Raw genomic sequence first — 72,089 nt, 5'->3', positions numbered from 1 at the left:
ATGCTACCTCTTTAGGCCATCACAGAGCACTGAGCTGAGCTCCCTGTGTTATACAGCCAGCTTCCTACTAGCTATTTTACAAAAGACACATGTACCCCAGTGTTCACTGAAGCACTATTTACAGTAGCCAGGGCATGGAAGCAACCTAAATGTCCCTTGACAGATGAATGGATAAAGAAGATGTGGTACATATATACAATGGAATACTGCTGCTGCTGCTGCTAAGTCGCTTCAGTCGTGTCCGACTGTGCGACCCCAGAGACGGCAGCCTACCAGGCTCCCCCGTCCCTGGGATTCTCCAGGCAAGAACACTGGAGTTGGTTGCCATTTCCTTCTCCAATGCATGAAAGTGAAAAGTGAAAGTGAAGTCGTTCAGTCGTGTCCGACTCTTCGCGACCCCATGGACTGCAGCCCACCAGGCTTCTCCGCCCATGGGATTTTCCAGGTAAGAGTGCTGGAGTGGGGTGCCATTGCCTTCTCCAACAATGTAATACTACTCAGACACAAAAAGGAATGGGGTTGGGTAATTTGTAGTGAGGTGGGTGAACCTAAAGTTTGTTGTTCAGAGTCAGTTCAGTTCAGTTCAGTCACTCAGTCATGTTCGACTCTTTGCAACCCCATGGACTGCAGCATGTCAGGCTTCTCTGTCCATTACCAACTCCCAGAGTTTGCTCAAACTCATGTCCATTGAGTTAGTTCCATCCAACCATCTCATCCTCTGTCATCTCCTTCTCCTTCTGCCTTCAATCTTTCCCAGCATCAGGGTCTTTTCCTATGAGTCAGTTCTTTGCATCAGGTGGCCAAAGTATTTTAGCTTTAGCTTCAGCTTCAGCATCAGTCCTTCCAATGAATATTCAGGGTTGATTTCCTTTAGGATTGACTGGTTTGATATCCTTGCTGTGCAAGGGACTCTCAAGAGTCTTCTCCAGCATCACAATTTGAAAGCCTAAATTCTTCGGTGCTCAGCTTTCTTTATAGTCCAACTCTCACATCCATACATGACTCCTGGAGAAACCATAGCTTTTGACTAGATGGAACTTTTTCAGCAAAGTAATGTCTTTGCTTTTTAATACTCTGTCTAGGTTTTTCATAGCTTTTCTTCCAAGGAGCAAACATCTTTTAAATTCGTGGCTGCAGTCACCATCTGCAGTGATTTTGGAGCCCAAGAAAATAAAGTATGCCACTGTTTCCATTGTTTCCCTATCTATTTGCCATGAAGTGATGGGATCAGTTGCTATGATCTTTGTTTTTATAATGAGTTTTAAGCTAGCTTTTTCACTCTCTTCTTTCACTTTCATCAAGAGGCTCTTTAGTTCCCCTTTGCTTTGGTATAAGGGTGGTATCATCATAACTTAAGTCTCTCTAAATCTGTATTCCATTATATAAAAATTAGAGTTGTGTTCATCTCTATTCTTCATCTGCAAATAGGTTCATCAGCACCATTTTTCTAGATTCCATATACATGCATTAATATATGATATTTATTTTTCTCTTTTTGATTTACTTTACCTATATCATATTTATTATATTTATTTTTTTCATTTTGACTTACTTATGTCATATATTAATGCATATATATGGAATCCAGAAAAATGGTGCTGATGAACCTATTTGCAGAGTAGGAATAGAAAAGCACACAACTCTAATTTTTATATAATGAAATATGGATTTAGAGAGAGTTATATGCCCAAGATAAAGAGCTAACTATAGAACATACTCTTAAGGTCCTGGAAAGTAGCTTGACTCTTTACTTGTGAGAATAATTGCCAGTGAGAAAGGTGGCACAATAGTTCTCCCAGGGGTGAGCCTGGATCTGGGTAACCAGGTCTGCTTTCTTAGGACATGAGTTTCCTCAATAGCTGTACCAGACAAGTGTCCTTTCAAAGGCCCCAACTGCAGGGAATCTGCAGGCAGCAGGAGGAAGCAAGGCCCACCTAGTGATGGAGATCACTTGACTTCATCAGAGCACAATCTCTTCTTAATATCTGAACAGCCAAGCTGAATTTCATCATGCTACTAATGTTAAGGGCCATTATAGGTTTTCATGAGCAATCAAAGAACCAGATTTAAACCTGGAGACTATTATGATGCACTGTACGACAGGGAGAAAATTATGTAGGACAGGATCTCCACGCTATGGCCTGTGCAGCAAATCTGGCCTGCCAACACTTTCCATTGTTTATCTATTGCACAGCTTATTGCACAGCTGGTGAGTAAAGTGTTTCTTAACATTTTAAATTAATTGTGCAAGTGTCTCTATAGTATTAGTATTATCAATTCTATTTCTTGATTCATAAAGCCTAAAATATCTACAGTCTTGCTTTAAATAAATGAAAAAATAATTGGTCACCCCTGACATATTAATTTCATAGACTCTTCCCAATATTTTCAATTATTTTTTTTTAAAAATCAAGCACCAACTTAATTTAACCATTATTGTTGAAGGAGAAGTGCCTATCTGCAGGACATGTTAGCTATGGAAGGACCCTCAGAAAATCATCAATTAGTAATTCATGGAAAACTGAAGCTACCTATTTGAAACTGATAACTGTGAGAACATTTTGAGGAACAGGAGGCTTTTCTTTCCTGGCCTCTGTTCCCCATATGTGATAGGAACTGGACTGAACAAGTGACAAGTTACGTCAATCAGACTCTTTTTCCTCATGGATTAGAGACTTACATTATAGTTAGCAGCCAACTGGGCTTCCCAGGTGACTCAGAGGTAAGAATATGCTTGCAATGCCGGAGATACAGATGTGGTTTCAGTGCTTGGGTCGGGAAGATCCCCTGGAGGAGGGCATGGCAACCCACTCCAGTATTCTTACCTGGAGAATCCCATGACAGAGGAGCCTGGCGGGCTATAGTCCACAGGGTCGCAAAGAGTCGGACCGGACTGAGTGAGTCCAGCTTCTTTGACCCTAAGAAATACTGCTCCTTAAAAATTCCATTCCTTCACCTCATCATCTTTTTTTTTTTCTTTTTTTTTTGCTGAAGCTAGACTAAGTTCATTTTGTTTGATGCAAGCAAAAGATCCTTAACAAAACAATAAGCCCTTTCAGCATGCCAATTTCAAGTACCTTATCTGTTGGGAAGATTTTATCTAATGAACCAATTTACCAAGGCTAAAAAGTTTACATGCCATGCCTTAATATTACATTAAGTAATATTAAAGCTACCATATATTGGATATTTACATTGAGTTGTATGTTCTTCTCCATGCTTTAATTTTTAAACTTCAGTAACATCCAATTTACAGAGGAGAAAATGAAGGCATTGAGATTGTTGTATGATTTGCCCAAGGTAACACAGCTAATAAGAGGTGGAGTTGGTTTCTTTATAAACCCTCTGCTTTGGACCTTTAGACCATCTCAGCCATGAATTGGTGGGGTTTGTGCCAGTGACAGGGTTCGGTGTGATCATTTTGACTTGGTGGGCATGTATAAGGCATAAATCGGGTAGAGACGGTCCTGAGACCTTCCTAAGGGAGGTAAGAGTGGTGGAAAGCTGGCTGAAAGAAGGAAAGAAATTGCTTTTCGCGTTCTCCTCCCCTACTATGTGCTCAGATAACACCCTAGAAGCTTACATAGGATATCAAGTCCCTGATTTTTTCTACTGTGCCACTCTTGGAAAAACTGGATTTTCCACAATCTCTGCAGTAAATATTGAACTAATCTAGCCCATCAGGTGGCCTGGAGAGATTGCAATACCTTGGGACCGTGCTTCAAGTCAGCAGAGCTTCTGAGAGCTACAGGAGACTGGGACTCCCTTTGGTGAAGGGCTGGCCTCACAATTTCCTGTTTTCTTGGCGGCTGCCTCTGCTGTTGAACTCACATTAGAACAGACTCCCCAGAGATGATCTCTTCTCAGTTCTCTGATTGGGACCTTGTTCTCCAAGAAAATGTAATTCACATCATATGGGGAAACAAATTACTCCCAGATAGTAGTTTATTTTCCTTGGCTCTTCATAGGATCAGGCCCACTAATAAAAATCGTAATAATGATGAGAATGATGCTATAGAAATGCAGCCTTCGGACTTTTTCTTACAAAAGACTGTTTAATATGATAATTGTGCTGCATATTTCAGTTGGCCAGCAGTTGTTTAGTTTTCCTTCATCATCTTCTTTTGTCACTGGTGTACTGAGTTTCCAGATGCTTATTCTACTCTGTGCCTAATTATCTATTGAAACAATTACATTAACCATGCTATCAATTAAAAAACATAAGAAAAATGTTTTCAAAGTCAAAGAAGAGTGATAAGACTATATTGAATGGTATCTTCAAATTTTGGGGGAAATGCATATTGAGATTGTTAGAGGACAAGCTAAACCCTCTCAAAAGGGAAGCGGGACAGTGAACTCACCTCTCTTGGTGCTGGGTGAGTGGCCCCATGAAGATGCATGGATCCCTTATGCTATCCTTTTAAATCCTACCCACCATAATGATATTGAAATGGTGGGGAGGGGAGAGCCATCCCTGAAACCAGGTGAAATTTGTTTAAGAAATGCCTCTGGAGCCTCCCCACACATCTGTGAAATCTGCCTTGAGCACATATCACCAGAATACAATCCAGGGAAATCCTCAGCTATGCTAAGGAGCCCCGTTTAATGCGCCTTTTGCAGACCTGTCCTTCCAGAAACCATCCAGTACTTTGAATTGTTCTTAAACCCCTCCCTATGGAAAAACGAGAGAGAAGGTTCTGCTTTATAACTGCTCAGACCCTTCTGCTCCAATTCTACAGCCAGAACCCATGTATGTTTAACATACTAAGTGGGATCAGCCCTCTGAATCCCAAATGATATCCACAGTGCAATTTTGTGTTTCCAAATTTTCTCTTCTTCCACGTATTTGCATTCTTTGCAAGGCAAGTATGAAATAGGTGAGCTTAATCACTTTGCAGTGCTTAAGGGACTACACGGACGTTTAGAGGCTCTGCTTGAGGACTGGAGTTTGCCTCTCCTCTTTCCTGCGCCTTTTCTCTCCCCGCCCCCACTGCCCCATCGCCCCCACCTTCTCGCGACCTGGGGCCTTTGAGGCAACTCTATGCCTTTCTGATTTGACTTGCTTCTGGTAAACGAATTAAAGTGTGAGTGCAGCCGGGCTCCATATTTCCTCTCTTAAAAGGAAAGTCAAACTCTGAAAAATCAGTCTACAGGAAGAGGTAACTTCAAAAGCAAGGGCTCATGTTCCACAAGCCTCTTGAGCTCTCATCGGCCCCCTCGACTATGCTCTTCCAAAGGGAAACTTTACAAAAGACCTTGGTAGAAATTGCCGGCAGCTCCTGAGTTGTGTTCTTGTTAGAAATAAGGAGTTCTGGTCACTTGTCATGGCTGTACAGATGATTCCCGTGTTCATTTGGAAGCCTTTGGCTTCCACGGAAAAGAGTAGGCTTTGAGAACATGTAGGTGGCTGAACAAATGGTGACTTGCAGGAGGGAAAATCAGAGGTTAGCAGTGTTCATCTCTCTCCTCTAAAAAAGAGAAGAGTGGGCTTTTGCAGTTTTACGGTTCAACTCACATCCATGAAGTTGGGAACTATGGATAATTTAAATAAAATAGTTTTTGTTTGTTCACTGTTTCTGTTTTCATGGATGTGATTAGCATCTTAGAGATTTGTATTGCTTGTGTCCTCTCTTCTCCCATCTCTTTGGTGATATAAATTTCTACTAATGAATCCAAGGATGCTTTGATATCTACAAATTGTTTAAACTAATTAAAAGAAAGTCTGAAGATCTTGCTGTTGGAGTTTTTGGAAGAAGATAAACTTATGGTTGCCAAAGAGGGAAGGGGTGGAGAGGGATTAAATTGGGAATTTTGGATTTAAAGATCCACACTACTCTATATAAAGTAGATACACAACAAAGACCTTCTGTATAGCACAGAGAACCATGCTCAATATCTTGTCATAACATATAGAAAAAATCTGAGAATGAATAGGCATAGATGTATATGTATGATTTCTAATATTTCACATGTACAGCGAAGTGATTGTTATACATATACATGCATATGTATGTGTGAAACATTATAAATCACCTGTGCTTCAAACTAAAAAGACAGTACCAGTCACACTGGAGTGAAATCCACTGCTCATCTGGGCACACAGGGGCTACCATTTTCCTGTCACTGCCAGAGAGCCCTACTTCAGCCCTGCCTTCTCCCTACAATATTCTTGACTCACAGCAACCCCTGAGAGTACCTTTTGACATAGAAAAGGCACTCTTCCTCTGCTTGCCAGTGCAGGAGACACAAGAGATATGGGTTCGATCCCTGTGTCAGGAAGAACCCCTGGAGTAGGAAATGGCAACCCACTGTGGTATTCTTGCCTAGAAAATTCCATGGACAGAAAAGCCTGATGGGCTACAGTCCATACGACCACAGGGTCAGACATGACTGAGCGGCTGAACACACACAGCACACAATAGATATTTACTGACTTGGGTGATAAAAGAGTTAGTTTCATAGAAACTATCCTCACAGATAACATATCTGTACTTTATTGGATCTTTCCACACCTTGGTCTCATGGAGTGATTTATAGTGAAACGTTTATGGCCCATGAGAGGCCACTGGGAGAATCTTTGAGGCTTGAAGAGGTCTTTTAATGGTCTGTAAAATGGTGTAGAAACAAAGCTTCCAATTCTTTTTCTGCCAAAGTGTTGTTCTATTTTGTGGAATTCGCTATTATCTTTATCATCAAAGTTCAAAGTTTGTGACCTGACTGCTTGTGTAATTTGATTTTAATGAACTAAATATGAGATAAAATATTGTTCATACAGCTTTGTATCAAACCCTCAGGACACTTCAATCAGCCATACCCACTGCCATTCTCCAGTGATAAAGGAATGAAACTTGAACACTGCTGCAGTTTCTGCTAAGTTGCTTCAGTTGTGTCCGACTCTGTGCGACCCCATAGACGGCAGCCCACCAGGCTTCCCGTCCCTGGGATTCTCCAGGCAAGAACTCTGGAGTGGGTTGCCATTTCCTTCTCCAATGCATGAAAGTGAAAAGTAAAAGGGAAGTCGCTCAGTCATGTCTGACTCTTAGCAACCCCATGGACTGCAGCCCACCAGGCTCCTCCGTCCATGGGATTTTCCAGGCAAGACTACTGGAGTGGGGTGCCATCGCCTTCTCCGAAACTTGAACACACTAAGCACTAAATCCAAGTCTCAAGTCAGACTCCCTATAATGTAAGGTTGGCAGAATAGTTGATGAGTGTCCTATGACTGAGAGATTCCCAAATTGCTAAACCACTTCCCTATGTGCTGTGGGTATATTGGATAAAAGGAATAATACATGGAAGTTCTTAAATAGAAGGAGAAAAAAAGACAACAACACAAGGCACTCATTGCTGTAGTTGTGTGTGTGTGTGTGTGTGTGTGTGTGAGATGACAGATGCCATTCAGATGCATTTCTTTTCAAATTTTAAAGTCTCAGAAATTGGGATATGTTCTAAGATCACTGCATCAGAATAATTAACAGCAGTTCTCCTTTCCTATGGGTATATAAAAGTATGGCTGAGCCTTTCAAAGGAACAGAATAGAAAACCCTGGACTAGAGTGATGGTAAGAAGAGTGGTGGCCTTACTGAGTTAAGAAAGCAGGTCTGTGCCGTGCTGTACTCCTCTGTTGCTGAATCTGATCTTCCCTTACACCATAGCAGAGATGGTACTGTCCACAGAAATATCTTCTCTTTCAATAACCTGGTGTTGTTGCAGAGAGGTGACAACTCGGCAGGAGATCATACCTCCCAGAGTCACGTACACTTCCTCCTTGCATTCAGAGGTGACCATGTGATTTTTTTCGCTTAGAATACAAGGAGAAGTGATACTAATTTCATCCAGGAAAGAGTTTTTAAGAAGCAGGTGTATCTTCTTCACACCCCTCTTTTTTCCTTTTATCCATTGGATGCAAACAATGGATAATAAAGCTCTCGAGATCAGACAGCCAAGTGACGTGATGATCCTGGGTGTCTGAAACACCAGGTAGAGAATAGCTACCTGCTAGCCAGGAACACCTGTCATGGACTGTTACATGAGGGAGAAATAAACTCCTGTATTTAAGATACTGTATATGTGTGTGTGTGTGTGTGTGTGTATATATATACTGTTATAGCAGCTGGCATTACCCTGATACACTCACATTGCTTCAAGATACTAAATTCAAGATATGAAATTAAAAGTTAGATGAAAATGGCTGTTGAAGAAGAGGCTTAATATTGTACGATGTTGAGCCAGAAGAAAGAGGAACACTGAAGAGGTACTGCTATGTCTGAAAGCATCTGAAAGCCAGTCCTAAAGTAGAAAGGATGGAAATTTCTGTGAGTCCACAGGTTTTACCTATGAACAGTGCATGGAAGTGAGAGAAGCTGATTTCAGTCTAATTTACTAAACACACTCTTAATTGTTTGCTGTATTCTGAATGGCCTTGCCAAATTGCAACTCCCTGTCCCTAATCTTCTTTCAGCAGAAGTTGGATGAGCATCTAAAGGCACTCGGGCTTCAGGCAGGGTGCAGAGCAGATTATCTCGAAGGCAGCACTCCTCTTAGAGTGCCCACCTGAGCTTACTGTGCATGTGTAAGTGGCATTTATCTATGGTGGAAGCAGATGTTAGAAGTGAGGTGGGTCCTGACAACAAAGACCAAGATCTTCTGTACAGCCATATGCTGATAGACAAGCAAGGGAACTGAAGAGTTTCACATTTTCTCCAATAGATGGGATTGGAAAAGACAACGAAAAATTAATGTTACCACAGAATCGCTCCATCAGTACACAGTTACTGAGCACACTGTGTGTATCTGACACCATCTTAGGCAACTACAGAACACGATTGCTGTTCTCAAGGATGTTATGATCTATTAGGGAAGACAGGATGTGTTTACTTTTGAATATTCATAATTATATACTATAAGGTCACGAGGGCAAGTGAAACAAGCCAGAAAGACAATATACTAGAGGGAAATAAACTCAACATTTAGAGTCATAAGAGCTAGATTCATGGTCCATTTCTGCCTCTTATTGTCTATGAGAATTTTAGTAATTAATCTGATACTAAGTTAAAAAAAAATTTTTATTATAAACTTAATGCCTTCAGTTCAATTCAGTTCAGTGGCTCAGTTGTGTCTGACTCTTTGTGACCTCATGGACTGCAGCACGCCAGGCTTCCCTGGCCATCACCAATCCCCAGAGCTTGCTCAAACTCATGTCCATCGAGTCAGTGATGCCATCCAACCATCTCATCCTCTGTCATCCCCTTCTCCTCCTGCCTTCAATCTTTCCCAGCATCAGGGTCTTTTCCAGTGAGTCAGTTCTTCTCATTAGGTGGCCAAAGTATTGGAGCTTCAGTTTCAGCATCAGTCCTTCCAATGAATATTCAGGACTGATCTCCTTTAGGATGGACTGGTTGGATCTCCTTGCTGTTCAAGGGACTCTCAAGAGTCTTCTCCAGCACCAGCACCACAGTTCAAAAGCATCGGTTCTTCAGTCCTCAGCTTTCTTTATGGTCCAACTCTCACATCCATACATGACTACTGGAAAAACCATAGGTTGACTATATGGACCTTTGTCAACAAAGTAATGTCTCTGCTTTTTAATATGCTCTCTAGGTTTGTCAAAGATTTTCTTCCAAGGAGCAAGTGTCTTTTAATTTCATGGCTGTAATCACCATCTGCAGTGATTTTGGAGCCCAAGAATATGAAGTCTGTCACTGTATCCATTGATTCCCCATCTATTTGCCATGAAGTGATGGGACCAGATGCCATGATCTTCTTTTCTGAATGTTGAGTTTTAAGCCAGCTTTTCAATCTTGTCTCTCACCTTCATCAAAAGTTTCTTTAGTTCTTTGCTTTCTGCCATAAGGGTGGTGTCATCTGCATATCTGAGGTTATTGATATTTCTCCCTGCTATCTTGATTCCAGCTTGTGTTTCATCCAGCCTAGCATTTCTTATGATGTACTCTGCATAAAAGTTAAATAAGTAGGGTGAGAATGTACAACCTTGACATACTCCTTTCCCAATTTTGAACCAGTCCATTGTTCCATTTCTGATTCTAACGGTTGCTTCTTGACCTGCATACACATTTCTCAGGAGGCAGGTAAGGTAGTCTGGTATTCCCATCTCCTGAAGAATTTTCCACAGTTTTTATCCACACAGTCAAAGGCTTTGCATAGTCAAGGAAGCAGAAGTAGATGTTTTCTGGACCTCTTTTACTTTTTCAATGATCCAATGGATGTTGGCAATTTGATCTCTGGTTCCTCTGTCTTTTCTAAATCCAGCTTGAACACCTGGAAGTTCTCAGTTCACATACTGCTCATGAATTTAATGCATACTTAAAGCTTAAAATTGGAAGTATTAACAACTCTACAGCTTTTAATGACCATTAACTATTACTTGTAAACTTAGAGAGAAAATGTTAATATTTTAGGCATTATCTTTCAAAATATTGGGCATATATAAGCCAGGCTATCTTAGTAACTACAGATTTGAAAATATAATGACTCCTACCCAAAGATGGGGCTACCTAGGTGGTGTTAGGGGTAAAGAACTTGGCTGCCAATGCAGGAGACATAAGAGATGTGGGTTTAATCACTGGGTCAGGAAGATCCCTAGGAGAAGGATATGGCAACTCATTCCAGTGTTCTTGCCTGGAAAATCCCATGGATATAGTCTGGTGAGCTATAGTGCAGGGGTCACAAAGACTCAGACATGACCTAGCCACTAAACAAGAGCAACACAATAATAAACTGTTACTTTTGAACTCAGAGGGTGACTGCTAATAATTTTAGGCTTTCTTTTCCAAAATATTAGGTACATATAAACCAGACTATTTTAATATCTATCAGTTCAGTTCAGTCACTCAGTCATGTCTGATTCTTTGCAACCCCAAGGACTGCAGGACGCCAGGCCTCCCTGTCCATCACCAACTCCTGAGGTTATCCAAACTCATGTTCATTGAGTCGGTGATGCAATCCAACCATCTAATCCTCTGTCATTCCCTTCTCCTCCTGCCTTTAATCTTTCCCCAAATCAGGGTCTTTTCCAATGAGTCAGCTCTTCACATCAGGTGGCCAAAGTATTGGAGCTTCAGCTTCAACCTCAGTCCTTCCAATGAACACCCAGGACTGATCTCCTTTAGGATGTACTGGTTGGATCTCCTTGCACTCCAAGAGATTCTCAAGAGTCTTCTCCAACACCATAGTTCAAAAGCATCAATTCTTCGGCGCTCAGCCTTCTTCACAGTCCAACTCTCACATCCATACATGACCACAAGAAAAACCATAGCCTTGAATAGATGGACCTTTGTTGGCAAAGTAATGTCTCTGCTAACTTTCCTTCCAAGGAGTAAGCGTCTTTTAATTTCATGGCTGCAATCACCATTTGCAGTAATTTTGGAGCCCAAAATAATAAAGTCAGCCACTGTTTCCACTGTTTCCTCATCAATTTGACATGAATTGATGGGACCAGATGCCATGATCTTCGTTTTCTGAATGTTGAGCTTTAAGCCAACTTTTCATTCTCCTCTTTCACTCTCATCAAGAGGCTCTTTAGTTCTTCTTCACTTTCTGCCATAAAGGTGGTGTCATCTACATATCTGAAGTTATTGATATTTCTCCCGGCAATCTTGATTCCAGCTTGTGCTTCTTCCAGCCTAGCGTTTCTCGTGATGTACTCTGCATATAAGTTAAATAAGCAGGGTGACAATATACAGCCTTGACGTTCTCCTTTCCCTATTTGGAACCAGTCTTGTTCCATGTCGAGTCCTAACTGTTGCTTCCTGACCTGCATACAGGTTTCTCAAGAGGCAGGTCAGGTGGTCTGGTATTCCCATCTCTTTCAGCATTATCCACAGTTTATTGTGATCCACACAGTCAAAGGCTTTGGCATAGTCAATAAAGCAGAAATAGATGTTTTTCTGGAACTCTCCTGCTTTTTTGATGATCCAGCAGATGTTGGCATTTTGATCTCTGGTTCCTCTGTCTTCTCTAAAACCAGCTGGATCTGGAAGTTCATGATTCACATATTGCTGAAGCCTGGCTTGGAGAATTTTGAGCATCTCACACATAGTGTGAGATGAGTGCAATTGTGTGGTAGTTTGAGTATTCTTTGGCATTGCCTTTCTTTGGGATTAAAATGAAAACTGACCTTTTCCAGTCCTGTGGCCACTGCTGAATTTTCCAAATTTGCTGGCATATTGAGTGCAACACTTTCACAGCATCACCTTTTAGGATTTGAAATAACTCAACTGAAATCCCATCACCTCCACTAGCTTTGTTCATAGTGATGCTTGCTAGGGCCCACTTGACTTCACATTCCAGGATGTCTGGCTCTAGGTGAGTGATCACACCATCGTGATTATCTGGGTCGTGAAGATCTTTTTTGTACAGTTCTTCTGTGTGTTCTTGCCACCTCTTTTTAATATCTTCTGCTTCTGTTAGGTCCATACCATTTCTGTCCTTTAGTGAGCCCATTTTTGCATGAAATATTCCCTTGGTAACTCTAATTTTCTTGAAGAGATCTCTAGTCTTTCCCATTCTATTGTTTTCCTCTATTTCTTTTCACTGATCACTGATGAAGGCTTTCTTATCTCTCCTTGCTATTCTTTGGAACTCTGCATTCATATGGGAATATCTTTCCTTTTCTCCTTTGCTTTTACTTCTCTTCTTTTTACAGCTATTTGTAAGGCTGTCTCAGACAGCCATCTTTCTTTTTTGCCTTTCTTTTTGTTGGGGATTGTCTTGCTCCCTGTCTCCTGTACAATGTCACCAACCTCCATCCATAGTTTATCAGGCCCTCTGTTTATCAGATCTAGTTCCTTAAATCTATTTCTTGCTTCTACTGTATAATCATAAGGGATTTGATTTAGGTCATACCTGAATGGTCTAGTGGCTTTCCCTACTTTCTTCAATTTAAGTCTGAAATTGGCAGTAAGGAGTTCATGATCTGAGCCACAGTCAGCTCCCGGTCTTGTTTTTGCTGACTGTATAAGATTTGAAAATATAATGATTCCTACCCAAAGTTGGGGCTTCCCAGGTGGCGTTCATGATAAGGAACTTGGCTGCCGGTGCAGGAGACATAACAGATGTGAGTTTAATCCCTTGGTCAGGAAGATCCCCTTGAGGAGGCAATGGCAACCCATTCCAGTATTCTTGCCTGGAGAATCCCATGATCAGAGGAGTCTGGTGAGCTATAGTGCATGGGGTCACAGAGACTCAGACATGACCTAGCCACTAAACAAGAGCAACACAATAACAAACCATTACCTTTCAACTCAGAGGGTGATTGTTGATAATTTTAGGCATTCTTTTCCAAAATATTAGGTACCTATAAACCAGATTATTTTATTATCTATAGATTTGAAAATATAATGATTCCTACTCCAAGTTGGGAATTATAGGGTGGGAATGATTGCAGCTAGAGAGCAGAAAGAGCATGTCCAAACAGGTAATCCTGGACCACAAACAACTCCCCAAGGAGAAAGCCTTGTGGGGAGAGTGGGGGAAGCAAGGCCTTAGCTCTATATTAAAAAATAAAAAGATGAAAGAATAAATAGACCTTTTGAAGAGTGTTAATAATTCAGAAGGAGAAAGAGAACCAAACCCCAACATTTAAAATTTTTCCCCTATGTCATACCATTTAACACTCACAAGAATGGTATAGGGCTGGTACTCTATTATTGTCCCATTTTCCAGACCAAAATACTGAGACAAAGCTGAGGCAACTTTCATGTCCTGAAGGCTGAATTTGGAACAATTTTGCATGACTATCAGACTCTTGTACTTCCCTCCCCACCAAGGTAATACTGAAATAAAGGGAAGCATCTTCTTCCACTGTCTGCCAAAGTAAACTGCTCATGCGGAGAGTAAGAAAACTTATGAACCATCTGTCTGTCACAAGCCACTCTGTTGGCAACGTTTGCTTTGTGACTCGCACATTTTGGCATTGACTGAAATACTCAATCGCCTTCCCATTGTCTCCTAAATAAGAGTTAAGGGAAAGATAGGGGGAAAATTCAGTCAAATGAGAAAAGTAACTTGTACCTTCTCAGCAATAAATGGACCACTTTCTGGGCTTGAGAGGAGGACAAAGCAGATGGAGGTGGCCAGTGTGGTCAGTGGTGAAGACCTCCTGCTCTGAGGAGACTCACCTTTTGTTTTCCTTTAGTGGTAATTTTTGCAGGGAGATTGATAAGGCTCTCACATGTTGGGGCTGCCCAGGTGGCACTTGTGGTAGAGAATCCGCCTGCGATGCAGGAGCCACAGGAGACCTGGGTTTGATCTCTGGGTCAAGAAGATCTCCTGGAGGAGGGCATGGCCACCCTCTCCAGTATTCTTGCCTGGAGATTCCTATGGACAGAGGAGCCTGGTGGGCTACAGTCCATGGGGTCACAAAAGAAGTGAATACAACTGAAGCCACTTGGCACGCTCACATGTTGATTGTGTGAAATGAAGATATTTCCTGTCCTATTGGTGAGCAAGAAATGCCACAGCCATCAGCGATGATTTCTGGCCTCCAAAGGTGAACGAGGGCTCCTCAAATGGAACATAATGCCTGTGATCCAGCAGATGCCGCCTCCCCACACACAGGAGCCCGGGTTGGGGGAGGAACGCACGAAGCAGACATCTGCCCTCCTTAAGGAGAACAAGGAACAGGATTCAGCCTCAGGTAGCTGAGGTGCATTTGAAAGGAATGAATTCAGTGAGCCCAGAGGCTTGCATCTTCCCATACATAAAATGCTAAATTACTTTACATGATCTCTGATTTTTCTTACCTCTTTGATGTTCAGACTGCCTGCTCCCTTTGTGCAGACTTGTATGTAGCCTGACTTCCCTTCCCAGCTCCTTGGAGCAGTGTTCTCAGAGCTACTGAGATGCTGTCTCCCAGGCTTGGAGACCTAAACATTCCCATCAAATAAAATAACTCTACTTTCAGGTTGTCACGATATTTTTTTAGCCTATGCGTGTAACCAAGGTTGTCAATTTAGCAAATAAAAATTGAGTTGGCTCAGTGAAATTTGAATTTCAGATTGAATAAAACTTTTTTTGAATAAAACTTTTTTTTGTATATTTTCAGTCTAAGTATGTCCTAAATTATTCTAAAAGATTATCTATTGTTTATATGAAATTCACGCTTGACCAGATGTCCTGTATTTCACCTAGCATCCCTAATTGTAACTGATTAGATTTAGGCCAAAGGTCAGTGGAAAAAGCTAAGGGTCAGGGACCTCAAAACTTACTGGCTGCCCAGGCCAGCCTGCCTACCCCTGCACGGAGTGCGAACTTGGGGCACGGCTTAGGGCTCCTTGCATAGGCTCATCTGACTTTCTTGCTAGTTGGCTTTCTGGGCTGTTCAGCCAAAGCATCTTAATTTAAAATGTTCTCTATGGTTCTAGTTGAAGAGAGGAAATAATTATGCTTATTATCAGTGTAAATAATCAAATCAGTCCCTTAATTGTTCTCTCTGAAAGAAATGTTCTGTTTCCATCTCTGTGTATTTTATGTTTATTCATGATTTAGAAGATACTGTATTGAAGTAGGAGTCAGCAGATTAGAGGACAGAATGGTCCTGCTTATCTATGAGACAATGGAAACAAAACATCTTGTTAATCAATCATCCTGCTAGCCATTTAGCCAGATTCTCCCTCATGAGAATCTCTCCAGAGCCATGTCATTACTAAAAGAGAAAATACAAACAAACAAACCAAAATCGGTCTTGTTATATCTGGGCTCCCATGTGCTGCTCTTGCAGGTCACAGCTGTTTGCTGAGTGAATGAAGCTTCAGGATTCGGTTCTTCAACCTGCTGCTGCTCCCTGTTAAATTACTGAATTCCTGAGAAGCAGAGCACATGCATTAACCAGATAGTTTCAGTGTCAGTTTCATTCTTCACTTAATTACCCATCATTTTAGAGAAGATGGAATTTGAAAGGCTCTGGGTAAGTCTGGGTTGTCATTTGGGAAAAATTGTAGTCCTGAGACCCTAGAACTGGTGAGGGCTCCCAACACTGTATAACTAGGCTGGCAAAATGTTTCAGAACTTCTTATAGAAAATTAAATTCCAAGTAGCCTACACCATTTATATTACTGACACCCCCAAACCAAACTACCACACCTAGTGGCTGTTCATGACTGACTGAATTTTCTATGAATTTATTTATTTATCGAAAGAACTATGGGTTTTGTTTTTCATTTCAAAAAATGTTTTAATTGGAGGGAAATTGCTTTATAATGTTGTGTTGGTTTCTGCCATAAAGCAACACAAATCAGCCATAATTATACCTGTATCATCTCCCTTTTGTGCCATCTGTACAATGAAATATTACTCAGCCATAAAAAAAAAACAAAAACAAAAAACAAATTTGAGTCAGTTCTAGTGAAGTGGATGAACCTAGAGCCTGTTATACAGAATGAAGTAAGGGAGAAAGAGAAAAACAAATAAAGTGTATTAACGAACATATATGGAATCTAGAAAAATGGTGGTGATGAACCTGTTTGCAGGGAAGAAATGGATATGCAGATACAGAGAACAGATTTATGGACACACTAGGGGAAGGAAAGAGTGGGCTTTGTTTCTCTTAATACAATTTTGTTTATTCATTTATGGCTGCACTGGATCCTCGTTGCTGTGCGTGGGCTTTCTCTAGCTGTGGCAAGTGCGGGCCACTCCCCAGCTGGGATACGCAGGTTACTTACTGTGGTGGCCTTTCCCGTGTGGAGCCCCGGCTCTAGGGGTGCAGGCTCAGTAGTTGTGGTGCATGGGCTTAGTTGCCCTGCAGCACATGGAATCTTTCTGGACAAGAGATGGAACCTGTGTCCCCTACAATGGCAGGTGGATTCTTAACCACTGGACCACCAGGGAAGTTCTCTATTGAGTTTAAATAAGATAAAGAGTTCTAACAACTAATAGTTAAATATCTCTTTACAGTTTACAAACACTTTCATGTTGAACTTATTCTATTTAATCATCTTTTGATAATATAGTAATAAAATGGTAATGCTACAAATCACAGTAAAAATAGGGCAGCTAATAATCAATAAAAAGTTACTCTAGGCTCAGCCATGTACAAAGAACAGAGTGGGTGTGATTGTTTACAGAACTGGAAACAGGCTTAGAGACATGAATAAACTCACTCTAATTTTCAGAGCTGGAAAAAATTGAAACCTGGATTTAAACCTAGGCACATCCAGAGCCTCATGTTCTGCTACAAATATTATTACTACAATAGAAGCATTTGTTGGAGGAAAATATTTTTCCATGCCACAAAGGCATTTGTTGAGTAAAATGGTTTCCAGAAACACTTCCCTATTTTCTTCTGTCTTCATTTAGCAGATGTTTGTCTAGGGCCTTCTCTGTGAGACTCTGGGGATGCAGAGAGGAACGGAATCCCTAGGAGGAAGCACTCAGGAACTGGGGAGCTGACAAGTTCGATCACTCAGTGCAGCCCAAGGGGATGTGAAGCTTCAGTGAGGACACACAGAGAATACAGTGGACCCTGTTGGAGGACTGTGGTAGGAGGGAGCGAAGGATCGGTTGATGGAAGAGGTGACATGAGCTGAGACTAGAATGAAGAAAGAAATAGGCAAGTGAGAGCAAGGGTATTTCAAGCAAAGCAGAGAGTGAGTGTTAAAGGCACCAACCTCAGACACAGCATGGTATGTTTAGGATCTCCTGGTGGTTAGGTGTGACCTGCAGCATGAAAGACGGGGTGTGATGTCCAGGAGGCAACAGTCATTGGGAAAGACAAGGCTGTGTGACATTCATTAACTCTCATCTTTTAGACAGTAAGTTAAAATAGGCAGATGACATGATTATGCTTCTATTTTGGAATAGGTATCACAGAAAGAATAGATTGGGGGGAGGGCAAAGATAACCAAAGAAAGAACCGTTGTTTTTTTTTTTTTTTTTTTTTTTTGGTGCATTATTGTTTGCTAACTTTAGATTCATTCCTTTTTAAATCAAACTGATCAGAATGCCACCCAAAAGCCTGAACTAATAACTTTTTTAGAGCAGTTGTCTGGTGTTTCTGAGAGTGTTCTGAATAGTGCTAGTGGTAAAGAACCCATCTGCTGATGCAGGAGATATAAGAGATGCGGGTTCAATCCCTGGGTTGGGAAGATCCCGTGGAGGAGGACATGGCAACCCACTCCAGTGTTCTTGCCTGGAGAATCCCATGGACAGAGGAGCCCGGTGGGTTACAGTCCATAGGGTCGCAAAGAGTCCGACATGACTTAGTGACTTAGCACGCACACATGCTGGTCTTTCTGAGATCCATCCCAATTTCTTACTATCAAATTTTGTTTTTGAACTTTTATCGGACACACATCAGGTGTTGAGTTGGGGGACACTATGGTTATTTGTATTTAATAGGGAAAGGGATGGCTCTTTGAGAAGTTAAGCAACTTCCCAAAGTCACACAGTTAATTAGTAATAAAGCTGAGTTTTAAACTGGGGAACTGTAGAGCATTTGCTCTTAAGGCTATTTTTAAATTACATTATCTTGATGCTGCCTGTAGATAAGAACTTGACTTGCATTTCAATTACACTCCAGAGGCTGGAGGATCACCTACCCCTTAAAATAATCTACCTGTAGTTAGTTACTACCTGACTGCATTTTACATGTGAAACCAAACCATTTTAGAAGTATTGAATATTTTCCTTCTAGGTCCTGGGTTCTAGGTTGAACTTCTGGAATTGGTCCATGTCAACAAAAAAAGTTGAAAAATATAAAATAGAATGCAGGGAGCTCAGCTTAGTGCTCTGTGATGATCGAGAGGAGTGGGAAGGGGCAGGGGATGCATGAGAGGGAGGCTCAAGAGGGAGGATATATACGTATATCTATAGCAGATTCACATTGTCTATAGCAGAAACTGTACAATATTGCAAAGCAATTATTGGGCTTCCCGGGTAGCTCAGTGGGTAAAGAATCTGCCTGCAAAGCAGGAGATGCAGGTAGACATGGGTTTGATCACCAGGTCGGGAAAATCCCCCAGAGTACGGCATGGCAACCCACTCCAGTATACTTGCCTGGAGAGTCCCATAGACAGAGGAGCCTGTTGGGCTACAGTCCATGGGGTCGCTAAGAGTCAGATGCAACTGAAGCGACTGAGCATGCATGCATGCATGCAAAGCAATTATCCTCCAATTAAAAAAATAAAAATATTTTAAAAATAATAAAAAATAAAATAAAATTAGAATTAAAAAAAATAGAATGTGGATTTTATTGCTGAAAATGTCCTGGGAACAGCTACTGCAGTGTTTCCCTGCATGAACTCTTAAGGCACAGCATAATGTTGGGAGATTAATAGGTGCTCAGTGATGAAAGCCTTCTGGGACCAAATGAGGGAAACCGAGAATTAAGCATGATGGAACCGCTCTTTCCCCATACTGATGTTTCTTAAAGCATTGCTTATGCAAGAGGGTATTGTGAATTTTTAGGATTCAAGAAGATGGTATCTTTGAACTCATTTTACTTCAAAATCTTTTCCTCTGACACCAGCACTTTGGACATGTACTTCGCTCACCTTTGTCCAGCAAGGAAACTGTAACCCAGAGAAAGCTAGTAACTTAGACAACTAATTCTGGGCCACCAGAAAATTCTACAGTATTGAGCTACCAATACTATGCTCATGAGATGCCTCTATATCAGTCCAGATAAATCTTCTCCTCTTTCGGACAGTTTGAGGAGAGCAGTGCTATATCTGTACTTTCTGGAAGTAGGCAGTTTCCAAATAGCCAGGAAGCAAGAAGGTGATATCCCACAGGGAGAGAAATTATTATCAGCCTTTATATCCCAAGCCAGTCACCAGTGAGTGCGCTGAATCACGCAGTTTTGCATTGCACTTTCCAGTCAAAAAGTTTCCAAGTGGGGACTACTTAGGGCAATCCTGTTATTTCATTTGATTTGTTAAAGTTTCATTCTCCGCAAATTTAATCCTCACCCCTGGAATTCTGTTTCCTTGTTATAATGAGAGTAAACAACTGGTCCATTTTCTTAACTTTGTTTACAGTGCTCAATTGGTTTTCCCAGCACCCACTCCTTTTTTTTTCCTCCAGACAATGCCTGGCTCACTTTGTCTGGCTACTGTCTGACATGTCAGCTTACACTTCCTCAATCCCCAGCTGTTCTTCACTTTCATGGGATGGAGGATTCTTCGCATTAGACTCAAATGTGGTTTTGCACTTCCAGAGGGCTAATCTGTTTCCACAGCAACCCATAAAATGGGGGTAATTTGATGCCAGACCTGCCTAAAACTTTTTTTTTTGCTAAAAGTTTTTACATGTGTATATAAGTATGTATGTGTGCTTCCCAACTAAGCTCTGCTTTTAGAAAATCACTTCGCAAAAACTCTGACCAAATTTCCAATTAACAGTAGAGTTCTGTCAGCCTTCTGGCTTTTTTAAACAATGTATTTTCAATAAGAAATTAAATTGAAAATCTATTTTATTAATAATATTTAGACTAAAAGTTATAAAAAGAAAATGATGAAGTATAGTGTCTTCCATGTCAATTTTAATATGACTGTATTTGACAGATATAAACCTAATCTTCATGGTTGTATATTGAATATGTATATATTCCTAATCATAACTCTATGGGGTATTATTTGTATTTCATAGAAGAGAAAACTGAGGATAGAAAGTTAGGTGTTTTTACCAGAATCATGCAATTCTGCCCCTCTGACTTTCCAGCCTCCATTTTCTCATAATATCAAGCTCATAGGAAAACATTATAATACAGATTCAATTAAAATCCCCTTCATTCTTTTATTGGGCTTCCCTGGTGGCTCAGAGGTTAAAGCATCTGCCTCCAATGCGGGAGACCCGGGTGCAATCCCTGGGTCGGGAAGATCCCCTGGAGAAGGAAATGGTAACCCACTCGAGTATTCTTGCCTGGAAAAACCCAGTCCACAGGGTTGCAAAGAGTTGGATATGACTGAGTGACTTCACCTTCATTCCTTTATTAGGTTTTTATTCATGCAGAACTAAAATATATTTCTTTCCATTTATTTAATGCATTTTAATTTAACAAATTTATATTTTTACTTGAAGTATAGTTGATTTACCATATTCTGTCAGTTTCAGGTTAGTTTCAGGTGGACAACAAAGTGATTCAGTTTCATATACATATATATATATATACATACATGTATGTATTCTTTTTCAGATTCTTTTCCACTATAGGTTATGATAGACATTGAATATAATTTCCTGTGCTGTACATCAGGTCCTTGCTTATTTGTTTTATATATAGTAGTTTGTATCTGTTAATCTTAAAATCCTAATTTATCCCTCCCCCCTTCAATTTAACAAATATTAATTGAATATTTGCTATTTTTCGGTCATTGTGTCAATTATTGGAGAAATTGAGACAAATCAAATATGTTTTTTGCTGCCAAAAATCTCATCATGTAGGCGTACCTCATACTCTAACATAAACCTAAGAATCTAGTTGTTGATGCACACTGATAAAAATAATGTGCCTGAATTGCCAATGATACAGCCTCAAGGTTATCCTACTTTTTAAAAACACTGTAACAAGGTGATGTATTTCAACTGGTCAATTTGTGTTCTTTTCTTTGGCCAAAGTACAAATACAGTCAGCCTGTTATCAGGGGCAGTTTGACTAAACAGCTATTACAGTCGCCAAATCTTAGGCCTGGCTTGACTAAGAATGTAGTTTAAATAACTGAGTTAAGTGTCATACTTAGGATAATTTCCTAATAGCTAAAAGTCACTCAGCTAGTAAGCTAGTACCTATTTCTGGATCAATAAAATTGCTTTTGCCTGTATTATTCATGGGCTTCCCTGATAGCTCAGTTGGTAAGGAATTCGCCTGCAGTTCAGGAGACCCCAGTTCGATTCCTGGGTCGGGAAGATCCAGAAGGGAAAGGCTATCCACTCCAGTATCCTTGGGCTTCTCTTGCGGCTCAGAGCAGCTGAGTGACACCCAAGTTGCTCAGGAGTTTCGGTGGAGCTGGGGTGCTGACTTGAACAAGAACAGGAGCCCTGACTCCTGCCACAGAATCCAGAGTCCACACCCCCAACACCCCACATCTCCTGTGTGTAACCTCTCAGTCTGGCGGGAACTGCTGGCCTCAACTGGAGGTACCTGCCTCACAGAGCAGAGACCACCCAACCCAGGGTCTGAAGCTCTTATTATTCCACACTAAACACAATAGCAGTTTGTTGAACACTTGTATGTATACCTGGTCTGAGGTAATTATTGGGTCCAAGTACTAGAGGAGCATGTACTTGGGAGAGGCATGCCGAACAAAGAGAGAAACAAGTGTGGTGATTAAGAGAATTGGTTTAGCAGTCAGAGCTAGGATAAAATCTAGGCTATTCCACTTAGGTAATATGAGACTTTGGATGGAATGCTGCTTTTCTTAGTTTCTTCATGAGAAAAATAAGTATAATCCCTCCTACACATGAGAGCTGTGAGGACTGTCATCTGCAAAGCAGGTAGCACAGTACATACTCAGTGTCCAAAGATGAGCACCTTTATTGTAAGTGAAACGCTGAGCTGAAGGCTCTAAAGGGCCAAAATCAGTGATACAGTATGTGAAGGGGTTAGCCTTAGCATGTATAGACATGTTCACGTGTTGTGACGCCAGAGTTTCACAGAGGACGAGCAGTGGGAGTCCATCGGGGCCCTCTGGATATTCATGACGCGGCCTGGATCCAGCTGCTTCTTCCGCGACTAAGTTACAGTTCCTGGGCTGCTACATCATCGACCAAGGACCACATTCTTGTTCTTGCTCCATCTCCGTGAGATTGCTCTGAAAAATCAGTGGTTAACTCGGGGCAGATGGGAAAAGGATTCTGGCTCTGATTAATTTAGTCAAAAAGAAGACAGAGAACAAATGTGGAAAACCTCAGCCCAGAAGGATAAAATGTCATTAAGTGATTAGCATCAAAAAAGAAAGTTTAAAATCAAAGCCATCCTGCCTCCTAAATGTGTCCCAACTTCTAAAATAGAAAAGCAAATACAGAAATGAGTTCCTGGGATGTGGTCCTCTTGCTCAATGAAGTCCCCTCTCCATTTCTGGGTAAGTACCCACCAAGTCAGCAGGCATCTAAGTAGCCTCCGTTTCTACTCAGGAATCCCAGGAACTCTTTTGTGTCGCTGAGAGGAATGGTTCCTTGTAGAAGTGCTTGATTACCAGAAAATAATCTCCTTAGTGTGATTTGAAGGTCTGAGCAGAAATAATGTCTTCCTTAGTTAAAATAAAACTCAAAACTCTCCAAAGTTGGCACTCTCTCTGGGCAAATTGAGGATGGGTACAGCAGGGCATGGAGCTTTTCTACTCCACTTTCAACTCAGATTAAGCAAGGGCCAAAACCTTTTCATATGTTACTCATAGTCTGTTAATATGGGGAAGGGCTGGGAATTTTTTTAAACAACAACACAAAGCCTTTTACAGCAAATGATGACAACATTCTACTCAAGTTGACATACTTCTGTGGGACTATATCAAGAAGTCAGAGGAAGGACGCTATCCAGCACCACTTGATGAGGGATTCAATGGTGAAATCGAGTTTCAATCTTCTTGCTCCACCATCCTCTTAAGGCTGGTGCCACTTAGAGTCGCAAGACGACTGCGCCAATTTTGGAAGTCATTTCCAGACATCGTGATGCCCAGAGGAACAGAAGGACTACCTTTCTCATGTGTTCCTTTTAAAGAACAAGGGAGTCTTTCCAGGCTGCCACCTGTGTCTCATTGGCCAGCACTACATCACATGCATATATATGTCGTGTGATAGTCACTGGTAATGAAAATGGGACCCTGCATAATTTTCTTGAATTGATCAGGACTCAGTCCCTGAAACTTCCCAGATGAACGAGGCAATATGAAACAGATCAGGTCATGGAACAAAAGGTTTTCTTAGGAAGGCAGAAGGAAGATGGGAGATGGATATCTCATAGGCAGAGTCAAAATGCAAGATTTAAAAAATCTAGTTGATAAAGCCAAAAAACAGTGTCAGAAATTTGGAAAATGTGACATTGCATGTTATAAGCTGTTTTCACGAGCTTGAAGTCTTTGTACCATTCATGTGGAACCCAAGAACGAAGCAAAATCTTCTCAATGTGTCTTTCTTCCTATTCCCAGATGGAGTTCACCAAAAAAATACCATCTTAAAAAGTACCATTTAGGACACCTCTTTTAGTCATTTAGACCAGTAATGTCCCTGACTGTTTTTTTATGAGCCAAGTCTAATAAATAGGTTGTTTGAGTCAATGGTATGAGATAAAATTTCTGAATCTATCTCTGAGCTCAGTGGGAAAGAGTGCATGTTACATTAATTGTGTCTTCCAAAGGCTGCAAAGACTTAAATGAAGAACCATATGCCAGGTACTTGCCATTCATTTTTTGGTTTGTTTTTATGATTACTGGATATTGAATATGATTCCCTGTGCTATATGGTAGGACCTTGCTGTTTATCTATTCAATATATAATAGCTTGCATCTGCTAGTACTGAACACCCAATCCACACCCACTCCCTCCTTTGACAACAGCAAGTCTATTCTATATATTTATGAGTCTATTCCCATGTCATATATAAGTTCATTTGTGTGGTATTTTAGATTCTACATATAAGTGGTATCATATGATATTTGTCTTCTTTTTCTGATTTACTTCACTTAGAATGAACATCTCTAGGTTCATCTGTGCTGCAGCCTATGACATTATTTCATTCATTTTATTGTTGTTGGTTCATTTTCTCAGTCATGTGACCCCATGGACTGCAGCATGCCAGGCTTCCTTGTCCTTCACCATTTCCCGGAGTTTGCTCAAACTCATGTCCATTGAGTTGGTGATGCCATTCAATCAACTCATCTTCTGTTGTCACCTTCTCCTCATGCCTTCAATCTTTCCCAGTATCAGGGCCCTTTCTAATGAGTCCACTCTTTGCATCAGGCCAAAGTACTGGAGCTTCAGCTTCAGCATAAGTCCTTCCAATGAATATTCAGGATTGATTTCCTTTAGGATTGACAGATTTGATCTCCTTGGAGTCCAAGGGACTCTCAAGAGTCTTCTCCAACACCAAAGTTCACCATATAAATATACAATATATAAATAATACAAATAATTTATATAAATAATATAAATATATATTCATTTACATATATATTATATATAAATAATATAAATTTATAATAATATTATAATATATATAATATAATTATATATATATATAAACACCCACTCCAGTGTTCTTGCCTGGAGAATCTCAGGGATAGGGGAGCCTGGTGGGCTGCTGTCTATGGGGTTGCACAAGTCGGACACTACTGAAGTGACTTAGCAGCAGCATATATTATATACTATAATATATTATATTATATATATTATATTATGATAATAATATATTATATATAATAATGTATAATATATATGATATATTATATATAATATATATTTATAATATCTATATGCAGGTCAGGAAGCAGCAGTTAGAACTGGACATGGAACAACAGACTGGTTCCAAATAGGAAAAGGGGTACGTCAAGGCTGTACATTGTCACCCTGCTTATTTAACTTATATGCAGAGTACATCATGAGAAATGCTGGACTGGAAGAAACACAAGCTGGAATCAAGATTGCCAGGAGAAATATCAATAACCTCAGATATGCAGATGACACCACCCTTATGGCAGAAAGTGAAGAGGAACTAAAGAGCCTCTTGATGAAAGTGAAAGTGGAGAGTGAAAAAGTTGGCTTAAAGCTCAACATTCAGAAAACAAAGATCATGGCATCCGGTTCCATGACTTCATGGGAAATAGATGGGGAAACAGTGGAAACAGTGTCAGACTTTATTTTTCTGGGCTCCAAAATCACTGCAGATGGTGACTGCAGCCATGAAATTAAAAGACGCTTACTCCTTGGAAGGAAAGTTATAACCAATCTAGATAGCTTATTCAAAAGCAGAGACATTACTTTGCAACAAAGATCCGTCTAGTCAAGGCTATGGTTTTTCCTGTGGCCATGTATTGATGTGAGAGTTGGACTGTGAAGAAGGCTGAGCGCCGAAGAATTGATGCTTTTGAACTGTGGTGTTGGAGAAGACTCTTGAGAGTCCCTTGGACTGCAAGGAGATCCAACCAGTTCATTCTGAAGGAGATGAGCCCTGGGATTTCTTTGGAAGGAATGATGCTAAAGCTGAAACTCCAGTACTTTGGCCACCTCATGCGAAGAGTTGACTCATTGGAAAAGACCCTGATGCTGGGAGGGATTGGGGGCAGGAGAAGGGGACGACAGAGGATGAGATGGCTGGATGGCATCACTGACTCGATGGACGTGAGCCTGGGTGAACTCTGGGAGTTGGTGATGGACAGGGAGAACTGGTGTGCTGCGATTCATGGGGTCGCAAAGAGTCAGACATGACTGAGCAACTGAACTGAACTGAATATTTATATATATATAAATATATATATTTATATATATATAAATATTTATATATAAATCTATGTATATCAATATTATAAATATATATTTATATACATGTATATTTATATATAAAAATAATTATATATAATTATATATAATATAATATATTAATTTTATATATTTATATATTATTTTATAATTTAGTATTTATATTATATTATAAAATAATTTTATTTTTTATAAAATATATTTTATATCTTTATATATAATATATAGTTATATATTATATATTATTTTATAATATAATATTTATATTATAAAATAATTTTATTTTTTATAAAATATGTTTTTATATTTATATATATTTTTATATATTATATAATATTTGTTATTATTATATTTATATAAAATATGTTAAATATGTTTTTATATTTTTATATATTTATAAGTATATTATTTATTTATTAGTAATATATAAAATAATATACTATATTATTATATAGTATAATATATATTTATATTATAGTAATTAATATAATATATAATTATATAAATTATATATGATAAATGTATATAATATACATTATATATTTATATAGACTATATATACAATATAATATAATAATATAATGTATATAATATATTATGTATAATATAATATAATATATAATGTAATATATAATATAATATATATTTATATATTATTATATAATTATATATATTATATAAATATATATTCATATAAAAATATATATCATTTATAAAGATATATATATCTTTTTATATATATCTTTTTATAAAGAAGAATTATATCTTCTTTATTCATTCATTTGTTGATGCCCATTTAATTTGTTTCTTTGTCTTGGCTATTGTAAATAGTGCTGCTGTGAATATAGGGTTTCATGTATGTTTTCAAGTTATAGTTTTATCTGGCTATATGCTCAGTAGTGAGGTTGCTGCATCTTAAGGCAACTCTATTTTTAGTTTTTAAGCAATCTCTATGCTGTTCACATTCCCACCAACAGTGTAAGAGAGTTCCCTTTTCTCCACATCCTCTCCATCATTTGTTACATGTAGACTTTTTAATAGTGGCCATTCTGCATTACTTTTCATTCTTGGTAAGTTATTGGTCTACATTTAATCCAAGAGAAGTGGAAAATTCACCGTTCCTCATGGTTCCTCTCTTCTATCCAATGACCAATATTTTATCAGAGAATTGACACCAGAAAATGCCCTCTTTTTCCAGGAAATCTCATCCATAAGGATGCAGAGTAGTCCTTTTAGGTCTCCACCAGTACAGTGGTCACACAGAACAACTACTGATACAAGACACAAATTACAAATAAGAGGGTTGTCTTTTCATACACAGTAATGAGACAATATCTCTGCTCAAAATCATTTTCCTCCCAATTTTAGGTAATCAATTCCTCATAAGTCTGAATTTATCCAGGTATTCTCCTTGTTTTCTCTGAAAGTCACATTTTATACCTTTCTTCCAACATTAGTAAATGAGCTCAGTTGAATGAATCAAATCCTTTATTCAATAACCTGGGAAGAATTTCAAAAGTAAAGCAAAGGATTCTGTCCAGGAAATTTTTGCTTACTTCAGTGGTCAATGAGATTTTCTTATTTCCTTATAGAAACATTTTTGTTCCATATTTTAAGTTTAGCTTTATTATTCATCTTAAAACAATTCTTGAGAATGGCATCTGATCAAGGTTCTTTCTTTCTTTCTTTTTTCTTCCTTGCTGCTGCTGCTGCTAAGTCGCTTCAGTTGTGTCCGACTCTGTGCGACCCCATAGACGGCAGCCCACCAGGCTCCCCTCTCCCTGGGATTCTCAAGGCAAGAACACTGGAGTGGGTTGCCATTTCCTTCTCCAATGCATAAGAGTGAAAAGTGAAAGTGAAGTCCCTCAGTCGTGTCCGACTCTCAGCAACCCCATGGACTGTAGCTCACCAGGCTCCTCCATCCATGGGATTTTCCAGGCAAGAGTACTGGAGTTAGGTGCCATTCCCTACGTGCATCTAATTTTTCTAGCACAACTTGTTCAAAATCCTTTTCTTTCCCCATTTAACACACTGGAATTCTAATTAAAGCAATTGACATATTCACATGTGTCTATTAATAGATATGGACTCTGTGATGTCCCATGACCTATATTCTACCCTTATGCAAATATCATACTGGCTTGATTACTGCAGTTTTATAGAAAGTCTTTTTAAAAAGATAGCATATGCAATTTAAACAAGTTCTTTTTTTCTCACTCTTAACCTAACACTGATAGGTATGTGGCATTTTATTATAAAATTTTAGAATTAGAAAGTCAATTTCTGTAAAATCTCTGCTATATTTTATAGTGGTATTACACTGAATCATAGAAAAACACAGTGAACTGATACCTTAACAATTTTCAGTCTTTCATGAAAATGGTATCTTTCTCAATGTGTTTATATCTTCACAAAAAGTGCTATAAAAAAGATACAGCAGATAACATAAATGTTATAAATATTTGGTCATCAAAATATACAATTAAGGAAATACATAGCAAATAGCCTATAAATTATCTTTGGCCTGTATCTCTGACAAAGGATTCACACGAGAACATATAAAGAATTTCTACAAATAAAATATCAAAGAACAAGCAATCCAATCAAAATGGGCAAGATTTAAACTTTCTACAACATATAATATATGAATAACAAAAAAATCATATGAAAAGTTGTCAATATCATGTCATCAGAGAAATGTGAATTTAAATTTCATTTCTTGATTTTACTGAGAGAAGTAAAATAATTTTTCTACAAAATCACTTGTTTAAGAATGTTTATAGCATCTTTATTCTTAATAATTTCAAACTGGAAATTGCCTTCCATCAAAAGGTGAATTAATAAGAATAGTGTGGTATATTTATAAATAAAATATTCTCAGCAAATAAAAAGAGAAAACTACTGATACATGCAACAAAAAAGATGAATCTCAAAACCATTATGTTGAGTGAAAATACTAGACTCAGAAAAATATATATCATGTGATGCCATATATAAGAAGCAATGAATAGGTAAAACAAATCTAAGAGTAGAAATTAGGACAATGATTGACTCATGAGCAGATGAATGACATTAATAGACAATGGAATAACAGAACTTATCATTGGGGTAGAAGTAGTCCATATCTTTGGAAGTGGGTTGATGTTTACAATAGTCAAATATTATAGACTAAACATACTACATGTATACTTTATTGTATGTAAATTATAACTCAAGAAAACAATGATTTGGAAAAGTCTAGGCATGAGAGTAGTGAATAGTAAGGCTAGTCAAACTTCTCCTTATAATTTCTCCTTTAAATTGCAAATTAATAGTATCTATATACTGTTAAGAACAAACTTATTCAGTTTGCAGATATGTATTAACCAATCAAGCAGAGATGCTGATTAGAAAGTTGAATATAGCAAACTAGATTCTGGAGAAAAATTTGATCTGGAATATAAATATAAGAGTAGTTAAGATACATATGCCATTTATGCTGTTGGTCTGGACAAGGTCACTAACAAATGTAGAAACTGGTGATAAAATATCCAGTAACTTATTCCTAGTGGCTATAATATTAGAGGCTAAAGGGAAGAAATAAAATCACCAAATGGGACTGAGAAGAAGCCGTGAATTAATAGTAGGGATATTATAAAATGGAGAAGGAAATGGCAATCCATTCCAGTGTTCTTGCCTGGAGAATCCCAGGGACGGGGGAGCCTGGTGGGCTGCCATCTATGGGGTTGCACAGAGTCGGACACGGCTGAAGCAACTTAGCAGCATACTATAAAAATGTACTATTTGGGAAGCTGTAATGTACTATTTGGGAAGTGTATAAAATCTGCCTGCAAGGCTGGAGACCTGGGTTCGATCCCTGGATTGGGAAGATCCCCTTCAGAAGGAAATGGCAACCCACCCCAGTATTCTTGCCTGGAGAATTCCATGTACAGAGGAGCCTGGCGGGCTACAAGTCTATAGGTTTGCAAAGAATCCAACACCACTGAGTGACTAACATTTGCACTTGCACATAAGACAGGATTGAAGGAGAGGACTTGAAAATAGAGATTATGCCCAATTGTCTTTTAAGACAGAAGAAACAGAAATAATTTGTTCTGTATGACTCGATGGACATGAGTTTGAGCAATCCCCGGAAGTTGGTGATGGACAGGGAAGCCTGGTGTGCGACAGTCCATGGACTCACAAAGAGTCAGACACGACTGAGCAACTGAACTGAACTGATATATGCAGAGGTAAGGGACATTTGGGAGGAAGAAGCAATAAGAACAGGCTCAGGAAGATGTGAAAGCAGGGAGCAGATTCTAGAGAAGATTGAGATGATTAGCTAATAGGGAATCAAGGGGAATAATGATGGAGCAACAGGCAATGATATAGTTTGAAGTCACTGGGTAAGTGACAGGAACAGAAAAGGAGGGGGAAGCACAGACAAGGAAGAGAGGATAAGAAAGATGGACACTGTTCCCACATTTTTTCAGGGCTTTTTCTAGGGCTCTCTGCTCATTTATAGCTTTCAGGAGGTGTGACAGGCATAGTGCCAGCAACAAGAAATGACTGGCTTCTTTCCCATTGAACTGGGGCCACATGTTGCTGTGTTGAGAGCAACATAAGGTAGTTTCTCAGCTGGAGAGAAAGCTGCAATTAACCTATTAACGTGGCAGAATGGGGAACAAGGGATGCATTGATTATCTGAGTCCTTTCGGCATGTAAGTATGCACAGAAAAAGACTGGAAGCAAAAATTTAATATTTGTTATCATTGTCCCTAACCACTTCTTTCCTCAAGAGGAAGTATACTTTCACAGGAAAAAGGAATAAAATTGGTCAGCACCAAAGATATTATATCTATATTTCCAACAGTGTTAGAATGCTTTTCCATAAAATATTAAATTGTATGTGTTTTCCACAGAATATAGTCTGTGAGATGCTCTAGGGAAACACAGTGATCCGTTGTCAGATACATTTGGCAAATGTGTATCATGTCCCCTGCCCGGAGCAACTGAATGCAAAACCATTAGTTAAATGGAAGGACCTCCTTTCCGGACAATGGAAAGGTCCTGACCCATTGTTAACCAGCGGTCGAGGATATGCTTGTATTTTTCCACAGGACGCAGATTCTCCAATTTGGGTTCCAGATAGATTAATTCGCCATGTCTCAGCCTCTCGGATACCGGGTTTCACGGCCGCCGCGACCCCGAAAGAGGAAAGGGCCTCCTCTGCCTTCGCTCCCCACGCCAGCACGGGAAACACCACTGACATCGGAGCAACTGACATCAGGGATCCCGGATGAGCAGGGAACGGATCCGCCCACCAAACAGATGTCTCAACTTCACATACAGGATATCGCTCCCCCCGATCCTTTGTCTCACAAGAGGGGGTCAGGCCGCCTGACTCAGGCGACCCGGAATGCCTCCATACCTACTTGGGGACAAATAAAAACACTCTGCCATCAGGCACGGGGAATAACCTCTTTGCAGGGCTCTCCAACCTCCCCTGAGAAGATGTTTATTGCTATGCTTGCCTTATTATCTTGCCAGGTAAGCGCCTCCTCCCCTGCTCCTGAAAAGTATTGGGCCTACTTCCCAGATCCTCCAACCTTTCAAGTTGTTACCTGGAACAATGACCCCCTACGGGTCCACACAAACCAGCCTCAGTTACTGGGAGGGTCATATACTTCTTATACCACAGACGAATATCCTATTAATTTCAATTTTACCTTCAGGGGATTAGCAGATGACCTTCCTGTTTGCTTTAACTTTCCCAGTGATATAGAAAGCTTTATTATTCCCCCTAAAGAAGGATGTGTCAGAGCCTCTAAAAAGGCAGTTCTGACTCATTCTCCAGCCTCAGGTATTGAACATAGAGGGCGTCTAGCGCTTTGGGTCTTACAGGCTCGTATGCCCGGGGCCCTTGATCCCCACGAATTTATATTCCGTAGACCCCCTCCTGGATATCCAAGTTGTTATAATACTGAGCCTTCAGATGCCGTATGGAACACCATAGATGATCGTACAGGGTATCCAATTTGGAAATCTTGTACTTATCATTTAAGAGCTGATTATAGAATACCGGGAAGAGGGAATTACATGATTCAAGACTGGAGTAACTCAGACCTAGGTAGGAGCCCATTGCCCCTTGATGACTTTCCCAGCAGATTTTATAATTGGAAGAAAGATTTTTCCTGGCCATTAAGCATTACTAGATGGCATAATAATCGATTTGCGTCACCCATATTGTCTTATACTACTAAGAACAGAACTTCTTGGCAGCCAGAAATCTGGAGGGCCCTTGCTGCCACTGCTCCCATTTCCTTACTCCGTCCAAATAGCAATTCTACTTATTCTGTTTTAGCTTGTGTACCCTCACCTTATGTTTTTCTCTTTACTAATGACTCCAAAAGATTAAATGTACACATGAATTATTCAGGTGGACCTAATATAGTAACTTGTGAACAATGTATGCTTTCATCTTGTTTGACCCCCCAATATAATGTTTGTTCTTTTGTTGTGTTGAAACGCCCACCCTATCTCATGATACCTGTATCTGTGCATTCTTATTGGTATGATAATTACGGTTTGGCTGTATTACAACAACTGCAGGATTTAATGCGAACCGGACGGTTTGTGGGCTTACTTATCTTGGGAATAGCAGCTTTGATAAGTGCAATCACTTCTGTTACTGTGGCAGCAATATCATTGACTCAACAAGTACATACTGCTCAATATGTTGATTCTATGTCCAAAAATGTTTCTTTAGCATTGGCAACACAGGAAGCTATAGACAGGAAATTAGAAATGAGGGTAGACGCCCTAGAGGAAGCAGTAATACATATTGGGACTGAATTGCAGGCTTTAAAGGTGAAAATGGCACTGTCCTGTCATGCTGACTATCGGTGGATATGTGTAACACCCCTGAAAGTAAATGAGACAGATTTTGAATGGGAAAAGATTAAAAACCATATTTCAGGTATCTGGAACAGCTCTGACATTGGTCTAGACTTAGGGAAACTTCACAATCAAATAGCAACCATGGAACACTCCCGATTAGATTTTACTGCCGCTGGAACAGCAAATGATTTCTTCCATACTTTCTCTAACTTAATTCTGCTTCTCATAATCATTCTTTTCTTGTATTGTTAGGATTCTTCGGCAGAGCATTCAGAGGCTCGCGACTGAGCTACATCTGGCTGTTTTAAGAAATAAAAAAGGGGGAGATGCCGGGAGCCGGCGAGAGACATTCCACTCGTGACAAAGGTCATGAGGAAGGGGGCTCGGCATACGCAAAGGCGGGATCGAGCCTCGGGAGTGCCCCCGGATATTCTCGAGCATCTACCCCCCAAAAAACCAGAGTCTGCCTACTTTATTGCTTTGTGCTCTCACCTCTGACTTTACTGGGGGCTGTCCCCCACCACCATCTCGCTCTCTCTGTCAAAGAGTTAACTTACAGCTCCAATTAATAAAGTTCCTGGGCAATTAGGAGTGTTTAAATCCAAACCCCTCAGATGGCTCTCTAACTCGCCTGACAAGTTTACCCGGACACCTACAGCTATGCATACGATTGTTTACAGTCTCCCAGCCTCCAGAGGCACGGGAAGCTTAAGATATTCAAATAGCTTAGAGCCTCTCAGAGAATTAGAAACTGTCAGAATAAAACTAGTAAAAGATTTCATTGATGAGCCAATGTTTGTTGCCAAGTTTTCACATCCCTTGAATTGTATCCTTGAATGTGCATTAATTAATATAGTTGGTATGTAGAAAAAATAAGTAGTGGCCTGGTGTTAGTAACTTTAGACCCTTAAGGTAGTAAATTCTTTCCTTTGTAAACCCATTACACATCCACCCTATAGGAAAGTAATCTTATCTTCGGAAGATGGCGCCAAACCTTAAAATAATTACTCTTAGAGAAAATAAGTCTTTGTTGATAAGTGCTTGTCAAGAGTCATAAAATGTTAATAGGCCTCTGGCCAGAAGATGATGTAAATCACCTAAACCATTTGTATACGATAAATCTGCAGGAAAGAAACCCTGGTTTTTGATAAGCATCAAAGACTGCTGATTTTGCATCCCCTATTGTCCTCTATGTGTAACTTAGGGTATAAAAGCCCCTGTTGAAAATAAAGCTATGGGCCTTGCTCACCAACGCTTGGTCTCCCCATGTCATTCTTCCCTTTAACTTCCAGCTGAGTGTCCATCTGGAGCGTGGATGTCCTCTGCGACCATTTATTTGCCTGGGCTTCTAAGACCCACTCGAGAAGGTGTCTAAGGTGGGGCACCTTCCGCTATTCGAGAGGGCGCCTGCGGCCTCCGTGGTCAGAGCTAACCTGGTGTCACGGGTTATATTGATTTTCTGCGTAAACCAAGCCACTCAGCTTCTTTTCTCCACTGAATTTTCCTACTGAGCTATCCTCATTCTATTCCTCTTTATTATCTCTAATTAACATTTGAATAGGTCGCCTAGCCGTCTCTCCTTCGAATACCCTGGATCAGCCGGGGCTGGACCCCGGCAGTCCCCTCTTGGAGATTTACCGTCTACATTGGCATTTTAAAGTCTCTGAGAAGTCCTGCACTGCACTCAGTAAAAATTGCAACCTTGTTTAATTAAGTGCTTTCTAAACTAATTTGATAACAGAATCTATTTTTGCTTAAGGCATTCACATCAGTCGCTCAGTCGTGTCCGACTCTTTGCGACCCCATGAATCGCAGCACACCAGGCCTCCCTGTCCATCACCAACTCCCAGAGTTCACTCAGATTCACGTCCATCGAGTCAGTGATGCCATCCAGCCATCTCATCCTCTGTCGTCCCCTTCTCCTCCTGCCCCCAATCCCTCCCAGCATCGAAGTCTTTTCCAATGAGTCAACTCTTCGTATGAGCTGGCCAAAGTACTGGAGTTATTTCACAAAATAAGTGTTATAAGTAATACACTTTAAATCATGGTGATAGTACCTGTTAGCAGAAACCCTTGATTAAGAAAGTCTGCAGAAGTGCCAGAAGCCAGGAGAATAACGTAGAAGGGGTGTTTTGTTTGAGAATATGTGATCATGGGTCATACTATCTCATGAAGGGAGTCAGCCAGTCCACAGTCCTCCACTTAAAGCATATTACACACGGAACAATAGGTAACAATAGGTCAGGCATGGCTCCTATGGCTGTGGCCTTAGTGAACATAAGTCACTCTCAGGGTTTTCTTTTGAAGGTAAAGCATTAATAATGAGAAGAACACTGATGACAATTTAACAATCACTGATAAAATTGATTAATGGTCACATGGTTGACATAGCAGAGGTTTAGAGGCTGAATCTTGATCACTCTTAATTGCTCCAGGTCTTCATTTTATCATTTACTGGTTGGAAATAGGATCAGTTCCATCTTCTCAACTCTATAAATCCTAGAATTTCTATATTTAAGTGCTGCTTGAAAACCAACTTTTTTTTTTTTTTTTCCTGAGCTCATCACTTTCCTCTCAAACGAATGATTTGTACCACCTGCCCTCATGGCTTTTGCAGTCAGATAGAAAAATTAGCCCAGGCAACTACAGTTGGCCCTTAAACCACATGTGTCCAGGTGTGTGCTGGTGTTTTACCTGGTCAGTTGAAAGAGAGAATGTGGAGGTACTACACATAAAATGGAGGGACAACACTAAATTATACAGGATTACCCCCGTATTGTTCAAGAGTCACCTGTACTTCATTTTTACTAATAATACTAACATTCTGCTTTTCAAGTTCTTTTGCTAATGTCAAAAGTTTGTTAGGTAAAAATATTTACTTCAAAGTTATCTCACCTGACAGTTTTACCAAATATTTCCAAATGTGCGCAATTTGCATCACCATTTTTTAGCTTACAACAGCAATTTCCCTGACATTCTGAATTCAGTACAACATATTTATAAATTTACATATTTCATCTCATTTCTAAATACCAATTTCTGTTAACAGTCACCTTAAACTATGTTACCTGTGGTAACAAAAGGCCCTTATAGCTTAGAGACTTCGAGAGTCAAAGATTCCTTTCTGGCTTACATTAACGTCCAGCACACGTCTGTAGCTTTGCTCTACATTTCATTATGGACCTGCTCATCTCATAGAAGGGGATAATAGATAAGGCAGAATCATACTCCCAATGCGTCTGATCATTTTATTCCCAATCATAATTCATTGACCAAATCAAAAGTCCAAGCCAAACTTTAATGCAGCAATAAATATAATTTCGTAAGGAAGCGTCACTTGGGTATGGGTCATGGGGAGAAGCAGGAAATATATAATCTACTATGACTGAGATAATAGTTACATAAAATAGAACAATTAGAGTTTTAAAGTTGAAAGGACCTTAGAAGTCATTTAACCCAATCAACACTTCTGCTTTATGGATGAGGGAAGCGAAATTCAGAAACTATAAGTAGCATGCTGCTGCTGCTGCTAGGTCGCTTCAGTCGTGTCCGACTCTGTGCGACCCCATAGACGGCAGCCCACCAGGCTCCCCCATCCCTGGGATTCTCCAGGCAAGAACACTGGAGTGGGTTGCCATTTCCTTCTCCAATGCATGAAAGTGAAAAGTGAAAGTGAAGTCGCTCAGTCGTGTCCGACTCTTAGTGACCCCATGGACTGCAGCCTACTAGGTTCCTCCGTCCATGGGATTTTCCAGGCAAGAGTACTGGAGTGGGGTGCCATTGCCTTCTCCGATAAGTAGCATATCCAAGCTCAAATAAAACACTGACTTCAAAATTAGTGTGCTGTTGCTTAGATTTTTAGATTTATTTCCCTTACAGTGTTCTTGAACTATGATTGATGTATAATAAGCTATATAAATTTAAATTTCATGAATTGGGACATATGTATAAATTATGGAATTATTACTACAACCAAGATAGTGATATATTCATCAAGTCCAAAACTTCCTTGTGATTCTATGTAATCTTTCTCCTTCTCTGCAACACCACTATTCACAGATATTGACTTATTTCCTTTCTGATATACTAGTTTGCATTTTCTAGAATTTTATATAGGTGGAATCATATCTTATGTATTTATTCTTTTTGGTCTACTTTCTTTTACTCAGCATAATTATTTGAGATTCAACCATGTTGACATACAGGTCCATAGTCTGTTCTTTTATTAAAGAGCTATATTTCATTGAATGGGTATATGACCCACTGTGTATCCATTTACCAGTTGGTTAGACATTGGACTGTTTCCACTTTTTATATATTACCAGTAAAAATGTATGTGCAAGCTTTTATTTCTTTAAGTACCTAGAAATGGAATGCTAAATCATATGGAAGGTGTGTTAAACTGCTGAACTATTTCCCTAAGTTATGTAGTCATTTTATATTTCTATCAACAGTGTGAGAGTTCTAGATGCTCTACAACCTTACCAACACTTTGTGTGATCAATCTTTTTAATTTTTGCCTTTCTTGTGTATGCATCCTAGTATCTTACTGTGGTTTTAGTTTATCTATCTCTGATGCTGGGGGGGATTGGGGGCAGGAGGAGAAGGGGACGACAGAGGATGAGATGGCTGGATGGCATCACTGACTCGATGGATGTGAGTCTGGGTGAACTTCAGGAGTTGGTGATGGACAGGGAGGCCTGGCGTGCTGCGATTCATGGGGTCGCAAAGAGTCGGACACGACTGAGCGACTGAACTGAACTGAACTGAATGAATATTATGCTCTTATTTGCCATCCATACTTCTTTGGTTAAGGGTTTTTCCAAGTCTTATTATTTAGTGGTAAGAGTTTATTATAGACTCTAAGTACAAATCTTCTGTTGATATATGCTTGAAAATATTTCCCGTAAACTTTAGGCTGCTTAGTCACTTTCATAACTATCTTCTGAAAAGCAAAAGTTTTAAAATTTTGCTGAAGTCTAACTTACTGATTTTTTTTTTTCCTTTCGTAGTTTAAGCTTTTTGTTCCCTGATTAAGGAACTTTTGCAAAACAGAGGTCCCTTATCCTTTTTTCATATAATTTTATCTCATGCTTAAGACTCTGATTCATTTCTAGTTAATTGCTGAATGTGGTATGAGGTAAGGGTTAAAGTTTATTTTATTTTATATGCTGCTCCTAAGTCACTTCAGTCGTGTCCGACTCTGTGTGACCCCACAGACGGCAGTTCACTAGGCTCCTCTGTCCCTGGGATTCTCCAGGCAAGAACACTGGAGTGGGTTGCCATTTCCTTCTCCAATGCAGGAAAGTGAAAAGTGAAAGTGAAGTCGCTCAGTCGTGCCCGACTCTTAGCAACCCCATGGACTGGAGCCCACCAGGCTCCTCCATCCATGGGATTTTCCAGGCAAGAGTACTGGAGTGGGGTGCCATTAGATATTCATATGTATTTGTATCATTGTTGATAATATTTTCTTTTCCCCATCTAATTGCCTCAGCAACTTGTCAAAGACCAAATGACTATATAGGCACATTTTAATTCTGTTCCTTTGATCTGTTTGTCAGCTTTGAACCTGGTGGCTCAGATGGTAAAAGAATCTGCCTTCAGTGCAGGAGACCCAGATTTGATCCCTGGGTCGGGAAGTATTCTTGCCTGGCGAATCCCATGGACAGAGGAGCTGGTGAGCTACAGTCCAGGGGCCTGCAGAGTGAGATATGACTGAGTGACTAACACTTTCATATTAATACCATACTGTTCTATCACTGTAGCTTTACAAAAAATATTGAAATCAGATAGTATAATCCTTCGATACATTTTTTTTTTTTCCCCTGAAGTCTTTTGGCTCCTGTAGGTCCTTTGCTTACATGATAGAAATTTAAAAATAAATTTCTATGAAAAGCATCACTGGGGTCATACTTTCTTTTATCTTCTTTATCATATAAATGGTAATTATATATATATTTTTTTTAAGAAACTTTTTCTTTTATTTATTTATTTTTTTAAATTTTATTTTATTTTTAAACTTTACATAACTGTATTAGTTTTGCCAAATATCAAAATGAATCTGCCACAGGTATACATGTGTTCCCCATCCTGAACCCTCCTCCCTCCTCCCTCCCCATTCCATCCCTCTGGGTCGTCCCAGTGCACCAGCCCCAAGCATCCACTATCGTGCATCGAACCTGGACTGGCAACTCGTTTCATACATGATATTTTACATGTTTCAATGCCATTCTCCCAAATCTTCCCACCCTCTCCCTCTCCCACAGAGTTCATAAGACTGTTCTATACATCAGTGTCTCTTTTGCTGTCTCGTACACAGGGTTATTGTTACCATCTAATTATAGTTATAACAACTGTTTTAAAGTCTTTATCTACTAAGTTTATCATCTCTGTCATTTTTGTATATATTTTCATTGATAATTTCTCCCTTCATTGTGGGTCGTATTTTCTTTATTGTATTTTCTTTACTTGCCTGATTAATTTTTATTGGAATCAAGATATTATAGATTTTATTTTGTTGCATGCTAGGTACTTTTTAACTTTTGTGAATACTCTTGATTTTTATTCTGGAATGCAGTTAAGTTACTTGGAAACTCTCTGATTCCTTCATGGCTTGTTCTTGAGCCATTTTGGGTAGTACCAAACCAACCGTTAACCTTGGGAATTTTTTCTTCTCTACTGAAGCAGTACCCTTATGAGTATCCTCCCTGTGTATTGGAAGGTTTTTCCAATGCAGCTGATGAGAACACAAACTACTCCAAGCCCTGTATGAGCCCCAGGGGTTATCCTATCTGGTCTTCTTTTGGCGATTCTTTACCTGCCCCCAAGCACACACTACGATCAATGCTGAGCTGAAGACACAGAGGAACTCTTGCAGGCCTTTGAATCTTCCATCCTCTTGTTCTCTTTCTTGCTTCCAGTCAGAAAGCAGAAAATAACAGGCTCACTTTGTACAGTTTCCTTTTGGTAAGAGATCACTATCCTGAACTGCTTGTCATTTGAAGTCTCAAAATTATTCTTTCATATATTTTATATATATATATATATTTTTTTTTTTGTTGTTGTTGTTGTTATATCAGATGAGGAGGTAAATTTGGTCCTTGTTACTCCCTCAAAACTAAAAGAAAAAGTTGGAGTTTTAGACTTGATTTAGCACTTTCTTAGTTTAATTAAGGTAGATATTCATTTATCCAAACAATAGAGCTTTTAGCAGACCTATGTTACTGTCACGGAGAAGGCAATGGCACCCCACTCCAGTACTTTTGCCTAGAAAATCCCATGGACGGAAGAGCCTGGTAGGCTGCAGCACATGGGATTGCTAGAGTCAGACACGACTGAGCAACTTCACTTTCAGTTTTCACTTTCGTGCATTGGAGAAGGAAATGGCAACGCACTCCAGTGTTCTTGCCTGGAGAATCCCAGGGACGGGAAGCCTGGTTGGCTGCTGTCTATGGGGTCGCAGAGTCGGACACGACTGAAGCTATGCAGCACCAGCAGCAGCAGCATGTTACTGTCAGGAACTTAAGCAAACCTGATTTTCGAGTTCAACAGGCTCAACATGAACCTTTAGATGAGATTCACTTTTGGGGATTGACTGAAACTAGTTCAGTTTGGTTCAGTTGCTCACTTGGGTCCAGCTCTTTGTGACTCCATGGACTGCAGCACGCCAGGAAACTAGTTAGTGCAGAGTAATAATGAGAACAGCGCGGATAACATTAAGATCAGAATTATATTATTCAGCCATTAAAAAGAATACATTTGAATCAGTTCTAATGAGGTGGATGAAACTGGAGCCTATTATACAGAGTGAAGTAAGCCAGAAAGAAAAACACCAATACAGTATACTAACGCATATATATGGAATTTAGAAAGAGGGTAACAATAACCCTGTGTACGAGACAGCAAAAGAGACACTGATGTATAGAACAGTCTTATGGACTCTGTGAGAGAGGGAGAGGGTGGGAAGATTTGGGAAAATGGCATTGAAACATGTAAAATATCATGTATGAAACGAGTTGCCAGTCCAGGTTCGATGCACGATAGTGGATGCTTGGGGCTGGTGCACTGGGACGACCCAGAGGGATGGAATGGGGAGGGAGGAGGGAGGAGGGTTCAGGATGGGGAACACATGTATACCTGTGGCAGATTCATTTTGATATTTGGCAAAACTAATACAGTTATGTAAAGTTTAAAAATAAAATAAAATTAAAAAAATAATAATAACCAGAAAAAAAAATTAAAAAAAAAAAAGATCAGAATTAAATTACATTGGTACCCATTAGAATTTATATATTAAATTTCTTAGTTAAAAAAGCCTCATGAATTTTACTAGCAAGGTAGTTGTGAATGTGTTAGAGAGGGTTAACACAGTGATGTCAACTGAGGGAGTAAAGGGAAAACTCGTCACCCCAATTTTCTAGTACAAGAGGCTTGGAGAAATTGCTTGCTGAAAAGAATATGAGATACTACTCAAAATTTTTTCAGCTCTAAGAATTTGTGAAGCTTTAATTAGAATTATTTTTTTTTCAAGTTAAATGGAAGAATTGGCCCTGTGGTTAATACTTGGTTTAGTCACGCTGTTAGTCCCTGTGGGGAGCCGATTGTCAGAACATCCCAATTTGTTCATGCAGTCCCCTTCCACACCCCTCAAGAGTGCTCTCACACTGACTCTAGCATTGCCCTTGAGGCTTGATTTGTGCACATTTACAGATGAAATGTAAGCAGGAGCTTGAAAAGCATCTGCACTTTGGGTCTTGCTTTCTTCCTCCTCTACTGCTTTGTGTATAAACCCTGTTGCCACTCCAGGTGTAAATATGGGCTACCCTGCCGGGCACTGACAGACCACATTCAGGTCCAGGCTAGGGAGCCATTTGTCCCGGCAGCTGTCCTGGCTGAGGTCAACTTCTGGGCCTAAATCAGCTCGGCCAAGTCCAGATATTGACAGGATTGTGTGCTAAATACTGGATTGCTGTTTAACCACTAACTTTTGGTGTGTTTCTTATACAGCAAAGCTAATGGGCATACTCTTTAGCTAGTGTGACTTCAGATGAGATGGCTGGTGTGCTTCTTGTATTTAGCACAAGCCATACTGAAATTAAAGCATAGAAGAGCATACTGGAATTATGTCTTAGTCTGTTAGGATGACAATTTAAAAAATTAAGTAGATTGAGTGACTTAAACCACAAACTTTCTTACATTTCTGGGAATTCCAGAGATCCTGGGAATTCCAAGATCAAGGCATGGCAAATTTGGCATCTGTGAGAGCTTGCTTTCTGCTTGGATACTGTAGGTCCAACACTGGAGGTGAAGCGTTTGGGAGGTGATTGGGTAATGGGGTAGAGCCCACGTGTCCTCACAGGGCAGAAGGAGGAGGGAGTTCCCTGGAAACTCTTTCAAAAAGGGCACTAATTTCATTCAGGAGGGCTCTACCCCATTACCCAGTCACCTCCCAAATGCTTCACCTCCAGTATCATCTCTTTGGGGCTAGATTCATTTCAGCACATGAATTTGGGAGATTATAAACATCTAGTCAAAAGTAGATTAGTTGGAGTTTCAAGTTTTATAATTAAAAGTCTGCTCAAAACACTTTTTTGTGCTTTGAGCAGAAAGCTCTTTTGGTATCTCTTTTGGTGTCTTTTCTAAAATATAGCGCAATGAGGTTAGGCATTATGCATTCAATTTATTGAAAGTCAATATTCTGTTTAATATGTTCTTGGGACATGGTAGCCAATTTAAGCCTAGCGACTTCACTTTCACTTTTCACTTTCATGCATTGGAGAAGGAAATGGCGACCCACTCCAGTGTTCTTGCCTGGAGAATCCCAGGGACGGGGGAGCCTGGTGGGCTGCCGTCTATGGGGTTGCACAGAGTCAGACACGACTGAAGCGACTTAGCAGTAGAGGCATCAGTAGTGGTTAACCAATTCCTCAAATATTTCCCCAAATTCTGTTTGAATAAAAGTGGTTTCCTACAGAATATAAAATGTAATAGATTTTAAGAGTCCTAAAATCCTATTCCTTCTTCTATATAATTTGTCTTAACCCATAGCAGAACCATCTATATGTTCATCTTCTTTTCTATACTCTTTCGTATCATTCTCATCCAGTCAGCAAATCCTATTGTTTTGCTTTAAAAATTCCCTTTAAACCTAACTGTTCCACCTTAATGCCATTTACAAACTTAAATCTGGATTAGCTATTTCTTCACTAAAAATCTCTTTGTTGGCTTCCAGTGCAAAATCTAATTGGTCATTGATATGGAGATTTGTTTCTTTTCCGCAGAGCATTCATTCTTTCTTTTTGCCTTTTGAATAGTACTCCGAATTTTCCAATACTGACATTTGGGAGCTAACAACTGTGCTTGGCTCTGAGAATGAGTTTTGACTGGTGTGAGCACATTATCCTCTCCACAAATCCCTGCCATACCAACTGGCTCAGGGATGGGCACATGTGCCAAGTCAAGACACGGCCAAGGGGACTCGATTCTGTGACCTCAGCTGATCTGTTCGGGAAGAGGTTCCCTTATTCTCCACTAGGCAAGAGTCAGTAAACACAGAGCCAGGAAGCAAGGCCATTGAAAGGGGCCGATTTATGGAGACAGAATTCAGAAAAGAGAGGCAAACTGGACCACATTGTTTGAACTACAGATGAAGCACCATCTTGAACTGTGATTATCCTGGACTAGTATCTCAAGTGAACCATTTTCTCTCTCCACCTTCTCTCTCCCCCCAGTGCTTTCTTCCTTTCTTCTTCTTTTCCTTTTTCATTAGATATTTTGGTGCAAAGGGTCCTAAATAATTATTTTTTTCATGGTTTTAACCCAGACATTTCCCCATATTTCAGTGGCATCTGTTTATTCATTTCCCCCAAGTAACCAAGTAACATCATAAATAATCATTTAAATACATTTATGAGATTGGAATGAGTGCTGGGAAGGAAAAGTTCAGGATTCCCATGAAATCTGCAATGGGGGGTACTCTATCAAGCTAGGTATTGGGGAACCCTTCTCTGAGGAGGAGCCACTTTGGTTGAGACCTAAAGTCTGGTGACAATTTTACTCTTTGTTTTGCTAGAAAGCAGGACTAGCCTTGCATGTCACAACCCTGGAACTCAAGAGAAGTAGGACGTCAGACTGCGGATGCTGAGCAGCCAGGGATAGAGCTTGTCAGGAGACTCTTAGGGACATAGTACTCAGACATTTGGAAATTTTATTCTGAATAATGGGTTTCCCTGATGGCTCAGCTGTAAAGAATCCTCCTGCAATGCAGGAGGCATGGGTTCGACCCCTTGGTCTGAAAGATCACCTGGAGAAGGAAATGGCAATATACTCCAGTATTCTTGCCTGGGAAATCCCATGGACAGAGAAGCCTGGTGGGCTACAGTCCATGGGGTCAGAAAAGAGTCAGACATGAGTTAGCAACCCAGCAAGACCAATTCTGAATAATGAGGTTTTTCTCTTTGCTTGTCACTCTTTTGAAACATTTTTAAGGCCAATCTCTCCTGTTCCCATTTTCTTTTTAGATTTCTGCTGCCACTGGGTGTTACAGGATCAGTATATTCATCCTGTACATATAGAAGGATCAATATACAATATATTGATCCATTCTTTCAAACATAACAGTCTTCAAGGGCAAGCAGAAGACAGTATGATCTCCCCCTTCTGTGTAGCTTGTTTTTACATTACAGTTTCCCCCATGTTGTGGAGAGTTCTTCACCAAGCACATAAAACTGATGAGAAATTCCGGATCACAACAGGACACCCCTTAAAACAGACTGATGGACAGTCTGGTTCAATCATGAAGGAAACACTTGTTCACTACTTTCAGAAAACGGGGGTTGCCTTTTGGCAGGGAACTGAGAATACAGCATTACAAACTGAGCACTGTAACACAGGATGTTGGGCACAAAATAGAAATTTCAGAAAATTGCACCACTTTTAGCAAGCAGCAGTTAGCATCATCCAGTGCTGAATACAAATATGAGTTCACTCAGTGAGAGCTTGTGAATGTGTTAGATCTGGAGGACTTCTGTGTAAATTATGTTTTAAATTTAAATGTTCTGGGAACATGGGTTGGATCATTCCAGGGGATTTGCCTTACAGATAGCCATTATCTGAGCTGCTGGCTTCTATTCTGCCAAATGGGGCCAAGAGCTTTCATGTCCAAATCCATTCGGGAGGTGTCATTTTATCTCAGAATCATTTTGGCTTCTAAAGTATTTTTGTAACTTCTTTCTAGTCATTGAATAAAGTAAATCTAAAAGACTGGAAGATGCACTGGCTACTTTGATTCCTATCAGTATGGGAGAAACCAATGCTGAGTATTCTGATGAGAAATTTCTTTCTAGTCTTATTTTGATTTTCTGGAAATATGGACCCAGTTGACCTCAATATATTGATCCATTCTTTCAAAATATTCATGGTTTGCTTTGTGACATATAAAGTGGCCCACTGGAGTTGTGTATTTACATGGTGACATACATTCAAGGGTTGGTGGTAAATATAAAATCTTTCTTAGAACCACTGAAGAATATGAGAAGAACTATCTCTTGGGGGGCATTTATATATCAGAAGGGACTTCCCAGGTGGTGCTAGTGGTGAAGAACTCAGCTGCCAATGCAGGAGATACAATGAGATGAGGGCTTGATCCCTGGGTTGAGAAGATCCACTGGAGGAAGGCATGGCACCCACTCCAGTATTCTTGCCTAAGAATCCCAAGGATAGAGGAACCTGTCAGGCTACAGTCCACAGGATCACAAAGAGCTGGACATGACTGAAGCAGAAGTATACATATATAAGGAGAGATTTATTAATCTTATGGAAAATATTTGAGCAAACATAATCTTGGGAGCTTAGTGATAGTGCATTAGACAAGTAGAAAGAATCTTTGCTCATATCTATTCTTAGTCTGTGTATTATTATCTGGGATAAATAAAGAATGTTTTTTACTCACTTAACTCTTTGAATAGATGTTGTGAAGTTATTTTCTCTTAAGACTGTAAACTAAATTAGGGGCTCAGAAGAATAAGATGGTTAAAGGGGTTTCCAAAATCCAAGTAGGCATCTCTCTGGTTAAAATATTTCTTGAAACTCTTTCTCAGATACATAGGAGGCGTTCTTTCTCTTAAGAGGTGTTTTATCTCTTCCGGTGGATACATGTGGAGAAGGCAATGGCACCCCACTCCAGTACTCCTGCCTGGAAAATCCCATGGATGGGGAAGCCTGGTGGGCTGCAGTCCATGGGGTCTCGAAGAGTCAGACATGACTCAGCGACTTCACTTTCCCTTTTCACTTTCCTGCATTGGAGAAGGAAATGGCAACCCACTCCAGTGTTCTTGCCTGGAGAATCCCAGGGACGGGGGAGCCTGGTGGGCTGCTGTCCATGGGGTCACGCAGAGTCGGACACGACTGAAGCGACTTGGCAGCAGTGGAAACGTGGGTGAAGCCATCCAGTAGTATTACGTCTGATGTGACAATGTAGTGTCCAACTCTTGTGATCCCACGGATTGTATCTCCTCAGGCTCCTCTGTCCATGGGATTTCCCAGGCAAGTACACTGGAGTGGGTTGCCATTTCCTTTTGTAGAGGATCTCCCTGACCCAGGGATCAAACCCAGGTCTCCTATATTACAGACACCTCCTGCATTGCAGGCAGATTCTATACTGACTGAGCCACCAGGCGTTCCCAATAGGGAGCTACTGAATTCTGAATAGTAGTGAGATAGCATGTGAAAAAAATTCAGAAGGGGTTAGCTGTAATTCTAGAACATTAATATTTTGTAAAATTCTTATTGTCCTGGGGAAATGCCATATTTTATAGCAGAGCAGGACTTTGTTAGAATCAGTAAAGTGGGAAAATTTGATATCACTATTGTTGGTAGGATGTGTTGGGAGAAGTCATTATAGCTTGTGTTGTGCGGTGCTCAGTCACTTCAGTCGTGTCCAACTCTGTGTGACCCTATGGACTGTGGCCCACCAGGCTCCTCTGTCCACGGGATTTTTCAGGCAGGAATACTGGAGTGGATTGTTGTGCCCTCCTCCAGGGGATCTTCCTGACCCAGGGATTGAACCCAGGTCTCCTACATTGCAGGCAGATTCTTTACCATGTGAGTCACCAGGGAAGCCCCATTATAGCCTTGTGGCTGCTAATATATATAGTCAGGCCTTTTAATTTGGGTTCATCGCAGTAGGAATTTAATACAGCTTAGATAAACATCTAAGTACATGAAGAGATGAGTTAAGGAATGAATTGCAAAAATACAAATTCAGTAAAAAGTGTATTATAGAAAGTGTTGATATCAATTGTTTCATTACAGAAGTATGAACACTGTTCATAGAATTTCCTATCAACCAAAGGCTTTTTATATCTGCCTTAACAAGTAAATTAGAAAAATTTGTATTTAGTATACTTTTCACACTTAGAGTTTGGTATCTTCTGCAGTACTATTAAAGTACTTGAAAAGAGTTTTTTTCTCTTGAGCAAGCCAAGATCTTGCTCACAATTTACTTAGCTCATAAACATTTTTATCCCCATAAATAGTACAAAGCAGTCTCTTGTTGGAATGGTCATACATCCCATGGATAATTTTTAATTTTTTGAAAATATTACCTTATTTGAAAGGATTGTGAAGAAGGTTGGACAGTAATAGTTATCCTTTTTAGACAGTTTGAAAGACACATTAGAATGCAAACACATTCACAAATGCCTCTGATTCATCCACACTTGAGCCAAGGCTGGAATTCAGAAACTTCTCAAGCAAAATGGATATATACTGTTAATCTAATGCAACTTCACTGAGGCAATGAACATGAATTTGAGCAAACTCCAGGAGACAGTGGAGGAAGGGGAGCCTGGCATGCTGCAGTCCATGGGGTCACAAAGAGGCAGCTATGACTTAGCAACTGAACAGCACAACTGCCTTTAATTTTCCTGTCAACAGTGCCTTTCTTCTATGAGTAACTATACCTCCCCCTGTCCCTCTATGTGGTCCCATAATGCTTCAAAAACCTTTCCCACCCCCTTCAAGCCTATAAGTGGTCCATCTGAAGCCTTTTCCCAGCACAATGTGAGGTTGAAGAGAAGGTTCTCATCAGAGGCCTTCTGCAGGATATTCTGGTCTTGGGTGTTGGTCATGGTAGGGCTACGTCCTTTCCACTCTGCTAGTGGAGGGAGGAGGCTGGGAGACCACTCTCCCCGCCACATGGAGACCACTGCTATGCAAGAGAAGATGCAGGAAGATTATGGTATAAGAGAATTCTTGAGTTCATTTCCTGTTCCCTTTCCTGCCTTGTGGGGCATTGGTGTGTTCTTTCTTTGATTTGTGGCCACTCCTAGTTTTCTTTTATAAATTTCCTTTCTTTCCTGGTGGCATGCATAATTAGAAGCTTGGGCTTCAGTGTCAAACTGTCTCACTTTCAATTTCAAGTCATCTTACTCTCTCTATGGGTATGCATAAGTCTGTTGAGTTCAATAAACTTAACTCTTCATCTGTCAAAAAAAGAGGATGAAAATAGTACTAACTTCATGGATTGTTCTGAGGATTAAGAGTTAAGATATATGAAATACTGAGCTAAATGTCTGGAATATAGTAAGCTCTCGATATATGCTATTTGTTACCGCTTTTATCATTATGATTTAAGATAGTCTCTGCTGGACATTTGCCGCTTTTAAGAATTCAGTCTTGCTTATTCATTTAGTTTAGTCAAATATTTGCTATCATCATTGCCTTCCATAAGAATGCTAGATATATAAGATCTCAGTTAATGAGCTATTCTTAGAGTACATAATGTTGTGGAAATCAGCTTCCAATGTTCTCAAATAGGAATTTCATCTGAGATCAATGAGTGATTTCTCCCTGATTTGAAATGAAACCATGGCATTAAAAAATAAGATTTTAATTTTTTTAAACTTACTAAACTTTGATCAAACTGGAGCATTCAACTTTAGGAAAAAGTAAGTAATGTACATAATTTTTTAATATAAATTTATTTATTTTAATTGGAGGCTAATTTCTTTACAATATTGTATTGGTTTTGCCATACATCAACATGAATCTGCCATGGGTGTACACGTGTTCCCCATCCCGAACCCCCCTCCCGCCTCCCTCCCGGTACCATCCCTCTGGGTCGTCCCAGTGCACCAGCCCCAAACATCCAGTATCATGCATCGAACCTGGACTGGCAATTCATTTCATATATGATATTATACATGTTTCAATGCCATTCTCCCAAATCTTCCCACCCTCTCCCTCTCCCACAGAGTCAATAAGACTGTTCTATACATCAGTGTCTCTTTTGCTGTCTCGTATACAGGGTTATTGTTACTATCTTTCTAAATTCCACATATATACGTTAGTATACTGTATTGGTGTTTTTCTTTCTGGCTTACTTCACTCTGTATAATAGGCTTCAGTTTCATCCACCTCATTAGAACTGATTCAAATGTATTTTTTAATGACTGAGTAATACTCCATTGTGTATATGTACCACAGCTTTCTTATCTATTCATCTGCTGATGGACATCTAGGTTGCTTCCATGTCCTGGCTATTATAAACAGTGCTGTGATGAACATTGGGGTACACATGTCTCTTTCAATTCTGGTTTCCTTGGTGTGTATGCCCAGCAGTGGGATTGCTGGGTCATAAGGCAGTTCTATTTCTGGTTTTTTAAGGGATCTCCACACTGTTCTCCATAGTGTCTGTACTAGTTTGCATTCCCACCAACAGTGTAAGAGGGTTCCTTTTTATCCACACCCTCTCCACCATTTATTGCTTGTAGACTTTTGGATCGCAGCCATTCTGACTGGCATGAAATGGTACCTCATAGTGGTTTTGATTTGCATTTCTCTGATAATGAGTGATGTTGAGCATCTTTTCATGTGTTTGTTAGCCATCTGTATGTTTTCTTTGGAGAAATGTCTATTTAGTTCTTTGGCCCATTTTTTGATTGGGTCATTTATTTTTCTGGAATTGAGCTGCATGAGTTGCTTGTATATTTTTGAGATTAGTTGTTTGTCAGTTGCTTCATTTGCTATTATTTTCTCCCATTCTGAAGACTGTCTTTTCACCTTGCTTGTAGTTTCCTTTGTTGTGCCGAAGCTTTTAAGTTTAATTAGGCCCCATTTGTTTATTTTTGCTTTTATTTCCAATATTCTGGTAGGTGGGTCATAGAGGATCCTGCTGTGAGTTATGTCAGAGAGCATTTTGCCTATGTTCTCCTCTGGGAGTTTTATAGTTTCTGGTCTTATGTTTAGATCTTTAATCCATTTTGAGTTTATTTTTGTGTATGGTGTTAGAAAGTGTTCTAGTTTCATTCTTTTACAAGTGGTTGACCATCTAGTAGGTAGAATAGGCGCCTAGCATCTAGGCTTTCTCTTTCACGAAGTCTGTAGATGAAACACTGACAGCAAAAGTGTATCACACTCAGCAGATGCTGTCTTTACTCGGGACGAACTTTAAGTTTGTCAGTGCAGATGCTGTGTTTTTGTGAGTTTTCCCTTTCGGTCCATAGACACGTGATGTGTATGCCATCAAAAGAGGAAGGAACAGAAATGATGGGAACATAAAGCATTGAGCAGAACTGCAAAGAGAAAGAGACTTCCCTTTGACACATATTGTACAACATTTCCAAAGCCTTGGAATGTTTTTGGTATATTTAACTGCAAAAGATTTTTAAGTCTGTAGCTCTTTTCTTTTTTCTTTATCGGTGACAGTACACGTATGGGCTGACAGTACTCTGCACACCTGTAGCTTTAATTACAGTCTGATATGCCTCCACCAGTTTGCTTCCAGCATTCCTATTTTTGTGTTGGCTTGAAAGATCTTTTTAAAATAATATTAAGGGATGGCATTTTAAATTTTATTCTGGTTCCTGGAGTTATGATTTTATATACTGAAATTACCAAGGCCAAGCACATTGCTACTTGACACTAACATCATTCTCTCCATTCTTTCTCTAACTGGAAATTTGGGACATAGATTAAAAAGGGGTCAAAAGACCAAATTGTGGAGGAGGAATTATGATAAAGTCTAGCTAAGCTTTGAAACAGATGTTCAAATTTTTCTCTTGTGTCGAAGTACACTGACATATAGAGAGCAAGAATAAAGCAATAAATTAACAGTACAGAAAAGACAGGACTGAATTAATTCAATGTGTTTATAGTATATTTTCAGTTCTGTTTGCGGAGATGGGAATAAGTAAGAGGATGCATGTGTGTGCCTATAAAGTCATGTACATTGGAAAAGGAGACAAGACCGTGTTACTTGTTTTCAACTAGTTTTATTTTTCTTAAAGAAAAAAACAAATACTTTCTTCTTGGGTCTACTAACTTTTATGGTCTGTTAGAAGGCTTTGTAATGGAATCTCCTTGGGAAAGATGATTCACTAAATTATATGTGCCAGAGGCAATTATTTGCCTCTAGGAATCATCAGTGCATCTGAAATTGCAAAAGTCTATTATGTTTAAAGCAAGTTTAAAGATTTTAGTGAAATTCTGGATTATTTTTATAACTCTTTCTTTGTTTAGGAAATAGAGAGCAATGTATTCTACAGAATGACCTCTTTATTAGGGCAAACCATATCGCTTTATAGATTCTACTGAGAAATTTGAAGTTTTACTACAAACTTATTTTGTGACTTTATAGAAATGACTCACTCTCTTATTCACTGTGATTGTCAGTTCCCTTATCTAGAAAGTGGAGTAATAATATCAATCACAGGATTTTTAAAAAAAGATTAACTAAGATATTACCTGTGAGTGATTTGTCCTCATTTTGGCATGAAATAATTGCGCAGCATAAGACCCGAGAGGTCTTTTAAAAACCTTGAATTACATAATTCCTGGAAAAGGGACTTTTCTTGAATTATATAACTTTTGGAAAAAGCATTTCTCTCACCTTGCCTTAACATAATGTTTTTTTGAAGTGGCTCTCTTTATTGAAAAATCAAGCACTGATCAAAAATGTCAGAATCTGAAATAATGATTCACAGCATTTAGGGAAATAGGTCTATTTCCCAGTCCAGTCTCCTTCGTCTATTTCACCTGTGGTACTCCCTGAGGATACCTGAGGAGAGCTATCTAATAGTCTTCTTTCTTTCTTTTGGACTACTTAGTTCAGTTCAGTCACTCAGTCATGTCCTACTCTTTGCGACCCCATGGACTGCAGCACGCCAGGCCTCCCTGTCCATCACCAACTCCCGGAGTTTATCCAAACTCATATCCATCATGTCGGTGATGCCATCCAGCCATCTCATCCTCTGTCATCCCCTTCTCCTCCTGCCTTCACTCTTTCCCAGCATCAGGGTCTTTTCAGATGAGTCAGTTCTTTGCATCAGGTGGCCAAAGTATTGGAGCTTCAGCCTCAGCATCAGTCCTTCCAATGACTATTCAGGACTGATTTCCTTTAGGATGGACTGGATGGATCAGTTCAAGGGGCTCTCAAGAGTCTTCTCCAACACCACTGTTCAAAAGCATCTATTCTTCGGTGCTCAGATTTCTTTATAGTCCAACTCTCACATCCATACATGACCACTGGAAAAACCATAGCCTTGACTAGACAGACCTTTCTTGGCAAAGTAATGTCTCTGTTTTTTAATATGTTGTCTAGGTTGGTCATAGCTTTTCTTCCAAGGAGCATGTATATTTTAATTTCATGGCTGCACTCACCATCTGCAGTGATTTTGGAGCTCAAGAAAATAAAGCCTGTCACTGTTTCCACTGTTTCTCTCCATCTATTTGCCATGAAGAGATGGGACCAGATGCCATGATCTTCATTTTCTGAATGTTGAGCTTTAAGCCAACCTTTTCACTCTCCTCTTTCACCTTCATCAAGAGGCTCTTTAGTTTTTCTTTGCTTTCTGCCATAAGGGTGGTGTCATCTGCATATCTGAGGTTATTGATATTTCTCCGGGCAATCTTGATTCCAGCTTGTGCTTCATCCAGCCCAGCGTTTTTCATGATGTACTCTGCATATAAGTTAAATAAGCAGGGTGACAATATACAGCCTTGACGTGCTCCTTTCCCTATTTGGAAGCAGGCCATTGTTCCATGTCCAGTTCTGCTACTAGTGCTCAGGTAAGCTGGGGCCTGCTTCCTTTACAGAGCACCCAATAACCAGAGTGATTCCAGACATGGTGAACATAGTAAAACCTTTTAAAGGTCCTAGTAGCTTACAGGTCTTGAAGCACTTTTTAACATGTTTTTTATGTTTCCATTCTGGGGTCGGTAATCACCGATTGCCATCAGCACTGTATTTCACTATATTTCTATTCCTTGTGCCATATTTAGGCTGTTCTTTCAGGCTTCTACTTGTAGTTGCAAGAGACTTGGTAAATGATGATATTGAAACATTCCATTGCAGAGCCTTAGTTAGAATTTGGAACTTGGCTTACAATAGAAACAATGCTAAAAACAGTTGGTTCTTGGACTGCTTAAAAGATTTTGAAGACCTTGGCACCAAATTGAATTCTGAATTCTAAGAGCCATTGGCCATTTTGTGTGAAAGAAAGAAAAATGTAGGAGAAGAAAGAAATGGCTGCCTTGTTTCTAATGTAATTTCATTAATCATGGCCAAGATTTTAATTATCATGTTAAATCTCTTTTGACACTCTCCTACACCCCACTCTGCACCTTTCTTCTTCTGGCGACTTTTCTTTCTGGCACCTTATGCCTTTTTTTTTTTTTTTTTTAACTTCTGAATAAACACCCCTTCACTTTACATCACTCCAGGTTTTCTTTATTATCTTTTCCCCTTCTATCAGAATTCTCATTGCCTCAGTTAACTTGTTATTATAGGGATAGGTGAAGCATGATCCAATAACACCAACTAACAGATATACCTTTAATGATATTTCATATGCACCATGGGCTTCCCTTGTGGCTCAGCTGGTAAAGAATCCACCTGCAATGTGGGAGACCTGGGTTCGATCCCTTGGTTGGGAAGATCCCCTAGAGAAGGGAAAGGCTACCCACTCCAGTATTCTGGCCTAGAAAATTCCATGGACTGTACAGTCCATGGGGTTGCAAAGAGTCGGACACACTGAGTGACTTCCATTTTCACTTTCATATGCACCACACTTGGCTATAAGCATTTTCTGCAAGTCACTTAGCCCCACAAACATCCTGTGAGGTACATCCCATGATTGACATTATTTTACAGATTAGAAAATGAACATAGAATGAAATAACATTTATTGTTTATGTGACATAGTTTGCAATGGTAGAACTGAGATTTGAACCCTAACAAAGTGACTCTAGAATCATGTGTGTAACTATATTGTTTATCCAGTATTAGAGTAGGGGTAATTTCCTTGAAGAAATTTTAGGCATGTCCAGCAGTCTGGGGAAGATGTTTTGGGGCAAATGAACTAATGTGGGATGGGTCTAGCCTGGATCTAAACATTAGGGTCAAATCCCTTTTGTGTTTCTGGAATCCTTCCACTTTCCACTATGTGCTTTCAATTTTGCCTTGAACCTAAAACTCCTCTAAAATAAAAAGCTTAAAAAAACTGCCATGAAGTAAGTACCTCAAATCAAGTCTTTGAAATAAGCGAAATATGTAACAGTGTTGTCCAGAAACTGGCTTCTTGGTGTGAAAATGAAAGGCTTGCTAAATTCCATCATCATTATAATGCATAACCTGAATTCAATTTATTGTGTGGCACTGAATATGCTCAATGCAAATATAAAGCCATCAGCTATTTAAATGATTGCTTTTATTTCAGTGTGGTCATAAAATAATGGCTTCACCAATTGTTTGATAATAAGCAAGTAAACACATAAACCTAAAAATTATGAGTCAGGATGAATGTTATAAGCTCCATGTGACTGAGAATAACAAATGGACTATGGTTACTTCGATAGGGGGTTGGGAGAGTTTAGTGAGGAAAATGGCATGTGAATTGTAACCTACCCTCAAGGAACACATAGCTGGGTGTGGAACACAGACCAGGGATTAATGACATATGATTCAGTTTTATAAGTAGTACCACAAATCTATGCGTGCAATGATGAAAGAACAAAGAGGAGGGAACAACTCTCTGCTCTGGAAAATCTGCATAGACCTCATAAATATCTGGGCTGGGACACAAAGTAGGAGCATGCTAGATACAAATAATGTGTTCTCTATAATTTGCTAATGCCAGAGGGCTCATGGGATAGATTCATAATATGCTTTTTAGTACATGCTGTACTCTGTCACCCAGACTATCAATACCACTCAAACGAATCACTGTTTTAGAAATTCCTTCCATAATGATTTCCCTGGTGGCTTAGATGGTAAAGAATCTGCCTGCAATGCAGGAGACCTGGGTTTGATCTCTGGGTTGGGAAGATCCGCTGGAGAAGGGCATAGCAAACCACTCCAGTATTCTTGCCTGGAGAATCCCAAGGACTGAGAAGCCTGGCGGGTTACAGTCCTTGGGGTTGCAAAGAATCTGACACGACTGAGCAACTAACACTTTCACTTTCCATAATGAGAGAGAGCCTGTATTCAATAACTGGTCAATCTGGGGCAAGGGAGGTGCCAAAGGGCCAGTTCTCTTACCCACATTTGAAGCTTTCTCTAAGCTCTGAAGGTCTGTACAGGTTCAGAGCTACCTTAGAATCTATGGTTAGCTGAGGCCTTGGCTGTGACTTCACCGCAATTCAGCTTCTCCCTCCGCTCAGTCCCATGGCCTATACTCCCCTGCAAGTGTTGATCTTCAATAAACTCTTGCAGGCAATTATCCATCACAGTTTGCTTCCAGGGAAACTGACTTACAATGAATCCTCAATAAATACTTATTGATTGTCTGCTTGACTGAAATTTATGTAGGAATAAAAAGGGCATTAAAACATATATTAATTATTATTACTGACAGCTACAGATATGACGGGTAACTTTTTCAAGACTGAGATCCATATGTTTCAGTAGCATTCATTTGTAAAATGTGCTCAGTTTCACTTTTCTTTGTGCTTTGAATAAACTTCCTTTGTGTTTTGGATGGTAAAGTATCTGCCTGCAATGCAGGAGACCTGAGTTTGATCCCTGGGTCAGGAAGAACTCCTGGAAAAAGGAAGGGGTACCAACTCCAGCATTCTTGCTTGGAGCATTTCATGAACAGATAAGCCTGATGGGCTACAGTTCATGGGGTCACAAAGAGTTGGACATGACTGTGTGATGATCACTTTCACTTTTTTCTGCAGGCTCCTCTATTACTTGTAATGTTGATGTCTAAAGATAAAGTAAATGACTCTCATCCTTTATAGCTCCCACACTAAACTCTTGAGGAGAGTTTCAGAAATGACAAACTTTTCTTTGATGGGTAATTTGGTTTTATGCATTATGAATTGTGTCCATGATGCTGCAGAGGTGTAAATGGAATTTATACTAAAGACATCATCAGGACCTCCAGGTGAACTCTGAACTTCCAAAATTCAAGGAGGAAGAATCGAGATGCAGGTACAGATAAAGGTTAGTCATTGGTCACAATTCTAATGTCCATACTTTTCTGGAATCTTTTTTGGTCATGGTTTGGTGCTGTCAAATGTTTGAGTCCATGATAAACTCCAGGTTTCAAATTATTATTACCCCATGTAACTTCTGATTTCAGAATACTTCCACAGCCTGGAAGTGTTGGTACAGATGGTTTTGATTGTATAATTAGAGATGCCTCCCCAAAGCATTGTTATTTGACTTTCCTTTCCAGCTTTCTGTAGATTTTGAGAGAAGATGTCTAGCCTCCCCTAGGTGTGTCTATCAAATCCTGTTGATTATTATTCAGTGTAAGACTGAGATGGCTGATGAAATAAATGAGGAGAATAAACAGCAGAATTAGTTTTTAATTTTCTTTTTCTCTTGATTGCTCACAGTGTGTGTTTGTAAAGGCATGAAATTATGGCACTTCTTTTGTATGAGAAATGCCAAGAGCTTGTTTAGTTTGTAGTGCTGAAAATGATGATTTTTCAAAGACCCTCTTCAATAAAGGTAAAATGAAAGAGAAGCATTTAAAAATGAAAAATGAAAACAAAATAGTTTCAGTTTTGCTTTCCTTAAGCTCTTTCCTGTACAGTTATCTTACATTTCTAATGAACAGCTTTACAGTGATAGGTGGGATATGAATCTGACAAAGCCAAGGCTGCTTTCTTTTTCCTCCTCTTGTTTTCTTCCCTTCCTCCTTATGTCTTCTCTTGCTTCTTATTTTCTCCTCCTTCTTCTCCTTCTCTTTCTCTTTTCTTCTCCTCTTCCTCTTCCTTCTTGTTGGGTGATAGTTTAGAATTATGAATTATTTAGGGTTAATTATATTAATGATCAAAGGGACTACGGGCATGTATCTTACTGAAAAGATACCATTCATCTCCTTTGCTTTTTCCTGACCCATAGTCAACTCAATTCATCCCTAATGTGTTAATGATGAGACGAGTCTAGACTCTTCTAGAACATCTTTTTGGGTTTTTACTTTGGACTTTTTTTTTTTTTTTTGATCATACTAAGAGCTTTGTTCAAGTCACTTAGCTAACTAATTGCTTCAGTTCAGTTCAGTTTAGTTCAGTTCATTTGCCCAGTCTGTCTGACTCTTTGTGACCCCACAGACTACAGAACGCCAGGCCTCCCTGTCCATCACCAACTCCTGGAGTTTACTCAAATGCATGTCCATTGAGTCGGTGATGCCATCCAACCAGCTCATCCTCTGTCTTCTTCTTCTCCCACTTTCAATCTTTCCCAGAATCAGGGTCTTTTTAAAGGAGTCAGCTCTTTGCATCAGGTGTGAAAGTATTGGAGTTTCAGCATCAGTCCTTCCAATGAATATTCAGAACTGATTTCCTTTAGGATGGACTGGCTGGATCTCCTTGCCATCCAGGGGACTCTCAAGAGTTTTCTCCAACACCACAGTTCAAAAGCATCAGTTCTTCGGTGGTCAGCTTTCTTTATAGTCTAGCTCTCACATCCATACATGACTACTGGAAAAACAATAGCTTTGACTAGACGGACCTTTGTTGGCAAAGTAATGTCTCCACTTTTTAATACGCTGTCTATGTTGGTCATAGCTTTTCTTCCAAGGAGCAAGCGTCTTTTAATTTCATGGCTGCAGTCACCATCTGCAGTGGTTTTGGAGTTTCCCCCCACCAAAAAAAAAAAAATGAAGTCTGTCACTGTTTCCATTGCTTCCCCATCTATTTGCCATGAAGTGAGGGAACCAGATGCCATGAGGCTGGAAGGATAAGCAGTGGCCTTATCTATGGTTCAGGATAGGTTCCAGAACTTTTCTTTATTCTAACAGGGTTATGAAAACATGGAAAGATTTTAAACATAAGAGTAACGTGCTCAGATTTATTTTTTAAGTAAAGTTGGAGTCTGGGCTCGATAGTGAGCAATGAGGAGGCATATGACCTGTGAAGAGTTATAGCGAGAGAAGACATCAGTCTAGACAGGAGTTGGCAGCAGCAGTGGTGATTAAAGATGGAGGAGAAATAAATGGATTTTAGAGATTTGAGCTAACACACTTGTTGGAGGAGGAGGGAAATGAGAGAATAATTTATAGATTCCTGACTTAGGCACTGGAATGGTTAGATGGTCTTATCATTTGTGGAAATGGAAAATAACATTAATAGGTTTGAAGGGGAAGGTGGATTGAGTCCTCAGCATGTTGAAATGAAATGCTACTGAGGGGTGCAAGAGGAGATGGCAAGGAGTCAAGATGACATATAGATTTGGAACTCAAAAGAAAGGTCTCAACTGGATATAAATTAGGCAGTCCATGACATATGAATAGTGGCTGATGCTTTGGGCATAGGTGCCTGGAAAATCCCATGGACAGAGCTGCCTGGTAGGCTGCAGTCCATGGGGTCGCTATGAATAGGACACGACCAAGTGACTTCACTTTCACTTTTCACTTTTGTGCATTGGAGAAGGAAATGGCAACCCACTCCAGTGTTCTTGCTTGGAGAATCCCAGGGACAGGGGAGCCTGGTGGGCTGCCATCCGTGGGGTCGCACAGAGTTGGACACGACTGAAGCAACTTAGCAGCAGCAGCAGCAGAGGCCATCTTGGGAAAACCCACTGCATGGTGTTTAGAATGAGGGAAATGTAGGGAAGGAAAATATAGGGCCAAAGCCTGAAGATCGTGAGCATTTCAAAAGATGTGTCTTTGTATATGTGTGTGTCTTTCTCTGTGCATATCTGTGTATGTGTGTGCATATGTATATTTGCACATGTGTGCCCTCACATAAGAGACTGAACTAGAGAGAGGAGCAATTATGTGATCTGAGAAATGGGGCTTGAATGAGTGGTTTGGGGGCACAGAGATTTGGATACTGGAAATACACAACCATGCCTGTGTGAGCTGGTAGCTGAGTTAAGTGGAGGAGAAGGCTTTAAGTATGAACAGGTCAACAAACAGAGATGTGAGTGGATATTACAATCACCCAAGATAACTGCAGAAATTGGTTAGTGCAGACTCTGAGTCACATGCCAGGAACTATGAATAAGGGGGAAAAGCATAGAGGTAATACTTTTGTAATAATAATAATTCAATAATTATATGGAAAAGCAATAATATTAATAATTAAGATCTACTGATCACTTTTCTCTGCCAGGAGTTAATTGCTTTACTTGCATTATCTCCATTAATATTTACAATAAAACTAAGGACATTATTATCCCAATTTTAGAGCAGAGGAAACTAAAATCATACTGAATGCTTGACTAAAACAAGGGGTTGTCTGACTAGGGAACTCATAATTTTATCCATTATTTTATACTACCTATTTTATAAACTATAGCAAGGGTTAATTATGATTTGTAAACATGAAGAATGTATGTGGCTGTTGAACTCTAGAGTGAATACAGATGTGAAAATGTGAGATGTTAAGATGATTGCATTTTTGCTTTTCTTTTCTCCATGTTCAAGTAATTAAACCCATGCTTGAGTGATAAAAATCATGGCCTATTAGTCTACAGACAGAACAGGGATTTTGGTCAAAATAAATAGAATGCCTGGATTCATAAAGAATCAATCAATGAAGATGTCCATTGTATTCATCCCAGTGCTGAGCTCACAGGTTTGATTCATATGCTGGCCCTTTTCCTGTAATGTCATAGAAAGTGAAGTTGCTCAGTCGTGTCCAATTCTGTGACTCCATGGACTGTAGTCTACCAGGCTCCTCCATCCATGGAATTTTCCAGGCAGGAGTACTAAAGTGAGTTGCCATTTCCTTCTCCAGGGGATCTTCCTGACCCAGGGATCGAACCTGGGTCTCCTGCATTGCAGGCAGACGCTTTACCATCTGAGCCACCAGGGAAGCCAGTAATATCAAAGAGAACGTGACAATGAAGATTGTGGATACCAGAGAACATTCTCTTCTTCTTAATTAAACTAGGCTGAAAGCAAAGGTAGCCTCTAGGAAAAACTAAAAATAATTAAATAAATAAAGTACACACTATACTCAAAGGTTATAAGTGCAATTATAATGCAGAGATGGCAGATCAGGGTTAGAAGTCCTGAAAGACTTCATGGATAAGATGGATCTTAAGCTGGACCTGGAGAAGCAAGGATTTGACAAATCCTGAGAATTGAACAGCATTTTTAAGGCCTTTTTAACAGTAGAATATTGCTGTATTCTCTATCATAGAGAATTTTTAGTGTATTCTTACTGATTTACACCTGAAATGAATACTGAAACAATTCCTACAGAATATTCTAGATGTTCACTAAACTCTGCATGCTTTCATGCTCAGTTGCATCCAATTCTTTGCAACTCTGTGGACTGTGGCTCCTCTGCCTGTGGGATTTTTTTCAGGCAAGAACACCAGAGTAGATTGCCATTTCCTCCTCCAGGGTCTTCCCAATCCAAGGATCTAACTGGCATCTCCTGCATTGGCAGGGGGATTCTTTACTACTGAGCCATCTAGGAAGCCCCTCACTAAGCTCTAAGATAGATTAAATAGATGAAAGACTGCATCTATGTGTGGTTATTAAAACTCAATAGACATTGTATCTACAGTGGTATACTTAGCTTTTAAATAGCATATGATAATGACGTACAGTTTTAAAACTAGAGAATAGACATGGATGAAGCAATAGGTAGACATGGATGCCTATTCAATTAATAGCCATGGATTGGAGTAATAGGCAAGTTTTTTTTTTTTTGTTTTTTTTTTTTTGGTCTTGAGACTCTCTGAAAACTACTGATTACATTTTTTTTTCAGACTATCATGTGTGAGAGGAGATGGAAAGGGAACATAAAATGGTTGAGAAACAGGGATGTGCATTCTTCCTCATGATTTGCTTATTTTTAGAATAATTTGGGCAAGTACCATGACCTCTGTAGTCTCAGGTTCTTCATCAAGCAAATGAAAAATTAAATTTGAACACACAATTCCATGATTTTGAGTCTATGTGGAGCATCTATAAGCTCCTTTATAATGCCTCTACCTGGAGTGATGCTGGGAGGAGGCAACCCTGGTAATGGTTTCATATATTTTCCTGACTTCTGGGATATTGTACAAATCATTTATAATAGAAATCTCTCTCTCTATATATATATATATATTCCTTGGCTTCCCCAATGGCTCAGTAATAAAGAATCCACCTGCAATGCAGGAGATGCAAGAGATGCAGGTTCTATCCCTTGGTCAGCAAGATCCCCTGGAGGAGGCAATGGCAACCAGCTCCAGTATTCTTGCCCGGAGAATCCTATGAACACAGGAACCTGGCGGGCTACAGTCCATGGGGTCGAAAAATTCGGACATGACTGAAGTGACTGAGCGAAAGCACATATTAATTCTCAGTGAGTAATCACACTTATTTAAGTCAACAACATGACTAGAGTGAATTTGCCACTTGTTTGACTTTTTGTACAGAAAAGATAGGTTCACTGTGAACCTATCCTTTTTTTGCTCATTGTTGAAATATCTCGTTCATGCATATAGAGTAAGATCATTGGTGATGTATATTTGCAACTCTATGTGACAACTATGCAAATGTTTTCATTATGTAGCTTATTTTTCAGGGGATTAGACTTTTTCAGGGAGTGTCTACTCTTGGCAAATCATGAGCGAGCTCTCAACTAAGGAGAATGTTGGCAGAAGACCGCATGGGACTTTTGCCTTCTCTCTCCATCTCTGACTGTCTCCTTTATGCTCTCTCTCTCACACCACTCCTAACAAAATGCAAAATAAAAACATGAAACCACTGAAGATATAAGAGCTAGTACCTGTGTGCACTTCAGCTTCATGAAGAATCTAAATTAAAATGAAATTTGCCAGGACCTTATTTCTGAACAATTTTAATGATGATGGACACATGCTTGAATATGACATTTGAAGGATTCAAATTTAAACATTCAGAGACTTCATTCTCTGAGCTATTATTTCATTGGCATTTAAGGCATGAAAGCTAAAAGAAAGTATTTTTTCACCCTTGGAAGCAGGCGCATAACTCCCATTAACTCCAGAAGGAGGAATTATACATGAGAATGAGGATAGACAATACACAAATAAGTATGTAAGTTCAGTCTCCAGATTAACCCCACAGCCTATCATAGATCTTTGGAAGCCTTTATACTCTATGAAATCAATAATCCATTATAGCTCATACTGGTGACTAAATGACTTCAGGGATTGGTAATGGCATCTGAAATCTTTTACCTTTAAGCCATGGCTTGTAGTAAATCCTAAATTCTGAGGCATTGCCAGCCAGTTGCAGTAAAGGTGTTTTGGATTCAACACCTTGAGGCAAATAATGGCAAATAATAGATACTCAATACATATTTATTGAATGAAAGGATCAACAAAGAAAAAAAAATAGCCTTTAGTCCGTACTCAGATCTCTTCTGATCCTCACCTCTTTAATAACTTGGCACAATTGGGTTTTGTTGCTACGTGTTAAGTCCCTTCAGTCGTGTCTGACTCTTTGTGACCCTAAAGACCATAGCCCGTTAGGCTCATCTGTCCATGGGATGCTCCAGGCAAGAATACTGGAGAGGGTGGCCATGCCCTCCTCCAGGAGATCTTCTTGACCCAGAGATCAAACCCAGGTCTCCTGTGGCTCCTGCATCGCAGGCGGATTCTCTACCACAAGTGCCACCTGGGCAGCCCCAACATGTGAGAGCCTTATCAATCTCCCTGCAAAAATTACCACTAAAGGAAAACAAAAGGTGAGTCTCCTCAGAGCAGGAGGTTCACCACTGACCACACTGGCCACCTCCATCTGCTTTGTCCTCCTCTCAAGCCCAGAAAGTGGTCCCTTTATTGCTGAGAGGTACAAGTTACTTCTCTCATTTGACTGAACATTCCCCCTATCTTTCCCTTAACTCTTATTTAGGAGACAATGGGAAGGGGTTTGAGTATTTCAGTCAATGCCAAAATGTGCGAGTCACAAAGCAAACGTTGCCAACAGAGTGGCTTGTGACAGACAGATGGTTCATAAGTTTTCTTACTCTCCGCATGAGCAGTTTACTTTGGCAGACAGTGGAAGAAGATGCTTCCCTTTATTTCAATGTTACCTTGGTGGAGAGCGAAGAACATGAGTCTGAGAGTCATGCAAAGTTGTTTCAAATCCAGGCTTCAGGACATGAAAGTTGCCTCAGCTTTGTCTCTCAGTATTTTGGTCTGTAAAAAACCTCTTTAATAGCTTGGTATAGTTGGGTTCAAGCTATATTTGGGTTCTGTGCCTGAGTGCTAAGTCCCTTCAGTCGTGTCTGACTCTTTGCAACCCTACAGGCCATAGCTCTTTAGGCTCTTCTGTCCATGGGATTCTCCAGGCAGGAATACTAGAGTGGGTTGCCATGCCCTCTTCCAGAGGATCTTCCTGACCCAAGGATCGAACCCGCATTCCTTATGTCTCCTGCATTGGCAGGCAGGTTCTTCATCACATGGAGTGTAGCCCACTAGGGTCTTCTGTCCATGGAATTCTCCAGGCAAGAATATTTGCTAGAAGAATGGTAGCCATTACCTTCTCCAGGGGGTCTTTCTGACCCAGAGATTGAACCTGGGTTTCCCATATCACAGGCAGATTCTTTATCGCCTGTGCCACCAGGGAAGCTCTGCTGCTGCTAAGCCACTTCAGTCGTGTCTGACTCTTAGCGACCCCATAGATGGCAGCCCACCAGGCTCCCTCATCCCTGGGCTTCTTCAGGCAAGAATACTGGAGTGGGTTGCCATTTCCTTCTCCAGTGAATGAAAGTGAAAAGTGAAAGTGAAGTTGCTCAGTTGTATCCGACTCTTAGCGACCTCATGGACTGCAGCCTACCAGGCTCCTCCGTCCATGGGATTTTCCAGGCAAGAGTACTGGAGTGGGGTGCCATTGCCTTCTCCCCAGGGAAGCCCTATTTGGGTTCTAATACCTGCTAATTCCTTCTTCTCATCTCTGACCCAATAGATGCTGGTTATACGTACTTCTATTCATCTCTTTACTTCAATCATGGTGTTCCCTCTGCTAAATCAGAGTAGACTTTATTTGTAATTGGACTTGCTAACCAATAGCTCTTTTTGAGAGAGAGAAAGTGTGAGGAGTTGAATCAACTTACTCTATGGAAGCAGACCATTGATAGTGGCTCTTAGCTTTTCAGAATTATCATTTCTAAAATAACAGGCAGAGGAGAGAAAAGACCAGCATCCCTGATGTCTTGCATGAAATATGGCAAACAGAGATATTAAAATAATGCTTGACAAATATAAAAATGAATAGAAGCAGGAGTAATAAAGTAACATGCTTCAAAAATCTATATGCAGAATGGTATTAAAAAGTTTTATTTACATTTCTAAATTCTGTCAAGAGTACTAAAAACCTTTGTCTAGTCTCCATTTTTAAAGATAATAAAACTTTGAAAGAAGGAACTTTCTCCAGAACACCTATCTTATATGTCACTGAACCAAAATTCTATTCCAGGTCAGTCTGACACAGTTTTGGTTTTGCTGCTGTTATATTGTTCTGGATTGTATTTTTTTTTTTTTTTTTTTTGCTACCACTATTTTTATATCCTGATCTTGGAGAGGGTTTATACTGGCAGCGAGAGGCAGTGTCTGAGCCTTAGCTGTACTTTCATGGTATTTATGATCTCAGGCCCAAGCTAGGCCAAGTCATAGTGACAATGACTAATGTGTTTAGAGATATCATATTCTGTAGCTTGCATGTGTGTACTTTTAACCCACAGCATACCACTGGATCACTATAATAAGCCTGTGAGGAGGAATGTGTACATGTTGTCATCATGCTGTTTTGCACCTGAGGAGGCAAAACTGAGATCCATAGCACTGGCAAACTATAAGCACCCCAAAGCCACAATCTACATTAGGGTTTATTTTTGATGTTGTACATTCTATGGATTTGGACAAATGTACAGTGACATGTATTCATTATAAAACTATACAGAATATTTTCACTGCCCTAAAAATCCTCTGTTCTCTGCCTATTCATCCCTTACTCCTCCTAACAACTCCTAGAACTTACTAATTTTTTTTTCTTCACATCAAAAGAGAAAATACTTTTCCCAGAAAAGTACCTCTGAAAAACGGGAGATATGAGTCTTGAGGTCACAGTGCTCAGTTGTGGCTGACTCTTCGCGACCCTGTGGACTTAGCCCCCCAGGCTCCTCTGTTCATTGAATTTTTCAAGCAAGACTACTGAAGTGGGTTGCCATTTCCTTCTCCACATGAGGTCGATGGCAGACTTTGATTTTCTTTAACAGTAAGAAATGATTCTTGTTTATATGCTATGGGAAAATGATTTGAATATACAGAAGAAAATAGTTTGATTAATGGAGATGGAGTCCAGAAGAAGTGAGAAAGTGTAAAATTCACACCAGGGGTTTAAATTGACTTTTGCCACCTGTTTACTAAAAAAAGAATTTCTATACTAGTCGTTTTCCAGAATGTCCCTCTCCCCACCTACCTGTCTCTCTAACACACATGTACACACACATGCTCACTTGGACCTTCTATCTTCTCAGAGTGTGACATTGTGTTTCCACATTGCCACACTTGCTAATGACATCAGAAGGATTATTGACTTTTTGATTCCCACTCTTCTCAGAAAAATATAATAAAGTGTGATCAGAAATTAATATTTTCCAGTTTGTACTCCATTTGATTCCTCTGGTTTATAGAAATTAATACATGATTTAGAGAGTTTCACTAAAATTTCTTGGTAGATAAATATCTATTATCTATCATCTACCTACCTATATCTATTGATAGAGACATATTGATAGAGATATCTATTGATAAAGAACCCAGGTTTCCCACATTGCTGGTGGATTCTTTACCAGCTGAGCCATGAGGAAAGCTGAAGAATACTGGAGTGGATAGCCTATCCCTTCTCCAGAGGATCTTCTGGACTCAGGAATTGAACCAGAGTCTCCTGCATTGCAGGCAGATTCTTTACCAACTGAACTATCAGGGAAACCCATATTTATTGATAGATAAAGGAGTACATCAAGGTTGTATATTGTCACCCTGCTTATTTAACTTATATGCAGAGTACATCATGAGAAACGCTGGACTGGAAGAAACACAAGCTGGAATCAAGATTGCCGGGAGAAATATCAATAACCTCAGATATGCAGATGATACCACCCTTATGGCAGAAAGTGAAGAGGAACTAAAAAGCCTCTTGATGAGAGTGAAAGTAGAGAGTCAAAAGTTGGCTTAAAGCTCAACATTCAGAAAACGAAGATCATGGCATCTGGTCCCATCACTTCATGGGAAATAGATGGGGAAACAGTGGAAACAGTGTCAGACTTTATTTTTCTGGGCTCCAAAATCACTACAGATGGTGACTGCAGCCATGAAATTAAAAGATGCTTACTCCTTGGAAGGAAAGTTATGACCAACCTAGATAGCATATTCAAAAGCAGAGACATTACTTTGCCAACAAAGGTTCGTCTAGTCAAGGCTATGGTTTTTCCTGTGGTCATGTATGGATGTGGGAGTTGAACTGTGAAGAATGCTGAGTGCCGAAGAATTGATGCTTTTGAACTGTGGTGTTGGAGAAGACTCTTGAGAGTCCCTTGGACTGCAAGGAGATCCAACCAGTCCATTTTGAAGACGATCAGCCCTGGGATTCCTTTGGAGGGAATGATGCTGAAGCTGAAACTCCAGTACTTTGACCACCTCATGCAAACAGTTGACTCATTGGAAAAGACTCTGATGCTGGGAGGGATTGGGGGCAGGAGGAGAAGGGGACGACAGAGGATGAGATGGCTGGATGGCATCACTGACTCAATGGATGTGAGTCTGAGTGATCTCTGGAAGTTGGTGATGGACAGGGAGGCCTGGCGTGCTGCGATTCATGGGGTTGCAAAGAGTTGGACACGACTGAGTGACTGAACTGAATGAACTGATACTTTTTTCTTTTTACAGAAAAGGAAACCATGATCAAAATGAAATTCAGCCTACTGAATGGGAGAAAACATTTTCAAATCATAAATCTGATAAGGGAATAATATCCAAAATATATAAAGAACTCATACAACTCAATAGCACAAATAAACTATTGATTAAAAACAGGCAAAAAATCTAAATATACATATTTTCAAAGAAGGTATATAGATGGCCATGAAAAATAACATTGTTAATTATCAGGGAAATGCAAATCAAAATCACAATGAGGTATCACATCATATCTATTAGAATGGCTATTATCTAAAAGATAAGAAATAAAGGATATTGAAAGGAATGTGGAGAAAAAGGAACCCTTATTGGTGGGAACTTAAATTGGTACAGCCAGTATGGAAAGCAGTATGAAGGTTCCTTAAAAATTAAAACTAGAACTACCATATTATCCAAAAATTTCATTTCTGGATATTTATCAAAAGAAAAAGAAACACTAACTTAAAAATATTCCCAACCTCATTACTTACAGCATTTTTTATATTAGCCAAGATATGGAAAAACCTTAGGGTCTGTCAATGAATGAATGGATAAAAGGTACAGGTTTATATATACAATGGAATGTTGTGTACATGTGTTAGTCACTCAGTCATGTCTGACTCTTTGTGACTCCATGGATTGTAACCCACAAGGCTCCACTGTCCATGGAATTCTCCAGGCAAGAATACTGGAGTGGGTTGCCACTAAGTTCTCCAGGAGATCTTCCTGATCCAGGACAATGGAATATTATTCAGCCATAAAAAAAGAATGAAATCTTGCTATTTGCAATAATATGGATTAACTTTGAAGGCATTATGCTAAGTGAAACAAATCAGACAAAAAAATTGTATTATATTTCTTTTATGTGGAATCTAGACAAAACAAAACAAAAACCAAGCTCACAGGTATAGAAAACAGATTGGTAGTTGCCAGAGGTGGAAGGTGAGGGGAAAGGAATGGGTGATTTTTTTTTTTTTGTCTACTTAAATTGAATACAATTTTTAAAAAGATTAAAAAAGAATGCAAAATAGTACAGATACTTTGGAAAACAGGCCCTTTCTTATAAATGTAAGATTTACCTCTTATGTGATTCAATAATCTCACTCTTAATAAAATTTATTCAAGAGTAATGACAACATATGTGCACACAAAGACCTGTGTGTGAGCATGCTTAGCAACTTCATCATAGCAAAAGTGGGAAACAGCCCAAATTTCCACTGATATATGTTTAAACAAATTGTACAAAATTTGTACAATAAATACTACTCCACAGTAAAAGACAAAGTCACTATGGATAAGCAAAACTAAAGGGTACATCTCAGAAATCATTATGCTAGGCTAAAGAAGCTAAACAAAAAATGCTGTATTCTGTAAAGTTTCTTTTATATGACATTCTACAAAAAAGATAAGCTATAGAGACAGAACACAGATTAGTGACTGCCTGGGGATGGGTTTGGGAATAGGAGTTGACTATAAAGGGGCAGTGTGGGGATAATGGAGCGTTCTGTATGGAACTGTGGCGCTGGTACACAGCTACTGCATTGATTAAACCTATAGAACTACGTGTCGTGATGAGTAAAGTTTACTGTATGAAAATTATAAATGTTTGATATATACCAGATTGAAAAGAGGTACCTAAGATGAAATGCAGACTGTGACAAAGGAATCCAACTGAGTTACAAATGACTCACCTAACCACACTGAAGAAAGCCAGAAAGAAAGGAACCAACTTAAATAACTCTGGAAACAGTGATCTGACTGAAAAACTGAGGGTTAAAGACAGACTACAGCCTACCAGGCTCCTCTGTCCATGGGATTTTCCAGGCAAGAGTACTGGAGTGGGGTGCCATTGCCTTCTCCAAAAGATGAAAAGCACTGTCCACAAATGCTGTATGCTAGTTGGTAAATTCCTTTCTCAGAGTGGTATGGGTTCAGAAATTCTGAAATTGCATTATATGTGTACTAGGGTTGAACAAGTAAATATACTGTGGATAAGGAGTCATATTGCTTACAAATTACAAATCAAGATAGAGTTGACTGTAAGAATGAATCATATGGTAGACTGGGTTGGGGTTATTAATAAAGCTCAAAGGTATTTTTTAAAATGTATATAAAATAAACAGAGTTAGGAAAGAATATATATATATGTATGTATATATTATACATATATATGTATGTATATATTATACATATATATGTATGTATATATTATACACATATATGTATGTATATATATACGCATATATACATGATGTATATATACATCATGTATACATCATGTATATTATGTATATATACATGATGTATATATGTATATGTGTATATACATATTATATTATACATAATATAATATACATATGTATTATACATATATACATTATGTATATGTATACATTATGTGTATACATATATATATATATATACACATTATATATATGTACATGTGAGTTATTATCCATACACATGGTTCCTAGATCTGTCCACTGAGAGCCTAGAAGCAGTCACTCCCGGGTAGAAATGAGAACTTGCAAGACTCAGACTTTGGTTTGTAAACACCATTCTCTGTTACGAGAAATCAGGGATCCTTGGAGAACTGACTGATGCTCTGGAAGAAGCAGAATGAACCATCTTAAACACCTCTGGGCTAAGTAGACCCTTCAGCCCAGGGCAGTCCTGAGACAGGTGCAGGTATGGGAAGCAACCACCACCACCCCGAATATGTTCTCTGCATCTGTGGCCTTTTTATTTCTCCATAATTTTGCCTTTTCCATAATGTCATACAGTTGGGATCATACAGCATGTAGTCATTTCAGATGGGCTTCTTTCACTTAATAATATGAATTTAAGGTGCTCCATGTTTTTCGTGGTTTGATAGCTCACTTTTTTAGTGCTTAAAAATATATTATTTTCTGGATGTACTATAGATTATTTAATCCATTCATCTCCTGAAGAGCATCTTGGTTGCTTCCAGGATTTGACAATCATGAATAAAGCTGTTATAAATATCCATGTGCAGGTTGTGGACATAAGTTTTTGCACCCTCCCCTGTCTTTAGTTTATAATTCAGGGTTTGAAATAATTTATTATTGCATTTCTGGGAAATGCAATAATAATCTGCTCAATTCATTTAAAGAAATGAAACTCTTCTGAGCCTTGGTTTCTCCAGTTGTTAAAATATAGTATTTGTTCCACTGAAGAGGAAAGAAGTAAAGATAAAATGAGGTAAAACAAGCAAGCATGCCTTCAGTTATTAGAATCACCATGCCAATGTAAGATATTGTCATTATTTTCAAAGGGCAAGAACAAAGAACAATGAAATGTGTTAGTGGGATATCCAGTATCAGCTCTTTGTTACAATTTTGATTTCCTGTTTTTCCAGGCAAGGTCAGCTTGTCTCAGACCCAAGCTTCTGATGATTCCCAATGTCCAAGGTTTTTACATTCAGGGAATGTGTCTCGATCATGCTTGAGTCCTGCATTGTGTCTTATGCATAAAAAAAAAAAAAAAACAAGTAAATATGTGTGGAATGGACGGAATTTGATTCTCTGGAGGCTAGTTCTATTTCTGCTAAAATAAAACAAATGTTTCTCAGTCAGATTCTAAGCCAGGTAACGGGTGATGTAATAAAAAATGCAAAGTGGAGGGAAACTCTATGTAATAGAAATGGAGAAAAAATACAAAAGGAAATTCTTTTGTCCTCCATGTTGATGTCTCTACATTCAAAATAATTTACTTGCGAAGGATTTATGGACCCAGTGCACTCTTTCTTCCTACTGCTGCTGCTGCTGCTGCTGCATCGTGTCAGTCGTGTCTGACTCTGTGCAACCCCATAGCCGGCAACCCAACAGGCTCTGCTGTCCCTGGGATTTTCCAGGCAAGAATACTGGAGTATTGCCATTTCCTTCTCCAATGTATGAAAGTGAAAAGTGAAAGTGAAGTCGCTCAGTCGTAACCAACTCTTCATGACCCTTCCTACTAAGGGGAATCAAATCTTGAAATCAGTCTTTTCATCCTATAGAGTTTACAATTTTGTTACAGAGATAGGATATGATCACAGGAAACCATGAAAAATAAAAGTATGATTAAAACTAGTATTTATTATTTGTGTGTGTGTGTGTGTTCAGTTGTTCAGTCATGTCCGACCCTTTCCAGCCCCACGGACTGTAGCACACCAGGGTCCTCTGCCCATGGAGTTTTTCAAGCAAGAATTCTGGAGTGGGTTGCCATTTTCTACTCCAGGGGATCTTCCTAACGCAGTGATAGGACCTGCATCGTCTTTTGTGTATCCTGAATTGGCAGGCAGATTCTTTACCACTGCTCCACCTGGGAAGCCCTGTTTATGATAAATACTATATGATATATTTATGATAAATACTATATGAAATCATATAGTATGTCTATACTCAATATAGTATCTCAGTACTATATGAGACATGCA

At 39.5% G+C, this 72,089-nt stretch overlaps 1 protein-coding gene and 1 non-coding gene across 2 annotated transcripts; one reads left to right on the top strand and one right to left on the bottom strand.

The window, feature by feature from the left end:
- Positions 1-31,540: 31,540 nt before the first annotated feature.
- Positions 31,541-33,561, top strand: LOC129653857 (endogenous retrovirus group K member 25 Env polyprotein-like). The gene has a single exon (XM_055583522.1). It carries the CDS (start codon positions 31,573-31,575, stop codon positions 33,559-33,561), a length of 1,989 nt encoding a protein of 662 aa, XP_055439497.1. The 5' UTR covers positions 31,541-31,572.
- Positions 33,562-60,509: 26,948 nt separating this feature from the next.
- Positions 60,510-60,582, bottom strand: TRNAC-GCA (transfer RNA cysteine (anticodon GCA)). The gene has a single exon. It is a non-coding gene; the product is annotated as a tRNA-Cys (tRNA).
- Between the last annotated feature and the right edge of the window lie 11,507 nt (positions 60,583-72,089).

Source organism: Bubalus kerabau, chromosome 5 (genome assembly GCF_029407905.1).
Source record: "Bubalus kerabau isolate K-KA32 ecotype Philippines breed swamp buffalo chromosome 5, PCC_UOA_SB_1v2, whole genome shotgun sequence".
Taxonomy (NCBI): domain Eukaryota; kingdom Metazoa; phylum Chordata; class Mammalia; order Artiodactyla; family Bovidae; genus Bubalus; species Bubalus kerabau.
Note: the sequence above shows the minus strand (reverse complement) of the source record. Positions and strands in the feature narration are given on the sequence as shown.

Coding starts and splice junctions, on each gene's coding strand:
- LOC129653857 (XM_055583522.1), top strand. CDS start 31,573: ATGTCTCAGCCTCTCGGATACCGGGTTTCACGGCCGCCGCGACCCCGA.